We start from the raw sequence: 72,089 nt of genomic DNA on the forward strand, positions 1-72,089 counted from the left end.
AAAAGCTGAAGAAATCATGAAGAAACAGTGTCTTGAAAAGGAAGAGAAATATCAAGTTGAGGTAAATATCCTAAAAGGTAAATTAGGAGAAAAGGATAAGCTTTTACGATTTCAAGATAGTACTAAGATTTTGGATGATATTCTCAGTAGTCAAAGGTCTCCTGCCATCAAAACTGGTCTTGGTTTTCATGAATCTGTTGAAGGTGAATCTAGCTCACAAAGTGAGGCAAGGAACTCTAATGCAAAATCTAAAATGCTCAACAAGGAGATGAGAGGTCAATCCCATCAACAACCAAGGAAAGAAATTCTTCAAAGAAAATATTTTACTCCTAACTATGGAAGTGATAGTCAGTTATTTCCTCAAATGAATAATGTTGAATGTTTTATATGTCATAATCTTGGACATGTTGCAGCAAGATGCAGAAGTAGAATGGTTCAAGACCATCACACAGAAAGATCATCAGCTTCCAGGTACTTTAAGGGATATTGTTTTTCTTGCAATATGTTTGGTCACAAAGCCATTGACTGCTATAGAAGAAATATGAAACATGTAAGATGTTATGCATGTAACAAGTTTGGACATATAGCAAAGGAATGCAGGAGAAAATTTCGGGCACCATACCAAAAGGAGAAAACATCATCACACTCAAAGATATGGAAGAAGAAGGAAGTACAATCAGAAAAATGTGGCATGGCACAGTGTACAGACATGACAGACTCAGGGGAAGCCGAAAGTATGAAACTTCAATGTTCTAAATCTCATACGCAAGTTTCATGAAGACAAGTCGCGTATATACGCAAGTTCGAAGTTGCACAATGAACATGTGGAACAGGTTCAGGGAGAGAACATGCTATGCTTCTAATAAAGAATTGTTGGCATTATGGTTAGAAGTCTTTGGTACCTAATCAATTATGATAATGCTTATATGGCTTGCTATGTTATGGTTAGGAGTTGCCCATGATAAAATCTCAGATGATATTTGGGATCGCATAAGTTGGTATTCAGATTAGATTTATGGATGATTTTTGATAATGCATATAGTACATATATGTTTCTTACATGATGATCTTCATAGGGACAAAGAGAAGTACAAAGCTTGAGTACACAACCTCATTATTTTATGAGCCATTTATTTCTTTTATGCTGTTGACATCATGTCTTCAAAGATGCATAAAGTTCATATGGTGCAGATATGATGCAGGATTCCTATAGTTCTTGGCTCTCACATGGTTGAGGATTGTTGTTGTTGATGATATCAAGAAATCTTGACAAATGACCATGAGCTCATGATTTACTAGATACATATTGCTATCTCTTTGATGGATATATAGTATGTTGGATACAAGGATGATTACTTAAGTTGCATATTTATAAATATTGTTGGTTGGCCAAGAGAATGGTGTTATCGTAGGTCACATGAAGACATAGCTATTTGAAGACATGGATATTCAAAGACATGGCTTACCTAGACACATAATGGCAATGAGTTCTTACCTTATGATGATAGGTTGATACTCACATACGTTGATTATCATGGTTGATGCTTATCAAATGTGGGATGTTCCTTAGTGATGATACATGGTAGATATATTAAGGGTTCTTGTGAAAGATCATAATGTGATGACTATGATTTTTTCACATATGATATGGTGTGAATGTTTTGTGTTACTGCTTGGAGATATGACATATTCTAAGCTGATTCATGGAAGGTTATGATAAGGCTCTTTCTACTAAGGAAACGAAGCAAATTGATCTTGATGAGATCAAGAGGATGAGTTGATATCTATATGCAGACATACTTTGTCACAGGTTGATGATATTTACACTGTCATATCTTGGGAACTAATGATGGACATTAATAGGTTGTTGGTTTGGATGCTATTGACAGATGCTTATGGAGAAGATCATACATGGTGTATGATAGTTGCTGATGACTATCATGGTCTTGTTTAGATATTTGGTCTCTGTTATAAATGCCATGTATATCATTCAATGTAAAGGTCATATAAAGATCCATGATGTAATAATTTGTCTTTGTCTATTGTATTCTTTTGATGAGTCCCTTTTGATCATATGATGTAATTTGTAACCCCGCTTGGTTGGGAGGATGAGCCAAATTCAGTATATCCACACTTGGTTGGGAGATTGATATATGTATGAGTATTTGATGATATGAAGGTCAAAGTCACTTAGTCGAGTGATAGAGTCATGTTGTTATTTTGGAAAATATTTGCAAACTCTGCATGTGCTCAGGGGGAGCATGGATGATATAGGGCATCTCAGCATGTACAAAGGGGGAGTTTAATCAGAAAATTCAGCATGTGCTTAGGGGGAGCATAATCAATGTTTATATTCAGCTGTTTAGATATAAAAGTCTTCTTTTTAGTCAGCCCTTTGCCCTTGATATCAAAGGGGGAGAGTATCCTGATCCGCCCTTTTCCCTTGATGTCAAAGGGGGAGAGTATTTTGGTGTTGATTGTTATCTCTAACTGTTGCTACAGCTTGCAATAATCAACACCAACATGGTTTCCATCAAGTCCAAAGGGGGAGATTGTTGGAATTATGATGCATGTGTTGTACTTGATGGCAACCCACTTGTAGCAGAACAACTCACTTGTATATGGTAACTAGATGAATCTATAGAAGAGATATCAAATGTGACAAAATGCATGGCATTTGTGTTTATTAGATGTGACAAAATGTAAGAATCAGTTCAAAAGTAATGTACAATGGCAACTCTCTCAGATGATAGTTCATAATGCAGCAGGTTAATAGCAAAGACTTACATATCAAACTACAGAGAATGAAGAAAGAGAGGCATATGCAGGCTCACCTTGACCAAGTTGTGTATACAAGAAGGTTCACTGAACACAAGTAGCGTATACGTACACACGCACTTTCACAAAAGGAAAAGCGTGTATAAGTTGGAAAACTAAGTTTTTGGTCCAAGGTATTTTGATCCATGGTATTGGTCCAAGGTATTTGGTCTGAGGTATTGACCCTAGGTATTTGGTCCAAGGTATTGGTCCTAAGTGGTTTTGATACATGGTATTGAGAAAGGCCTAAAACTATATAAGGAGGAGAAGATCATTAGGCCAAGGAGTAGAAGGATTGAATATTTGATGAAGTGTGAGATCTAGTATGCAGGTTATTGGCTTATGGTGCTTTGTTAGATCTGAACCAAGGATGAACCTTAGCGGTTGATGAGGGATAAGATCTAATGATGGATCGGGATCTTAAGGCTTGAAATGAATTATCATTATATGGTTTGATCATGTATAGTCTAGATCTGAATATTGATGCATGTGTTGTTCTATAAATGTTATGACCTAGGTATGAATGAAGTTTGGAATAGCTGCAAAATTATGAATTAATATTTACAGACATATATGCTGGTTGGATTTGATAAAAGCGCGTATACACACTAGTTCAACACATCTAAGTAGCGTATACATTATGTAATATGATATTTGAAGTTACAGTTGGATCTGGCTGTTGTTGCAGAATTTTGGGTTTTTCTCTGTGTTTTGGTGACTGTAGTTTGATGACAGTATACTAAATGTTCAGATTGATTGAATGTGTTTTGCTTCAGTGACGATGGGCTTTCAGTGATTCAGTTGTGGGTGATTCAGAGATTTATGATTGAGTTTAATTGATTGGTTAATGCGGATGTATTTGATGGTTGTAGTGCAGTGGTGATTGATTTTGAGATTCAATGTTGATAATGGGTCCAGTATGAAAATTGGATGAAACAAGACCTTCATGTGTATTGTTGTGTACCAGGAGCATCCAGTTTGAAAATTTATGAAACGTGGTCCCTGGAGGAAGAGAGAAGGTTGTAGCCTTCTGTAGGTCGGCACCTACATACTAGTAAACATATCAGCTAGTACACGAGCTAGGGGGTTGTAGCTCCCTTCTAGTAGAAGCTGGAGAACGAGAGAAGGTAGTAACCTTCTGCAAGTAGAAGCCTGCATACTGGTATGAGTCTACACTAGTACAATGTTGTAAATATATTTTCTTATTATTAAAATAAGACAGAGACAAAAACAACAGGTGGTTTTCACCCACATTGGGTTTCCACCTTAAATCTTGGTGTTCATGTGTGTTGCTTATGTGTGATGGTTCATTCTGTTATTCACTAAACATGGTTATTGTTTAATGTTTAATAAAGTACTCATGCACAGATTAAAGATCAACATATGATGAATTAATTGAATCATAAGTTTGCTGGATATATGCTAGTTTTCTTAAACACATTTGCATGTACATGCGGGTTACCTTCATTGAAGTAGCGTATATAAATTTGAGTATGAAAAGAAAAAGATTATTGACTTGACTAATACTGATTCACCCCCCCTCTCAGTATTATTTCCAATAGGGGATTTCTAGGATTTGTGAAATCCTTTGCATGATTCTGGGAGGAGTGCTCCAACCATAAATTCTACATTTTGAGTTGTTTAAGAGCCCACTTGAAACCTGAAGAATATCATCAAGAATTTTTTTGAGTCTTCTTGCAATTATTGTAGAGGCCCCTCCCAATAATAGGGTGTCATCCATAACAAGGAGTGGTTTATGGTCTTTACTCCTCTTGTTATTCGAAGCCCAATAATATTTCTTTATTTTCGTTTGTTTTTCCAATGTTCTTCTTAGAGTTTCAACCATCATAATATAGAGAAAAGGGGAGAGCAGGCATCCTTGTCTAAGACCTCTAGTGCTTTGAATGAATTCAGTAGGCTTTCCATTTATGAGAGGTGCGATCCATGGAGTCGAGATACAAGCTTGGATGACCTCTATTATTTCTTGAGAGAATCCAATTTTTTTGAGCACTGCCATTAGATATGGAAGGCTGACCCTATCAAATGCATTTTCATTTCTAGTTTGATGATAATTCCTTTCTCTTTACTTTGCATGTTGGAGTGGATGGCTTCTTGTACAATAATTATATTATCACTGATTTGCTTGTGGGGCACAAAACCTCCTTGATTTTTTGATACTATTGTCAGTAGAACTTATGTGATTCTGTTTCCAATTATTTTGGTAATTATCTTGTAGGAGGCTTTGCAAAGGGAAATGGGGTGAAATCTATTGAAAGTGGAAGGGTTGGATTCTTTTGGGACTAGAGCAAGATATGAGGATTTTGTGTTGCTTCCTATTTTTTTTTATTTGAAAACATTTTTAACCATTCTTAAAAGTTCCTTTCTTATTATATTCCAATGTTGTCTGTAGAAAGCTATAGTGAAGCCATCTAGCCCTGGGGCCTTGTCTGGATGTAGGCTCCATATGGCTGCCACTACTTCCTCTTGTGTTATTTCTTTGCATATTTCTGGATTTTTCTCTTCTTTAATTTTTTTGTTTTTGTGTTGTAGGAAGCTTTCATAATCTATTGCATCTTCACTAGCTGAAAGAAGGCTTTTGAAATGTTTATGGGCTGCTTTTTTCAGTTCCTCTGCTCCTTTGACCTCTTGTTCGTCAAATTGAATTTTGTCTATCTAATTCCTTGCTCTTCTTATTTTAATGGTGTTGTGGAAGAAGGCTATATTTTTATCCCCCGCATTGAGCTAGGGGCTTTTGGATTTCAGTCTTGCCTCTTCTTCCTCTTTCCTATTTTCCCTATATATTTCCCAAAAAATCTCCTTCTCTCTTAAATAATCTTTCTTGTCCTCCTCTTTATTTTCCTTTTCAGCTTGCATGTTGTCCATTTTATTTTGCAGCTCTATTTTTCTTTTTATTTTTTTTATTTCATTTGCTCTTGCCCATTCCTTAAGCCTAGCTCTCATATTTTTTAATTTTGTTTCCCAAATATATTAGAGTGATCCAGTGATTCTTGGTGCCCATGCTTCCTTGATTTGATTTCCAAATTCTTTGTTGCTATCCCATATTGAGTTGTATCTAAATGGTATAGGTCCTTGATTTTCCATTTTGCCCATAATTATTATCATCGGCTTATGATCAGAGGCCGTGGTGTGAAGAATTTTTTATTTTATTGAGTTGTAACCTGCTGCTGTGTTTTCTTGGATCAATATTCTATCCAATCTTTCCTTTATGTTATTTTTTCCCACTCTTTTATTGTTGCAGGTATATTTTCCATTGTTTGTGGGAATATCCATTAGGTTGTGATGCTCCATTATTGTTTCCAAAGCATCCTTGGATGGGTTTGTATGATATGTCCCTCCAAACTTCTCTTCTATATTTCTAACCAGATTTAGATCCCCTCCAAGGATTATTTTTCCATTTTGTATTTCATTTAGAGTTTCCTTTATGGTGTTCCAACATTGCTCTTTTTCCCTGTAGTGATTGGGGGCATATATGTTAATGAAGCTGTACTGCTCTTTTGTGCTTGTTTGCTTTAAATATGTTTGGATCCAGTGTTGTTCCTTTTTTTGTTGTATCATTTCCTAGTGTCCTTTTTTCCATATCGTGCAGATTCCTCTTGAAGCTCCTGTAGCTTGTATTGCTTCCCCTTCATAATTTTTAAGTTTTTTTTATTATTTTTTCAGTTTCTTGACTATTTGTTTTGGTCTTCTAAATCATAAAGATGTCTGGATTTTCTTTTTCCAAAATGTCCCTTGCTTCATTTTCTTTGACGGATGATCCCAATCCTCGACAATTCTAGGAGACCACAATCATTATTTATTTGTTGGGTGATGCAAGGGACCTTTCCCTCTCTGGTGCTTTTGTCATTGTTTTCTGAACTCTTTCCAAAAAAGGAATCCATTTGGTTGTTGTGTACCTAGATCCATTTCCTTTGCTGCAACTTCATTCCTCAACTCTTTGTTGGACTTCCTTCCTTCTTATTTTTTTATGTTCAAAGGTTTGAAGGGATTGGATGTTTTTGAGAGGAGGAGATATGGAAGAGTTGAGAGGTTGGGGAGGGGATCCAGGGGAAGGAGGGGCCGTGGGGTCTTCCAAGGGGCCAAAAGGATTTAGGCTAATAAGGGAAGAGTTGTTGTCTGCTTTTGGAGATGGAGGGAGAGGGTTAGGGGGGGGCAAGGGGCTGCGATGAGGAGTAGGGGGGTTGTTTATTGGATGTCTTCTTCAGTTTAGCCTGTTCCCATTTGTTTTCTGAATCTTCTGCATTTTTTTTTTTTGAACATCTATTGGCAAAATGACCGTATTCGTGACATAAGTTGAATTTGAAAGGAATTTTCTCGTAATCCAGCTGTTGAATGTGCATCTATTGGTCCACTTTGATCTTAATTGTCTTGGGAAGCCCTTTTCCTAGATCCACTTCTATGCATATTCTGGCGCATACATGCATATTGTCCTTTGGTTCACACCTATGTATGTATTTCCCAACAGCATTTCCAATGGCCTTTACTGAATCATCTCCCTAGCAGTGAAGGGGGACATGTGGCAGCTTGACCTATACTAGAACAATTTTGAGCACATCCATTTCTAGATCGAAATTTGTTGTCCATCTGTTTAGATACAGTCCTATTGTGCCCTGAAGTATGGGTCATTCCTAAATATGAGATCATGATCCTCCTTGGTTTCAAAGTGAAAGGTGTAGTATCCTCTTCCATAGAATATGATTGATATTTTCCCATTTATCAACGCAGTCTAGTTCCTTTCAACCCATTTCTGGACTGTCTTGGGTGAGGGCCATAACCCAGTAAACTGCCTGACTAATCCATGCTCAGAAACGGATAATGTTGTTCTACGAGGGAGAATAGGTGGGAGGGAGCTTTTAGGGATGTCTTCCAGTCCTTTAACAAACTTGGTTATTGACGGTCGATTTTTGGTTGGACCCATTATAGAGATGAGGGAAGCCAAGGCTTTTGCAGATTCTTTCATTTCCTGTTGATGATTTGGAAGAGGATCTCCATCCTCTGGAGGATCCATTAGACCCAGGGCCTTAGCAATAGGAGGTTGCTAAGGGGCAGCTGTGATCTATGCATCCTCAAGCTAGGTTTGGATGCACAGCTTAGTGCACAACAGTGACAACAACAACGTTTTTCGCTATATATCTTTGTAAATTTCACATCATTTATTAGGATTGGAAGTTCCCTGAGATGCAAACATGTAGCATTAAGGATCTACTTTGCTTGTTTAAGGGCAATGTTTAGTTTATAAATAGTGATACAAGAATCCTTGTATACATGCCTCACACGGTTCTTTGGTCACAACTAATGAAACTGAACTCCATGAATACATAACAGACAAGGTAGAATGTAAGAGAGAATCTACTTTTCAACATATACTCTGACAAAAATAAGCATCTATACAGTCATATAAAGTTGTCACTACAACAAAAAAGGAATGAAAAATCAAAATAAAAATAGGAACAGGCTTGGATTGTTATGGTTACTCTAACAAAATGTTAAATAGGATCAATATGTTAATATGGCAAATAGTGCAGTTGATTATGATTTATTGAGCCCAAGGGGTTATCCCAATCAACTGTCATTAATGTTACTAGGTATTTGGCTAGTTCTGTGCTGGCAGGTGCCCTGTTTAAAATCCCTTGGGTGAGGTGCACTAGTTAATGCCAATGGGTTTACCAGGGATGCCATCCATGAATGTGGGGAAACATCCATTGGGATTCCCCAAAGAGTTTTTCTTGGAAAGAATAAAAATAGGATTTCCTAAAGAGAAATTTTGAGATGCATACAATGTACACCGAGTAAAATCAACTCTATAGAGACAAACCATAAAAGAAGGAAAAATACAGATGCTTTTACCTATGTTTCCTTATGAGTGTGTGCTCCATGTGAGATTTTACCATGGAGATCACCTTCTCCTTTGCACCTTCAACTTTGCAGACTCCATTTTCATGAGGTTTACTAAATGAAGTGCCATTGTTTAGCTGATGATGTAAACTATTACTTATTTCAGATAATCTTATACCCAATATCTCATTAGAAAAACTAGGTGCTGGCAACCTATTATTTCCAACATCCCTCGATGAGATCTCCTCTGTTATCCTTTCTGGATTTTCCAAATAGTTATTAGTTTTAGGAATGTGTCTATCTTGACTATAGCTAGTTCTTGATCGTACATGACTAGTTAAGATGCTTCCGCTCACAACACTTGACCTTGCATTTCCCATCAACTATTATAAATCAAATTTTTATGACCAGAAGATGATCCCTACCAATATATTCCATCTTTATGAGAATTAGCTAGACCTATATTATTTTCTCTTGAAGTTAGAGTACGTTCCATCATTGCCCACACCTAATCAATATCAAATTTAACTGTATAATTTTCCATCTCTAAAACAAGGGTTAAATTACTTCTTTGAGCTGATTCATGAAAGAGGAGTGACCTGTTGTTAGGTGTGGGTTATACAATTGCATCAGTCCCATCTTTGGCCCCAAATATGCCAAGGGAAGAGCTAGGTGAAAACTGCTAAAATCCTTTTCCTAGTACAGACCAATTGTCATGTAAAGCTTATACACGCTCATAAAGTATGTGCTGGCCTGAGAGATTTTTTGTCTATACAATGGATACTTGGGATGTAGTCCTAGATACTTTAGTTTACCTAAGTGAAGCCCTTGTTGCATCTGGAAATCTAGGAGATGGATTTGGAGTTCTTCGTCGCAAAATCCTTCTAGACTTGTTCTTACATGAGTTGGCCTTGTCTTTGCCAGAGGAGTAGAAGAAGAAGAAGGTGGTGATAAATTGAAGTCTAATTTTATTCTTTCTATAACCATCCCAACTAGAGCATATTCCACAAATCCTCTGATTCCTAAGCTTCATCCCCATTGTCAAAATATGTAGTATACCTGGGGGGATAGTATGGGGTACAGTGGGAGGTACCCAAGGGAATAATGTAATAATGGGATGGGTCATAGTAATAAATAAAGTGGTTAACCCATATCATGTAAGGGACCACAAGTAGTTAACAAGAATGTAATAATCCCATTGTATTAGATAGATGGTATTGAGGGAACCATGGTAATGACCCATGGTATTGTATGTACGAGGCCTATATAGAGGCTAGAGACTTTCCATTGAGACATGTCAAGGAATATTGTATGGACAAGCATATGGCTTGTGGAGTGTTCTCCTTACTTAAGGAGTGACTGTATGGTGTTTCCCTACCTTAAATATATGAAATAGAAATAAACCCAGAAATAATATGAAATGCTTCTTTATTGATCAAACCCTTAAGGTAGGGCAACGCCATACAATCACTCCTTAAGGAAGGAGAACACTCCACAAGCCATATGCTTGTCCATACAATATTACTTGACATCTCTCAATGGGGAGTCTCTAGCCTCTATATAGGCCTCATACATACAATACCATGAGTCATTACCATGGTTCCCTTAATACCATCTATCTGATACAATAGGCTTATTACATTATTTTTAACTACCTGTGGTCCCTTACATGATACGGGTTAACAAATTTATTTATTACTATGGCACATCCCATTATTACATTATTCCCTTGGGTACCTCCCTCTATACCCCATACTATCCCCCCTAGGTATACTACAAAATCAAGCACAAAATCCTCAACATCTTCATCATGTATTCTGGACTGTCCAGGCATAGATGTTTGATAGCCTTGACAATACCAATCTCCTTTCGGGATATCCCTTCCAAGGCCAACACAATATACATGATATGTTGAATCATAGCAATCACACAATAATAAAAGATCACCATCACCTGCCTCATTACAATCTAAGCAAAATATATTTACATAGGGATCAAGAAATCCCATTACTTCTTCTTCTTAAGGTTGATATACCTACCAAACATAACCAAATCATATAAGAAAATCATCCTTCAAATGAAGAACCAACTACTTAAACTTCAACCCTACGTATGCAAATAAATAATCATGCATCGCAGGAAAGATAGAAAGATAAAGGCAAGGAAATATCTTTAAGAAATCCAACAAGGTGTTGCAGCTAGAAATTGATATCACCAAATTGTAAATCATCAAAAAACACAAGGATTGATATAATAAAAGGATGAAATAAAATGAACTAGACCCAGGGGAACTCAAATGAATATGTCTTTAAACATGAACCTATAAATTCAAAGAACCTTGATAAATAAAGATTATTGATGTAAATAGAACATAAACTACTTCAAATAGTTATTGGGAAAATAACTTAATTCTAGCATTCAAACAAATGCATAAACATGTTGTCAAATGGAAAAATTGAAAGTAGTCAAAAACATCAAGGGCATGTTGCAAATCCAATTCCTATCATTGAAATCAAGAAAACTACCATTGGAAGTCATGCTTGGATCCACTTCTCTATTGAATCTATTCATCTACTTGTCTACTCAATCTGTTATAGCTACACCAAATGGTGCCAAATGATAAATAAATTGTAACTTCAACATATATTTTCAAAAAAAGGCTATCTGATGGACATTGGAATGAGTAATGCAGGAGCATCCCCAGTCCATTAGTGTTCTTTCATCACCAAAAACATGTTTAAATTCCAGCATCTCGTTCACATTTAATCATCAATTTGTGCTTGTGAGACTTACATGAGCCCACATGAGATCACTCTTAGCTTCACTGACTCCAACTTAAAACATGAAATTTCTAAAAATAGCTAGAAGGAAAGGAAAGATACATTGTAATTAGTTTATTCACCCATTATTAAATTGGCAACTAGGGCCAAACTCCATGTGGGTCGGCTTATTTATGGCAGCTGATATTTTTATTGGATCCCTCTCATAGAGAGGTGTAGGATTGATCCAAAGATCATCCGATTGCGATAAGTATTTATGGAGATATGAATTTATTTTGTTTATGTAATTATTATCAAGCCGACCAGCTCTTATGTAGGCTCTAGAAGCCCAACCGACGTGTCTATTCATCATCCTCATTTTAGTATAAATAGATGAGTATTTGATGTCATTTGAACATGTATTCTTGAGTGATCTCCTCCTCTCCACGTCTTGGGTTTTTGGAGAAGGAGTGAGACACCAAGAGTAACATGCTTATACGTGGATGATGCCCTAGCTATATACGCAGCAAACCTGTTACATGCACAGCATGCCCTATACTCTACACACAGACATACAACACAGCTAATAAGGATCTATACGCAGCTATGAAGCCAGCGTAATGAAGCAAAGGATCAGAGTCATATAATATAGATCTATACGCAACTATGAAGCCAGCGTAATGAAATAAAAGGAACATAGTCATATAATATGGAGACAGTGATACGTGGACAGCCCTATCAATATACGCAGTTCATAATTGATGAAATATGTGGACATTTCACACTTTAGCATGCTCTCATGGGAATGACTTACACGCAGTCCATACAACGCACTCATGTGAAACGCTGGACACTAACCATGTAGTCCATACAACACACAACACTTACACACAGTCCATACAATGCACAGTAATGGTTATATATATACGCTGGACTATACGTGCGATGAGCAATAATATACGCTGTTGTACATAGGCACAGTAATGGTTATATATATACGCTGGACTGTACGTGTGATGAGTAGTAATATACGCTGCTGTACATAGGTTAGATATATACGCTTCAATATGGAACACTGATATATACAAGTCATATTCATTATGGGAAGCTGTCATATTGATGATGTATGGAACGCAAATGTATACAAGTTAAGGCATCACATAAATGAACACAGTCAAGGCAACAAGGTAAGGAACACGCTGTATGAAACTCTGTCATATAGACAGTCGCATATATAATTCCGTCATCGGCAGCAACATTACGTGTGATCTGGGCAGCATGATGCAAGAGATCATGAGCAGCATAATGGGCAGCATTATGAACAACATGATGGGCAGCATAATGGGCATCATTATGAGCAACATGAGGGGTAGCATAAGTGCATGATGACATGGAGCATGGACAACATCATGATGAATTCATGGGCAACATGATCAATGAGATCATGGACATGAAGGGTAGCATGATTCGAGCAGCATGGTGCAATATGCAGTGGTGCAACTAGAGAACCAGATGCAGCACGATGATAGGTATTAGTTGAAGTAGAATGTCTTCAACTGATCTCATCATTATAGGAGATGTTCTATGCTCAGATCTAAATATGTCAAAGTGTTGAATTCTATTGAAAATGTACTCTCTCTCTCTTTCTATACTGAACTTTGATAAAAGAAGATTTGATCAAAGGGTTTCCCCACACATTGTGGGGTTTGTCCCTGGCTCGTACCATATCTTGTGTCCTCTTGCCTTGGCTTGTCTTCTGCGATTTATATTTATGTTCTATCTGCAGTTTATCTTAATGCTGATGTGATTACTAACTATGAAAATTTAAATAAATTGCTCTAGCATAGAACATACCCAAAACTTAACATCGTATCAGAGCTGAGGTGAAGACAATGCCCAAGCAAGAGTGAAAGAGCAATCACCGAAGACAGTTGGGATAAGACAAAAGGATCAATGGGTTCCTCATAATTCACCTAAGGGAGAATTCGAAGCAGAGAATGTTATCAGAATGGCGCAGTGGATGTTTTTGATGGCCCATCTAAAGATCACTTCGTTGGGAAGTTCGGATCTAAGGGTGGAAGGAAAGGCAGATGCCTTGTTGAAATAAGTTCGGTTGTTATGCGAAGGAATGTATGAATGGTAGAGACACATCTCTTGATGAAGATAAAAACCATTCCTTGGACATCTTCAATGATCAAAGGAATGGATGGTAATGCAGGTCGTCAAGGAAATATTTGATTCTTCCACGAAATCAAGGAACCCCTGAATCTCTTTTATGTACCTAATCGCAAGAAGAACCTGGTGTCCATCTCGGAAATGGAAGTCAAAGGTGTTATAGACATTTTTGTGCCTTACAGCATAGAGCATGAAATGTCAATAATCTAAGGGATCCAAAGTCCCTAAACATGTTGTTATTACCCTTAGAGGAACAAGGTCAGCAAACCACGGCACTGCAAGTCAGTTCTCCACTGAAAAACACTCAAAAACAGGTCAGTTTTGGATCAAAGCAGCTGCTCCACTAAGCATCTGCGCTGAATGTCAAAAGCTCTATGGTGTACCTGCGCTGCATAGCAAGTGCAACAAAGGCTACCTGCGCTGGGCGTACTTTGACATGTGGAGGAATCTTTTTCTCAATGTGCCAGTGCCCAAGAAGCTTCCAAAAAGACACTTGATCATAATATTTTCCTAATGATGAGTTAAGAGCTTCTAAAACTCCCAGTGGAAGGTAGAAACTCCGAGTGAAGAACTGAAGAACAACTGGAGTTGAAGAGGACAACAAGTCACACATCAAGCTGACTTATCTTCACTCCAAAACTCTATATAAGGATCTCATCCCATGGGATCTAGGGGGGCGGAATTTTGTGCAAAGAATTGCTGTTGGTTTACAGTTGTGAGCATTGGGTGATTGCTTGAGGGAGGTGAAGAGGAGATTTCTTTCCGTCGGGAAGGTGATGCTGGATTGGACCTCTCACGGTTGTATCACCGCCTGAACCTTACTTCCTTATATTAATAAAGCATTTGAGGTTCTTCTATTCGCATGTGTTTCAATGGTGTATTGTCTTACTTGCGTATTTGATTTATGCTAATCCTTGAATCAATTATGAATGCATGCTGCTTGTAGTTTCCTTTTCTTGTTTTGTTCGCAGGATCTCGTGTAGCTGGGCCCGTGAGAAGACTTGGAGCTGGGAGCGAGTGGCAAATAGAGGAGATTGGATCGACCATTTGCGCAAGACATCGGTAAATGGATCCCTTCCTTTCATCTCTTGCATGTCATAAAGAAGTAACTTTAGATAGCTTTGCTTCAGCTGTTGCTAAGGAACTATCACCCTTAGAGTGGGATAGGGTCATTCCGTGTTGGATACTTTTCCCCACAACAGACTGGCGACTCCGCTGGGGATCGTGTCTTGTTGGTAGCTTGTGTTTCTTGCTATTCATTTCCTAAACAAAGGGAGTACCGAATCGAACTGCATCCGAATCCTTCGAATGCAAAGTAGAGGGCAGCTACTCTAGCCCAGTGCTGGGCATGTTTATGATTTGAAGAGCTGATCCACAAGGACTCTTTTTAGCTCTTTGTGATAGTGTTCATCTTCCTTAATCATCCTCTAGTGTATACTTGGCTGATAGCCTCTGATTTGGCCAAAAACCATTGATTTTTGAGCGAACTGTGACCCGGAATCTGAGAGAGACGAGAGTTGTCTCTTCAGTGCAGCTGCAGCAAAGGCTACCTGCGCTGCAACGCAGGTCCCGAAGGGGCTACCTGCGCTGCATGTCAGATTGACAGTGCAGTACCTGCACTGATCCAGTTTTTCCTTGTGCAACTGGGGTTCCCTACTGTCTGTTGCCCAGTTTTCAATATTGTTTTTGCAGCCTGTTGTCAACTTGTATACCCAGCTGAAATTACCTTTCTTTGCCTTCATTCTGCCTCAGTTGTATGAAGAAACTGTGATTGTTCTTATTGTATTTCTTGCTTTCATTCACAGTTTCCTGTAGCGAAAGTGAACTAGTCTTGCTGTGACCTCTTGGATCTAGACCTGTGATAAAGTGTCGTTGTGATTCTAAGAGCTAGTTTATTGCTGTTCATAGCTTCTTGAACATTTGCTTTCGTTATATGGTTCGAATCTCAGTATTTCTTGTGTTGAAACGAGTGAATCTTAAGGTGTTCCTTTGATTATTGGACAAAAACTTGTTTGCTTTCGCTTGAAATTGAATTTGAAATCGTACAACAGCTTTCTTTTTGTAATACATCAACATTAAGAAAGAAGAAAAGAAATACTTGCATTGTGCATGTGCATTTTGACAGTTTGCATGTCGATTTAGGAAAGTGCATCAGTGTGTGCTCTATGATCTGTTTGAAAAGATGATGTCTTTCTTTTCCCTCAGTAGTTAAGATTTTCATAAGTTGAAAGAATTGAAAAAAGCTTGCTTATCATTCTTAGACTGCATTTGGGAGTTGTATCATACATCACGTGGTGATCCATAAAGGCAAACTGCTAAGCAAGATCAACCTAAAACGAACTGAATTTACCTAACAACGCTTTGAAACATAACGAAACACAGTAGAGGTCTAGGTAGAGACGTGAACCGGCGTCGTTAAACATAGTGACTGTCGATCTCTACGAAGGTGGGTGATTCCTCCTGAGGGACGATAGCACTAATACAGACTTGTGCCCCCGCGTACCGTCGCGTATATTGGGGGACCCCTATAGGAACAAAGCCTTTATCCATAGGAAGCCGTGTCGGCCGCCCTACTGATCGCGATGCAGTGAACACAGCATTCACGAAGATCGACCACTCGTACCGTAAAACGTATTCTGTGGTTTCGCGAGAGGTTTGGCACACCCTCTGCCTAGAACTCCAGAGTAGTTTCTTTTGGCCTTTTTCAAACTCTATAACTGAAAAAGTCCATCCGAGCATTTGTCACTTTAGGCTCGTTAATACATCGAAGGAGACTAGAGTCATCTTTAGCTTTTTCTCGACTCTTAAAAAGTGAAAAAGCAAGTTGTGTCTAAAGCGTCGTCATATAAAATTCATTCTAAACGGAACATAATCACCCCTTATTCCTGCGTTGATCTTGAGGTTGAGAACATGGAGCACGCCAACCAAGGGATTCCACATGATGGGACCCCTAGCCCTTTCTCCTCTTGGGGAGAAGTTGGTGCGCCCCACATGGCCACATTGTCGCTTCCAGGACTGACAATTGGCCTGCCAGTTCGGCTATTCTCAACCACTGTAGTTCAGACCACCACGGTTCCTGAACAGTCGAGTCAACAGTTAGACCAGTCTAGAGCTACCCTCCAGCCTTCCACTTCTTATAAGCCTTCCTCCGATCCTTCTTCTTCGAAAGGTCGAGCCGCCGAAAGCGGAGCTCCCATAGAAAAGAAGAAGGAAAAGAAGAAGAAAGAAAAGAAGCAGAAGGAGCCAAAGGCGCCTGGGGGCAAGCAAAAGGCATCTAACAAAAATCCACACACAGCACGGACCGGGCCCAAATCGCCATGTGTCATATGTAGAGAGGACCACCTCCACCGTGATTGTCCCAGTATTCCCCTGATACTAAGGGACTGGTCCCCTCGTTTGCACAGTTCGGAAGCGTCAACCTCTGACAACCAGGTTGAATGCTTACCGTCGACCAACGAAAGTGAAGGTTCTAGACAATGAAGGGGAAAGAGAGTCCCCTGCGAACTGTGTGAAGGCAATCACACCCTCCGCCGTTGTCCCTTTTTAGACGAAGCAAAGAGAGTTTTGGAAGATCAACCGGTTGCATCGTTGCTACTTCCTCCTGGATATCAAAAACTCGCGCCAAGTCCTTCGTTGGTCGAAAATACAGCTGCCCCGCTCATAGGGCCAGCTGAAGTGTCAGTCACTGAAAGTGAACCTACTGAATCCGGACCGGACGAAAGTCCAAAGGTCGAAACGGCAGTTGACCCGGTTCTCCCTTCAAAAGTTTCATCTTCAAATACCACAGTCACTGAGGATTCATCTTCAGCTGACACCCCTGCCGAAGAGAGTAAGGATGACACCGTCCAGATTCTTTTCATCAACACCGATTCTGATGAACATCAGGGCAATGTGCCCACTCCTTTATCGCAGGAAGGAGCATCGTCAGGATCATACCCGGCCGTATATTCGGTCCCACCACCAAGCAACCTGGTTGTGTCCTTTGATTGGAACCAACTAGGCAGACCCCGGTTACCAGCCAGTATCCCATTTAGAATTATAGTCCAAATATACAAAATGGTGATGGCTGGAACTATCATTGATGAAGGGGCGTCTGTGAGTATCCTGTCCTCTATTGCTTGGAAAGCACTGGGTTGCCCAGCGCTTTTGCCTGAGATAAGAAATCTCTCGGGTTTTGACAAAGGAACCAGTCGACCATTAGGGATTCTACCTAATGTGCCTATTACCTTGAAAGGGAAGGCTGTCAAGATGAATTTGATGGTCGTCCAAGGACCCTTGGATTATAACCTACTCCTTGGACGAGACTACATATATTGCATGGAAGCAATAGTCTCCTCACTCTTTCGAATAATGTGTTTTCCATACGAAGGAAGAATGGTCAAGCTCGTAGACCAACTTTCACTTCCGGGATCACGCATCGCAAGTAGTCACATACCTATCCTCAATGGTCTATTTGATCAAGAAAGGTCTCTACCTCCGGTTCTTCTTCCTGATGAGTGCGAGTAATTCGGGAGAGGAAGGCCGGAACCCAGGGGGCATGCATCCTGGTCTGCTCTGGAGGCAGAAAAAACCTTGGGTGTAAAGTAGAATTTCCGCGGGAGAATATGACTAGTCCGTACCCCGTCCCCTCCTTCTTCTTCGTAAAACAGAAGAGCCGGCAAGAGCTCTCATGCGGAAGAAGGGGCAGTTAGGAATGGGGTTGTTCTGGAAAAAGATTCTTTTGTTAAAGTTAAGTGTATGGCCGAGCGTCGTCATTCACCTTTGTCTAGAAAAGTGGGCTCTGCCAAAGAAGGGGATCCGTTTGCGGCAGCAAGTAGTAACCATCTTTGGATAAGAGGCAAGCCTCACCCATTAAAACAAATGTTTTAGAGGATAAGTAGGGGCAGCCTCCAAAGAAAGGGATTCAATTGCTGCAACAAATTGTAACCATCTTTGTGTAACCTAATGATAGACATCGCCGAAGAAAAGTTTCTGTTTGAAAGAATTAGCAGAACTATCTTTGGGTAACCTGAAAGAGGTAAGCCTCACCTGTTGAAAACAAAGGTTTTTAACGGAAAAGTAGGGGCAACCTTGAAATTAGACTTACACCTGGGGGCATGCAAACCTCTTGGAATGCAAGCTCGGGCGGCTTTTTAGTTTTAGGTAGGACTAACCCCGGTAACCCGTAGATAAGCCGATACCCGGCTTGCACAAAGAGAGGATATAGAGCAATACGTAGGGAGATGAAGCTCTTTAAAAAATAGCGATCTCCCATGAGACCTTCCTACTTTATGACTGGTAAAAATGAGCAGTTTTGGCAAAGTTCATGCTCGTTAAAAAATAAACGCAAGATCCGAGCAGTTTTAATGCGGAAATTCATGCTCGTTAAAAAATAAACATAAGCTTGTGAGCAGGCTTTCCCCAGAGTTCAAGCTCATCCAGAAAAAATGAACTGGTAAATGACCATTTGAGACCGTAAATTCATCAGCCATAAAAGCCCTGGTCGTGTTTGTGCACTGTCACCTCCACTTTTCATTTGGCCGATCATTCACATACACTTGATTGTTTACCTATTTTGAGGAACAGCTGCGAAGAGTGATTTCACTTAGCCATCCTTGTAATACTGCCGTGATTGGAAAATTCCAACCTGTACCTGGAATCTGCTGCTATCCCTGTTTATCACTCGTTCCTCAAAAGACGAGTCTTCTTTGAGCTCTTTTCACTGACTCGTAAAAAATGAAAAGTTTGCCGAGTATTGGCCTTCCAGCTCGTTAAAAGGACCGGAAGAGCTATCCCTCCTCTAGATTTTAATCTTTTTGGACCAGAGGGATTATTACACAAAAATATCGAGCGCTTGTCTAGTTCGGCTCGATAAAGATATCGAACATTCATCCCTTCTGTATTGTTTTATACTTTTTCGGACTTAAGGGATTAGATGACGAAAAAGGACCTCTGGAGTCCACTTTGTGTACCCTTTTCAGACTCTCTAAAAATGAAAATGACTGAGTTGTCTTTGTCGCTGGGCTCGTTAAAAATATTAGATAGCGACAAACTTGTCTTTAGACGAGAACGAGTTTCCCTATCGTTAAGCTCGTTAAAACATAGCGATGGGCTTGCCCGAAGGGCAGGTTATAGAACAAGCATATGTTATCCTCCTCAAGCTTGACAAAAATAAAGAGGTACTGGTCAGAAATGACTGGGGAAAAATTGGGAGAACCTCAAAGCTTAATGGTAGCAAGTCGCTCTTGAACATGACACTTTTGCCTCCGTAAATATCGGGTTGGGTTATTATCATTCACCGGTCCCTTCACCATGGTCTCGCCATACCATCCATACATGGGGTAATGCTACCAATCCATCACATCAGTGTCGTTATATTTTCAAGAGATGTCATTCAGAAAGTGTCAACCGGGTCCCATCCACTACCATACATCATCTTTCATCCTTCCATGACCGCCACCCTGAATCATATTTCACAGATCGTTTTCACCATCATCACTAGCTCCGTTCCATGTCACTGATGTGGGATTCATTAAGGCCCTCCTTTGACGGATCACTTCTTGTCGACATCAGCTCACTATCCAAGAAGTTGATCTAGGAACACCCCCTCAGTACTTTGAAGCTTGCATGCCTCAATGGCAAGTTTCTCACTTCCGGCGATAGGTATACATTAATGACCTTCGACCGGGAGACTTTGCGTGGTGTTCGACGTCAGATCCTATATTCACGCCACGTGAATTGTGCTGCAGTACCTTGAGGGTCATCATCATTATCGGTGATTCCTCTCGCGCTTGTTAACAGTTTACATTATTGACTGGTAATCAAGCGATGTCTTTCCATGTTCGACTTCAAGAAATTCTCACATGGATCGACTTGTACTAGAGTAAAGGTTGGACAAGTTTGAAGACCCCGGATCTAGTTTCATCCATCCGGGCTGCGATATATATTCAGGAGATAAAAACATAGACATGTGCAGCAGATGATCATCCTACTAAAAGGATGATAATTAAAAGCAGAGAATTATCAGTCTATTATCAAACGATCGTCTATTTATGTACAGCAAATGTATTTATAAAGCTGAGCATGGGAAATGCCCGCATCAGCTAGATCATGAAAAGAAAGTATGAAAAGATAATGTATTGTATTGTATTTTGTTACAGGTCACCTCCCGACGACTGAATGAACTTCGGATCCTCCTAATAAAGCATTTCACCCGATAAACGACCTCATACTTTAGGGGGCAACTGTTATAGACATTTTTGTGCCTTACAGCATAGAGCATGAAATGTCAATAATCTAAGGGATCCAAAGTCCCTAAACATGTTGTTATTACCCTTAGAGGAACAAGGTCAGCAAACCACGGCACTGCAAGTCAGTTCTCCACTGAAAAACACTCAAAAACAGGTCAGTTTTGGATCAAAGCAGCTGCTCCACTAAGCATCTGCGCTGAATGTCAAAAGCTCTATGGTGTACCTGCGCTGCATAGCAAGTGCAACAAAGGCTACCTGCGCTGGGCGTACTTTGACATGTGGAGGAATCTTTTTCTCAATGTGCCAGTGCCCAGGAAGCTTCCAAAAAGACACTTGATCATAAGATTCGCCTAATGATGAGTTAAGAGCTTCTAAAACTCCCAGTGGAAGGTAGAAACTCCGAGTGAAGAACTGAAGAACAACTGGAGTTGAAGAGGACAACAAGTCACACATAAAGCTGACTTATCTTCACTCCAAAACTCTATATAAGGATCTCATCCCATGGGATCTAGGGGGGCAGAATTTTGTGCAAAGAATTGCTGTTGGTTTACAGTTGTGAGCATTGGGTGATTGCTTGAGGGAGGTGAAGAGGAGATTTCTTTCCGTCGGGAAGGTGATGCTGGATTGGACCTCTCACGGTTGTATCACCGCCTAAACCTTACTTCCTTATATTAATAAAGCATTTGAGGTTCTTCTATTCGCATGTGTTTCAATGGTGTATTGTCTTACTTGCGTATTTGATTTATGCTAATCCTTGAATCAATTATGAATGCATGCTGCTTGTAGTTTCCTTTTCTTGTCTTGTTCGCAGGATCTCGTGTAGCTGGGCCCGTGAGAAGACTTGGAGCTGGGAGTGAGCAGCAAATAGAGGAGATTGGATTGACCATTTGCGCAAGACATCGGTAAGTGGATCCCTTCCTTTCATCTCTTGCATGTCATAAAGAAGTAACTTTAGATAGCTTTGCTTCAGCTGTTGCTAAGGAACTATCACCCTTAGAGTGGGATAGGGTCATTCCGTGTTGGATACTTTTCCCCACAACAAAAGGCTACAGGGTGGCACTTATCGATGGAAAGGTACGCTTTTGAAAATAGATCTTTCGAAGATGTTTTTGAGTTCAGGGTTGTATCAAGTTGCAGGAAGTCCACTGGGGACCATGTCCATTGACTCAGCACCAGAGGTCTATGAGTCAGATGGTGACTACGATGTCCGAATTAAAAAAAAGAAGCATGAAGGTATGTGTCTAAAATGTACTGAAGGAAAATATTATAAGGGGATCATTCCCCTCATGCAGCAGATCCACAGGCTTGGAACAACCCGAGGAATTTGAGACTCATGTATACAGGTGGAAGAAATCCCTCTATGGCTTGAAGAAAAACACCTCGGGCGTAGTATGAGAGGATTGATAGCTGTCTAATGCAGCTGAGATTCACTAGGAGTGAAACTGATCCAAACCATTACTCGAAGGTTGTGGATGATAAACCTCTTGTACCGACACCTATTTCTAACAGGTGCAGACCCTCTCATTTATAGGAGACATAGGGAGTTGGATTCTGAATGTGGGAAGATAAGCTACAAGCTTGTGACTGCCTCAAGGATCTTAACTTTCAGAAGTTATATGGTAATGTTGTCGGACCAGATTTGGGAAATGCCTCTGAGTTTCATAAACTCATTCACGTTGATGTTCTTGGAGAACCTCCGTCCGAACATCTGTGTTGCAATTAGCATGGTGAGCACATATTTGGTTGAGCCTCACTAGATTGGTGCCAAGAATCTTCTAAGATATCTTCAGGGCAAAATCTCTCATGAATTGAGATACACTGCCTGAAATATGAAACCACATGATTATTCGAATAATGAGTGGGCAGGCAGTATGGAGGATCACTAGAGCACTTCTCAGTGTTGTTTCTCTTTGGAATCTGCCTTGATATCCTGGATGAGCAGGAAGTAGAAGTCGGTGATTCTGAGCACCACCAAGGTAGAATACATTGCTGATAGTATGGCCTTCTGTGAGGTAGTCTGGTTGCTGAAGCTCTTCAGTGAGCTGTTTGTACACATGATGAATACCACTGTGATTCTCTGTGACAACTAGAGATGGGATTCGATTATTGAGGAATCCCGTATTTGACAATTGCTCCAGTAGATAGACATCAAATACTACCTTATCTGGGATATGGTAAGTTGATGATCAAGGAGGCTCCATCGCACTGAGATGATGTACAGGACAGAGCCCTGAGGAAAAATCAAATTCGTGATTTTCCTGAACGACTTGGAGTCGTCAAGAGACCTTTGTAAAAGGGTTCTGCATGTTGCATACATTGAGCTCTGGGAGCTTTGGGGGGCTTGCAGTTCTATTGGAGCAACATACGACCACAGGGTGACTCAACCTCCCCTGGTGGTGCGCACTGGAACAAGATGATTCGCTCTCTTGTGGGATAAGATGATTCGCTCTCTTGTGTAGCAGGATGATTAGTTCTCCTATGAGGCCTGGATTGATGTGTTCTCCATGGCGATTGTAGCAGGATTGATGTGTCTCCTGTGAGGACAGGATTGATTAAGTTCTCCTGTCGAGGCATCCTACCCATGCAGTCTGGGACTCATGGGAAGTACCTATCATCTGATCAATGCGCAGGGAAATGAAGTTAGGGACCATAGTAGTACCGATGAATGCATCGTTGTATCTACCGTACTCCCTACGCTAGGATGTCCTCCATTGATCTGGGAGCAATGATACTGGTCTGGGACTAGTGGTAGGAGTTGTACATATTATGACGCTAACTTCGGGTCAGCTGAGACTAGTCTGGGACCAGTGGTACATACTCCGAGACTAACTTCATGTTAATGAAGGATTGTTCTGGGACCAGTGAGAGTTGTACATACTATGACGCTAACTTTGGGTCGGTTGAGACTGGTATGGGACCAGTAGTACACTCTCCGAGCCTACGATACTGGTCTTGGACCAGTAGGTAGGAGTTGTACATACTGTGACGCTGACTTCGGGTCGGCTGAGACTGGTCTGGGACCAGTGGTACATGCTCCGAGACTGACTTTATGTCAGTGCAAGACTGTTCTGGGACCAGTGAGAGTCGTACATACTATGACGCTAACTTTGGGTCGGTTGAGACTGATCTGGGACCAGTAGTACACTCTCTGAGCCTGCGATACTGGTTTGGGACCAGTGGTAGGAGTTGTACATACTATGACGCTGACTTCGGGTCGGCTGAGACTGGTCTGGGACCAGTGGTACATACTCTGAGACTGACTTCGTGTCAGTGCAGTACTGGTCTAGGACCAGTGAGAGTGGTACATTCTATGACGCTGACTTTGGGTCCGCTGAGACTGGTCTGGGACCAGTGGTACACTCTTTGAGACTGTGATACTGGTCTGGGACCAATAGTAGGAGTGGTACCTACTATGACGCTGACTTTGGGTCGATTGGGACTGGTCTGGGACCAGTGGTACACACTCTGAGTCTGACTTCGGGTCAGTGGAGAATGGTATGAGACATTCTCGATCAATTCTTCTTCTTCATAGTTCAGCAGATAAGATCTAGCAGAGCCAACAGTGCTGAGCAGAGCAGATCTAGCAGCGCTGAGCAGAGCTAAGCTAGCAGAGCCAGCAGCGCTGAGCAGAGCAGAGCTAGCAGAGCCAGCAACGCTGAGAAGAGCTGAGCAGAGCAGAGCTAGCAGAGCCAGCAGAGCAGAGCCAGCAGAGCAGAGCTAGCAGAGCTGAGTAGAGCATAGCAGAGCTAGCAGAGCCAACAAAGCTGAGTAGAGCAAAGTAGAGCAGAGCCAGTAGAGTTGAGCAGAGTCGGGCAGAATAGTGCAGGGCACTGATGGCAGAGATAGTATAGTCGGACTTATGGATCAATGGATGGAGTTCTCCCTAGTTGAGAGGGAGTGTTAAATTGGAAACTAGGGCCAAACTCCATGTGGGTCAGCTTATTTATGGCATCTGATATTTTTATTAGATCCCTCTCATCGAGAGGTGTAGGATTGATCCAAAGATCATCCAATTCCAATAAGTATTTATGGAGATATGAATTTATTTTGTTTACGTAATTATTATCAAGCCGGCCAGCTCTTATGTAGGCTCTAGAAGCCCAACCGACGTGTCTATTCATCATGCTCATTTTAGTATAAATAAATGAGTATTTGATGTCATTTGAACATGTATTCTTGAGTGATCTCCTCCTCTCCACGTCTTGGGTTTTTGGGGAAGGAGTGAGACACCAAGAGTAACATGCTTATACGTGGATGATGCCCTAGCTATATACACAAAAAACCTGTTACATGCACAACATGCCCTATACTCTACACGCATACATACAACACAACTAATATGGATCTATACGCAGCTATGAAGCCAGCGTAATGAAGCAAAGGATCAGAGTCATATAATATAGATCTATACGCAGCTATGAAGCCAGCTTAATGAAATAAAAGGAACATAGTCATATAATATGGAGACAGTGATACGTGGACAGCCCTATCAATATACGCAGTTCATAATTGATGAAATACGTGGACATTTCACGCTGTAGCATGCTCTCATGGGAATGACTTACACGCAGTCCATACAACGCACTCATGTGAAACGCTGGACACTAACCACGTAGTCCATACAACGCACAACACTTACACACTGTCCATACAATGCACATTAATGGTTATATATATACGCTAGACTGTACGTGCGATGAGCAGTAATATACGTTGCTGTACATAGCACAGTAATGGTTATATATATACGCTGGACTGTACGTGCGATGAGTAGTAATATACACTGTTGTACATAGGTTAGATATATACGCTTCAATATGGAACACTGATATATACAAGTCATATTCATTATGGGAAGCTGTCATATTGATGATGTATGGAACGCAGATGTATACAAGTTAAGGCATCACATAAATGAACACAGTCAAGGCAACAAGGTAAGGAACACGCTGTATGAAACTTTGTCATATAGACAGTCGCATATATAATGCTGTCATAGGCAGCAACATTACGTGTGATCTGGGCAGCATGATGCAAGAGATCATGAGCAGCATAATGGGCAGCATTATGAACAACATGATGGGCAGCATAATGGGCAGCATTATGAGCAGCATGATGGGTAGCATAAGTGCATGATGACATGGAGCATGGACAGCATCATGATGAATTCATGGGCAACATGATCAATGAGATCATGGACATGAAGGGTAGCATGATTAGAGCAGCATGGTGGAATATGCAGTGGTGCAACTAGAGAACCAGATGCAGCACGATGATAGGTATTAGTTGAAGTAGAATGTCTTCAACTGATCTCATCATTATAGGAGATGATCTATGCTCAGATCTAAATATGTCAAAGTGTTGACTTCTGTTGAAAATGTACTCTCTCTCTCTTTCTCTGCTGAACTTTAATAAAAGAAGATTTGATCAAAGGGTTTCCCCACACATTGTGGGGTTTGTCCCTGGCTCGCGCCATATCTTGTGTCCTCTTGCCTTGGCTTGTCTTCTGCAATTTATATTTATGTTCTATCTACAGTTTATCTTAATGCTGATGTGATTACTAACTATGAAAATTTAAATAAATTGCTCTAGCATAGAACATACCCAAAACTTAACACCCATTACATTGGAACCACAATAAAAACAAGAGGAGTTGAGATGACGGATTGCTACTACTAGAGAAATATGATAAAAACAAAGAGATACCAAATTAATAGAAATATAGCAGGGTGCGATGGAACGACATCATGGATCTTGTTGTTTCCCAAAGAATCTTGTTGTATGATGAAACATAAATCAACTCCAACAATAATTAAGACATTCATTGCAAAGGAGGAGAGCACTGAGAAAGAAATTTTAACATAGACCATAAATCACTAGGCTAAAGTGGAAGAATTCATTTAGGAAAACAAATTAAGAGAAGCAACAGACTCTATCGAGAAGAAGGAAATGACTTCCACAAATAAAATTGAGCACAATAATTGGGAAAGAAGATCCTTGGAGAAGTTGAGGCATATCACTGGGCTATTGAGGAAGATCACTCCACTGAAAATGAAGGAGATTGTTAAGGAATAATCATTGAGCAACAAGAAGGGTAAATTCATGGAAGGAGAACTAGCATGGAATCTGTGCCTAAACAAGAAACCATGCAACCCATTATTGTGTGAGAAAAAGAGTATTTCTTTTTATTCATCCTTTCTTAATCTCGTGCATGAGGATCAATTTCTGCTGCAAAGTGAATGTAATTGAGTAGCATCACTATTATTTCACTGATTTACTTGAATGTTATAATACAAGTTCAGTGATAAAATCCTCATGTGGAATTGTTTGACTTCTGTTTACTGATGTACATTGATTGTGATTAACACCATCCACTGAGATGGGTCATAAATTTTATTTCTTATCTACCTACAGTAGATTAGTATGCATTTGTGTATGTTTTTCATTTTCCAACACCCATCGATTAGTATTAAAGCAAGAAGAACTTGCAGTGAGGCAAATCCAACAAAGGAGGGAGAAAAAAATTTAGGCGTTTCTTGTCTGTCAGGAAAAACCCAACAACACTAGAGTTTGTAGGGTTTCTCTGATTTTGGGAATGGGAGGGTTTAAGTTTATTGTATGTCTGCTTCTTCTGGTTGATTTTTGTTCCTCCATATTGGTTGAATAGCATCCCCTTGTTTTAAATTATCACAATGGTCCCTTGCTCACCGGTAGTCCTACTATGGATGTTCATCTGATTTGGTATGGTAGATTCAGCCCTGCTCAGCATTCCATTGTGGAAAATTTTGTTTAGTCCTTGGAAGCTAGCAAGATCCTAGAGCCCTCTTTGTATAGCTGGTGGAAAACCACTCAGAGATACCATGGTCAATCCAAAAAGGCCATCATCATGGCAAATACAAGGCTAGGAAAGCAAAAGTTGGATGTTGGTTATTCCCTTGGCATATCTTTGAAGTGGAGCCAAATTATAGCTTTGGTGGAAGGGGAAATTGCTTCCAAAGCTCTGCTGGAGAATGGAAATGCTGTGTATTTGGTAAGCATGTCTAATGATGTTACTATAGAGGGATTATGTATTCTCCACAACTGCAATTGAGCATAATCATTAGGCAAGAAGATCCTTAGATCAATTGAGGCATATCACTGGGCAATTGAGGAAGATCACTCCACTGAAAATGAAGGAGATTGTTAAGGAATAATCACTGAGCTAGAAGAAGGGTAAACTCTTGGAAAGAGAACAAGCATTGAATCTCTGCCTAAACAAGAAACCATGCAACCCATTGTTCTATGACAAACATAAAATTTATTTTTATTTATCCATTCTTAATCCTGTGCACGAGGATCAATTTCTGTTGTAGAGTGAATGTAATTGAGTAGCATCACTATTATTTCACTAATTTACTTGAATGTTATAATACAAGTTTAATGATAAAATAATCACGTGGAATTGTTTGACCTCTATTTAGCGAAGTACATTGATTGTGATTGACGTCATCCACTGAGATGGGTAGTAAATTTTATCTCTTATCTACCTACAGTAGATTGGTGTGCATTTGTTCAGGTTTTGTATTTTCCAGTACCCATCAATTGATATTAAAGCAGGAAGAACCTGCAGTGAGGCAAATCCAACAAAGAAGAATTTTTTCTCCCTCATTTGTTGCAAATCCAACAAAGGAGATTCAGGGGAGAGAAGCAACTCTAGGATGAGAATTGGTAAGATGATGTCCAAAAGCTAGTTGAGAAAAGAGAAAAAACATGGTATGTGGAGGAGTGGACGTGAATTGGAAAAGCATATATCGAAGAAATGCAAACATTATGGAGATGTTGAGAATAATTAATACAACACTAAAACTATAGAAATAGCCCAATTGAGAAAAATTATAGCCAAAGTGAACATGAAGGGAAACAAGGAACCTTGAGAGGAACCCTGAGAGAAGAACTAGAGGATTCTTTTTTAAATAAAATTTTGTGATAGAAAACTCCAGGTTGCTAACTGTGTTGTCTATCTAGGGAAAGATCAGCTGTTTATATAGATAGTCTGGAAAGGCCCATCATATATATATATATATATATATATATATATATATATATATATATATACACCATTGCAAGAGACCTTAAAGACTAGAAATTAGAAGCTGGACAGAAGAACGTCAATTGGAACCCTATGAAGTTGGTGGGTTAATTTAGCAGTCTTCATCAGAAAATTTCTTCCACATTTATGGTCAACGCCACGGAAGGTGGAATAAAACAAAAATAACCCGAGACATATGAGGAGCATTATTTGAAGGAACGATTATCTACTAACACTATGGCATCATTAGTTATGGATCTAATGATCAGTAGAAAATCTATGTTCTAACCAATTTCATAGCTCTCTTTCACTTTCTTGTTCTTGTCCATAAGTTTGTGCACAACACCACCAAGGCACTTCTTCGATTATTCACCAAGTATTAAGTGTTTTCTTTTGTATCATCAAAAGAGCTATCATGTCTTGTTCGAAGCATAGACTTGACAAACAATAATGTGAAGACAAGAAGTGCATCATGTTGTTTTGTCTGTACCTGTCATCCAGGAACAACTACACGTTTTGGAGGAAGATTTATAAGAAAAAAAAAGGTAGTGAAATTACTCACTATCCTTTGCAAAAAATAATCTTCAATTTAGCAACTGCTTAGCTATAATATAATAAAGGCCATCAATTATACTCATGAAGAGATTATATTCTAGGGACAGGTCTGGGAGGAAGATTTATATAAAAAAAAGGCAGTGAAATTACTCACTATCCTTTGCAAAAATTAATCTTCAATTTAGAAACTGCTTAGCTCCAATATAGTAAAGGCCATCAATTATACTCAAGAAGATATTATATTTTAGGTATGCTTACGGACAGTAAGGTAATACGCCTGCATACCTTTATGTGTGGTCTATTGTTAAACAAAGATCTTACTAACAATGGATCCTATGATAAAGTGAAATAGTGCTAATGTTAATGATGAAGCAAGTGATCGAGTAAAATATGAACTATGATTGATCTTCGGTTATATGGTTGTGATCTTCCTCTCCTGCAACTAGTTGTTGAATAATTCTAGATAGATAAGTATTCCTAAATGTATATATGAATTGTATTGAATTATTATTGATTTTTTATGGTTTATTTCATTGCTAATTTTTTTTTAGGTTGCCTCTATAAGTGCTTGTGTTAGCTTCATTTGTGATTTATGGATCCGTGATTAATGGAATGGTTGTGTGTATTTAGGTTGCATAAATCCATAGTTTCATGCATGTCACTAGTAAATATTTAATAACAGAAACAATTCAGTTTAGCTACTTCGTAAATTTGTGTGAATTTGTGTTCACTTTTTGTGTGAATTATTCAGTTCAGTTACTTTGTAAATTTGTGTGAATTCGTACATTTTTGTGAATTTGGGTTCAATTTTTGTGTAAATTTGGGTGGTAAATTGAAGTACCACATCCTCAAAGTGCATAGAAGTTATTGGGTATATTACATGCATGGATCAATACCAGGTAGCTATGTTTGACATGCAGGCCCTAAAAATCTAGCTCCTATAAAATAGGAGAACTAACCACAACGAAAACTGACATGCACCTACAAATAGAACCAACATGATGGAATATGGCACATACAAATCTAGGCACTGAAATTCCCTTAATGCACATTAGATGTCCAATGATCCAAATGACATCTGAATGCATTCACCAACTTTAATAGCTTTAGTAGGAATGCATCGACATATGTAAAGCATCTAGCATCTGAACGCATTCACCAACTTTAATAGCTTTAGTAGGAATGCATCGACATATGTAGAGCATCTAGCTCAGTGGGCCTCAGAGTTTGTGAGAAAGAGTGAGTAGATCGTAGAGTATTGGCTTATTTCAGTCTTTACAGAAAATTTAAGTAATTTTTAGTTATGAACCATATAAGTTTTAAAGTAAATTCTAATAATTTTCATAATTTAATGGTTTATTTCGGTCTTTACAAAAAATTTAAGTAATTTTTAGTTATGTATCATACAAGTTTCAAAATAAATTCTACTAATTTTCATAATTTAAGGGTGGTTTCACTGATCCAGAAATAGAGAATAAATACAAAGAATAAGAGCTTACTGATGATGACATCACTGCAGTAGAGTGTCACTTTTATTCCATTGGAGTCTAGTGAGGTGCACAATATTCTCATAATAGCCCTAGTGACCACAATATTAGAAATTTTGAACATCTAAGCCTCTCATTTGGGTCTTCTACCCCTGCTTCTTTATTATAATAAATGGCTTCCCAAAGTCATCAAATGCAAATGCCATCCTTGCAAATAATAACAAATTACAGCACAGAGATTAAAGCATAAACTTAAAAGCAAGGATGAAAAATAGTGAATTGTGAACAAGAGAATTGAGGTGTATGTACTCCTCCCTGTGTGGAAGAAGACTAAAAGTGGGTGGAAATGCAGCGAGGTTAGAAATGAAACATACCTGGGAGCCATTAATGGATTGAAGATCCAATGGTGGGGTTCAATATCAATTTACTACTGGTAAAACCTTAATTCACAACTCTCTTCAATCTCATTTTCCCTCCCGCCCTATGAAAAGTGAAAATATGCTACTTGTAAAATTAAAAGCAAGGATGAAAAAAATAGTGAATTTTGAACTAGAGATCTGAGGTGTGTGTACTCCTCCCTATATGGAAGAAGACTAAAAGTGGGGTGGAAATGCAGCGAGGTTAGAAATGAAACATACATGGGAGCCATTAATGGATTGAAGATCCAATGGTGGGGTTTGATATCAGTTTGCTACTGGTAAAACCTTAATTCACAACTCTCTTCAATCTCGTTTTCCCTCCGGCCCTGTGAAAAGTGAAAATTGCTACTTGTAAACTTAAAAGAAAGAATGCAAAAATAGTGAATTTTGAACAAGAGATCTGAGGTGTGTGTACTCCTCCCTGTGTGGAAGAAGACTAAAAGTGGGGCGGAAATGCAACAATGTTAGAAATGAAACATACCTAGGCTCCATTAATGGATTGAAGATCCAATGGGCACCATTAATGGATTGAATATCCAATGGTGGGGTTCGATATAGTCTGCTACTGGTAAAACCTTAATTCACAACTCCCTTCAATCTCATTTTCCCTCCCGCCTTGTGAAAAGTGAAAATATGCTACTCGTTTTCCCTCTGCCTTATGAAAAGTGAAAATTTAATTCACAACTCTCTTCAATCTCATTTTTCCTTCCTACCCTATGAAAAGTGAAAATATCTACTCATTTTCCCTCCACCCTATGAAAAGTGAAAATATTCTACTTGTTTTAGAATTTAAATGAAGATTGGAATTGGGAGGGCTTTGTTACATCAAAATTAAGGCTGAATTTTTTCAAAAATGTTAAAATTTCCCTCCCTAAAAAACAATAAATACAATATTTATAGAGTATAGAGTAAGTGTGTAGGTGTAATGTAAGTATGTAAACAATTCTAAATATGGGCTTAGTTAAATAATAATAGTAATAATAATAATAAAAGTCAAAAGTATGGGGATTATTGCAAAATGTTGGCTCAATTAATAATAAAAATAATAAAATTCAATTTGTTATATTTTGATTTTGTTATTAACTTCTGAATAGGTTTTGTTACAATTCCATAACCCAATACCATGGCTTATCAATACCTCATGCCCAAAAACCATAACTTATTTCACAACCAAAATATTTTATAACAATATGAAAAGATTCTTAACCATGGGTATTCACCCCCCACTTTACAGTGGATATTATTAACTTGTAAAAAATTGGTTTTTTTATAATACCATGGGCCAATACTATGGCTTATCAATACCACATGCTCTTAAAATATAACTTATTTCATAATCAAAGTATTTTATAACAATGTGAAAATATTCTTAACCATGGATATTCATTCTCACTCTACCATGGATATTATTAACTTGGAAATATACTTTGTTACAATACCATGGGCCAATACCATGGCTTATCAATATCACATGCCCAAAAAACATAACTTATTTCAAAATCAATTTTTTTTATAAGAATATGATAGGATTCTTAATCATGGATATTCACCCCCACTTTACCATGGATATTATTAACTTGTAAATAGGCTTTGTTACAATACCATGGGCCAATACCATGGCTTATCAGTACCGCATGCCCAAAAACCATCACTTATTTCATAATAAAAATATTTTAATTTAATTTAATTTTATAACAATTTTTATTTGAAGGTAATAGGAAAGGGTTGTAATTAGTTTTGAGATATATGTAAACCCTCTATCCTCATGACTACTAAAATTATTCCCATATAAATTAAATTAAGGTTTTAATAAAATTAAAAATGAGAATACTTTTGGATTTAAAGATGTGAAATTTATATAATACAAATACTAGTAAGAACCAACATAGATGTAACTTAACTAAGGATCCAAGTGATGATAGCAAGCAAAGTGAAGGGAAGAGAGGGGGAGGGAGATAGTTAAAAAGATGGAGGGTGGAGAGAGAGAGAGAGAGAGAGAGAGAGAGAGAGAGAGAGTGATGGGGGGAGATGGATAGAAGGAGCTAAGAAGAGAGAGAGGGGAGACAGAGAAGAAGAGAGGGGGGAGAGAGATATGGAGTTGGAGGGGCAGAGAGAGAAGAAGAGGGGGGGGATAGATAGATATGGAGTTGAAGGGGGAGAGAGAGGGAGGAAAGAACTAAGGCATAGGGAGATAGAGGTGGAGAGAGAGGGAATGACAAGGGATAGATGGATAGCGAGAGAGGGAGAGAATAGAGGAGGGAAGAGAGAGAATAGGTGGGGATAAAGATAGGGAGAGAATGGAAAGCGAGAGAGAGGGAGGCATGAAGATGGAGGGGGGAGAGAGAGTGATGGGGGGGGATAGAGGGAGGTGAGAGAGAAAGGGAGAGAGAGGACTAAGAGAGAGGAGAGAGATATGAAGTTGGAGGGGGAGAGAGAGGTAAGGAAGAAGAAAGACATAGAGGGAGAAAGGTAGAAAGAGAGAGGGAGTGACAAGGGAGAGATGGAGAGAGGAGAGATAGAGGGAAGAGAGAGAGGCAAAGAGGAAGAGGGAGGAAGAGAGAGATAGATATGGAGAGAGATTGTGTGTGTTTGGGGGGTGAGATAGAGAGAGGGAATAAGAAAGAGACACATAGATACAAATATAGATATTATATAGTATTATATAACTAGCCTAGATCCATCTTAACCTGGATCTATCAAGTTTCAAAAAAGATGTTTGCACATCGAGAGATTGGACCCCTCTCAGCACTTGATAGATTTGGGTTAAGATGGATCGAGGCTGGCTTAATAACTTTGTAGTTGTATTTGATAAACTAACACTTTTTTTTATGGTTGTGTTTGAAAACATTTTTTCCATATTTGGTGTATTTATCATAATAATAATAATCTAATTTTAATTTAATTTTAAGCTTACCTTTTTTATGCAATGATTTTGTTGTTAGTTTATAGAGATAGACATGTTATACTTTTGGAATGTGAAAAGGAAACACGTGCTCTTAACTTGGTTGTATTGAAAACATTTAAGTGTAAGAAAGAAACATGCCCTCTTAACTTGGTTGTACTAAAAACATAAGTGTTCTTGTATACTAGGTGGGCGCAAACAAGAGAGAGTATATGGTAAGTGGATTAAATAGTTAAAAGCAAATGTTAGTTAAGAAGAAAGTTACAAAAATCTAACAAATAGGCTAGGGTTAGGATATTACAGTTTTGGGACATATAAAGTTGAAGGTACATTTTATGGAGGTGTGGTCTAAGCCCTTGGGTGTATGGCATATATTATGGGTATCTTGGACTTTGGTGTGTGTTAGTGGTGTCAACTAGTGGTGGAGAGTCCAACCAATGAGTAGGCAAAGTTTTTCATTTACAAGGTTGGCATCAATCAAGTATTCTCCCTCTCTACCCAACTCTAAGATGAGGAGTGTGCATAATGGACTTATTATTGTAAGAAATTGCAAATATTTGATTATATTTAAGTTCAAGGGCTTGAAGTGGCTGCCTTAAGCTACAAATCTTTAAAGGAACTATGTGTTTTTCAATTAAACCCTTGTGGTCAAGAAGTTGCAAAAGCGGAAGGCCTTGTGACTCTTTTTAAGGTGTTGTAATGACCCTCGTCTTGTGGTAAATATGTAGATATGATGCTAATGGTCCTGATCTTAGTACATTCACGTATATAATGTAAATATTTTCCTATCACCTTGCATTGTATAAATATGATAAATATTTTGTGGTTACCTTGATGTACATGTTGAATTTCCACTTGCGTGATTATGGGAAACACTTCTCAGTTATCCTTGTGTACATGGGGAAGATCATAATTACTCTATGCCCACAAATGTAATAGTGAATAGTGTCTAACTGAATCAAAACCCTAATCATCGACCCAATCTCCATTGATGAGTCTTCAACCAATGCTCCTCCCTTAAGGTAACCACTTATAATTATTGATGGCACGTTTTTCTAACTCAATGAAACTTGTATTAACTAGGGGGAATTAGATGGAACCTCAATGACTTCAAGGTGAGGGTAATAACCAAAGTTCAACATATACCATAATAACCTATACATGTGTCTTTATACTAGGGGCATGATACAAGTATAAGGAACTCTATTAATGGGGGGGTTAAAGAGCATATAGCTCGACTCATATAGTTGAAAGAGCAAAAATAATTCGACCCAAGACCTAATAAGAGACTCACAGACACTCATAGGCATAATATTTACAAGTCTTGATGCAGTGAATGAGGGCTGGGAGATATTTTGCAAACTATTAGCACACATCAATGGATTTTTCTCCTCCCTCACACCTTGTCGATTCTAGAACAAACCTAGGAAGAGGGAAAATGATAGATGGGGAGAAAATGGGAGGCCAAATGGTAGGAAAGGGAAAATCCAGTTAGCCAAGCCCTAACTAACTAGAAGGATGGAGTGACAAGTAGAAAGAGAATACAAATTAGGATAAGGAGAATAGGAAGCAAAAGAGCATAGTGAGAGGAGAGTAAGGGAGAATGAACTGAGAGTGAACAAGATGAGGAGAGGGCAAAAAAAGGAAAGGAAGTCACTAGGTAACTAATTGAAGGGTGTTGTTGCAAGGAGGGTGTCACACTTGGAAATCATGGGGTTTGCACCACAAAGATAAAAAACTGAATTATGATATCAAAGGTATGCCTCCATCATGTTGTTGAACTATAAATTTGACATTTATGACATCAAACTACCACTTCTCTTCATCTAATTAAAAATCGAGTTCTTGGGTCTAGTGTAATGGGAAAATCACTACCATGAATCTCTTTAGAGAACGACAATTTCTCAAAGATCTTATATGGTTATTTTTACAATCCAAGATTCAGGAACCTTACTGTCATGCTTGTGGCTTAGCCACCTTCCAAGTAATGTGATAAAAACACTTAGTAATATTTTCACACTGAACACTATACAATAAAATTAACCCTAATATCTTAGTGAAGAACAAGTAACTAGATAGAATCTGGAAGGTTTTTTGGATTGACTATTAGTGAAACTCATTGCAGTTAGGTGTGCCAATGTATGTTGAGTGTTAGCAAGTGCTAAGGAAACACAAGGGAGCACTAGGTCAAAATGCATGGAAATGAATGAATAAGAGCATGTGACAGGGAGTGTCAATGAGTTTCAGGTGTGGTAAGAGGGGAGTGACATGGTATGCTAAGCAGTGCTAAGTCATTCTAGTGTGCCAGAGCAACATGCATCCAATATGTTCTAGGTGCAAAGGTGTGCCAAATACTGCTAGGAAGTGTTACGGAAACACAAGGGGGCACTAGATGAAAATAATGCATGCATATGAACGATTAAGAGTTTATGACAAGAAGTGTCAGTGATTTCAGGGTGTGCTAAGGAGGGAGTGACAAGGTATGCTAGGTAGTGCTAAGAAATTCTAGAGGCCAGGGAAACATGAAAAGATGTGCTAGGTGCTAAGGTGTGCCAATGCATGCCAAGGAGAGTTATGGAGTGTCAGGGAAAAACAAGGGAGCACTAGTTTCAAATGCATGGAAATGAATGAATAAGAGTGTGTGACAGGGATTGTTAGCGAATTCTAGGTGTGCTAAGGAGGGAGTGACAAGGTATGCTAGGTAGTTCCAAGGAATGCTAGAGTGCCAAGGAGACATGCCAAGATGTGCCAAGTCCTAGGGTGTGTTAATGTGTGTCAAGGAGTGCCATGAGAACACAAGGGAGAACTAGTTCAAATTGCATGGAAATAAATGGATAAGAGTGTGTGGTAGGGAGTGTCAGCAAGTTCCAATTGTGTTAAGGAGGGAGTGACAAGGGTATATGCTAGGAAGTGCCAAGGCATGCTAGAGTATCAGGTAATGTTAGGGAGTGGTAGGGTCTATTAGGGAGTGGAAAATCATGCCAAGGAATGTAGGAGATGATAATGTGTGCCATGTAGTGCCAATGGATTGTTATACGTGCCAGATGTTATGGCATGTGAAGATGTAAACTATGTTTCTTAGTTGTTTTATGGGAACGGTTGGATGTGAGCCTTGACTTGGCTTGTTCAGTGGGATGAGTTAATATTGGACATGAGAAGCCTATGATGATTTATAGTCCATTAGGGGAACAAGGCATAGTCTAGTTGTAGTAAATGTAACTTGCTAAATTTGTTGTAGTTGAGGTAGGACTTGGTTGGTTTCCTAAGTCTAAAAGAAAATAAGGGTAGTTATGAAGGAATGATAACTAAGGAGTTCCATGGCATGCCAAGGAATGAAAAGGTGTGTTGAAATATGATAGATAGTGTCAATGCATGTCAAGGAGTGTTTGGGAGTGCCATGGAATCACAAGGGATAACTAGGTCAAAGTGCATGGAAATGAATGAATAAGAGATTATGCCAGGGAGTGTTAGTGAATTCTAGGTGTCCCATGGATGGAGTGTGTTAGGAGAATTTCATATTAGGAATTGTAGGAGGAAAGCCTAAGATTGTGATAAGAGGATGGAAAAAGCAGTTTGAGACAAAGGGATACTTTGGTCTAGGCACAACACTATTTTTTCAATGACTTGGTTAGGTTCCCAAGTCACAAAAAAAGTAAGGTTATCTATGAGGGCATGAAAACTAGGGAGTGCCAAGGTGTGCAAGGAATTTTAGGAAGTGCTAACACATGTTAAAAATTTCCAAGGAATGTTAGGCATGTTAAGACATGCCAAGTGCTGAGGCATGTCAATGTGTGCTAGGTTCTAGGATGTGGCACCAACACATGCTAGGGATTGCCAAGGAAAGACAAGCGAGGACTCATTTCAATTACATGTAAATGAATGAACGTGTGTGTGTGATAGAGAGTGCTAACAAGTTATAGGTGTGCTAAGGAGGGAGTGACAACGCATAATAAGTAGTGCCAATAGACGATAGAGTGATAGGAAAGCCTACGAAGATGTGACAAGTGCCAATGTGTGCCAATGTGTGCCAAGGAGTGTCAGGGAGTGCTAGAGAAACATAAGGGAGGACTAGGTCATAATGCATGGAAATGAAGGAATAAGAGTGTGTGGCATGGAGTGTCAGTGAGTTCAAAGTGTGTTAAGAAGGAGTAACAAGGCATGCTTGGCAATGCTAAGGAATGGTAGAGTTCTAGGGCGGCATGCGGCCAAGATGTACCAACATGTGCAAGGAATTATTAGCTGGGAGTTCCATGGAAACACAAGGGAGAACTATGTCAAACATGAATGGAAATGAACAAATAATAGTTTGTGATTAGAAGTTTCAGTGAGTTCCAGGTGTGCTAAGGACAAATTGACAAGGTATGTTAGGTTGTGTTAAGGCATGCTAGAGACTAGGGCGACATGCCAAGATGTCGTAGGTCTAGGGTGTAACAACAAGTGTCAAGGAGTGATAAGGGGTGCTAGGGAAACATAAGGGATCACTAGGTAAGAATGCATGGAAATGAATGAATAAAATTTTGTGACCAAGAGTGTCAGCAATCTCTAGGTGTGCTAAGGAGAGAGTGACAAGGTATACTATGTAGTGCCAAGGAATGCTCGAGTGTTAAGGAGGTAGGCCAAGATGTGTTAGGTGCTAGGGTGAGCTAGGGATTATTAGGGGGTGTTAGGGAAACATAAGGAAGCACTAGGTCAAATTGATGGAAATGAATGAATAAGAGTGTGTGAGGGTTAGTTTCAATGAGTTCTAGGTGTGTTAAGGGGGGAGTGACAAGGTTATATGCTAGGTAATGCCAAGGTATGCTAAACTACCAAGGCATGTCAGGAAGTGCCATGGTGTGATAGGGAGTGTCAAAGCATGCCAAGGAATGTATGGGATGTTAATGCATACCACATAGTGCCAAGGCATTCTAATACATGTCAGGTGCTATGGCATGTCAAGATGTAAATTGTGTTGCTTAATTGTTTTAGACCATGGTTGGATGTGATGAGCCTTGTCTTGGTAACTTGTTAAGTGGGATGAGTTGATATTGTACATGAGTAACCTAAGATGAGTTACAAGTATTTCTTAGGTGAGCAATGCATATGTTGAATTTCCATGACACATGAGAATCCAGGTTTGGCCTTAGAATTTTTTATGTGAACACACTCAAGTGCCACAACACATCTACTATGCAGAACGAAATCTACCATGAAAGAAAAAGTAATGGATTGAATGCATAGAGTTTAGGGTCTACCACATCTTCATATGTTAATGCTTATTATTGTTATATACAATATCCATTTATATGTCTGGTGTTAGAGTCGGTCTGGTCAGTCCTTCGTCAGAGATCAAAACTCTTTATGCATTTCATTTTTAGGTGTCCCGATCCATTCACTCAGCTGCATTCCGCTAGGGGCATGTCATAATCTGATGGAGAAGGTCATGCTAGTCATTTCCCCTCATGTCTAGCTCCTGCTGGCTTATGTCTTTGTGTCAAATAATCAAAAAGTCCATAACAGTCAAGGTCTGGTCCTTCAACGGACAAAGGTCATTTTTGGTCATTAGGTCTAGAGATTGATCAATTTGGTCTTTAAAATGTCCAGTAAAGCCATGCAGGCCAGAGGGATGTTCTTGCAAAGTAATGATCCGCAGAGTTTCATCATCATGATGATAGACTTCGACTATTCTTCAAAACTCTGTTTTGAAGAAAAGTCAAATAGTGTCATTTGTGACAAAATGTTAAAAAAGAGTCGATAGTTAATTCCTTCATGTGCAGTCATGATTCTCATGACCAGATGCTCTGTCATGCGATCCCTGCAAAAAAGTGTCGAAAATTTCATCGTTTGAGCCAAAATGTCAGAGGAAAAGTGAAAATCAGGGTTATATTAAAATTAGTGAAAAAGTGTTGAACAGGACATTAGAAAAGTGGGTTTTTTAAAAAGTAAATTTAAAACATCACTACCAATGATATATATACAAATGTTCATCAAAATCAAAGGTCATTGTGCTAATCCAACCCTTGGAGAAACGTTGCAAAGGGTGTGAATGTGAATCGTGAGCGTTTGAGGGAGTTGGAGGCAGTTTGAAGGCACGCGGTGCACACAGGCAGGAGCGTGGCGCACTCACCGGGCACGGCGCACACAGAGCCCGCCCATAGTTTAGAATTACCACAGTTGTGGTGCACTCAGAGCGTGCGGTGCACTGGGTTTTGTGCGCGGCGCACAGGGCAAAATGCCCAGAAATTTGCCAAATCGCCTCAATTTTTTTGTGGAGCTCTTCTATTTGCAAGGTAGGCCACCTAAATTCACTTGTGCACCAATTTTTATGGGTGATGTGATGATTTTATGCCTATAATAAATTGCAAAAAATTTTCATAAAGCAAGCACAAAGAAGACACCAAAGAAAACCATTATGCTAGGGTTTGTGCTACAGTGATATTGTTGCCAAGGTGTTTTTTCCTACCCTACCCCTATTACTCATTCCCCTATGCCATTTTCCCCATAACACTACTAAAATCATACTCCCTCCCCCCCTCCTCCTATTGCTCAAAAAACCCCAAACCCTACTGTTATAGGGAAAAGTGTCTACACAGAACTGCTTATCCCACTAAGGTGTGGTAGCTACCTTAGAAACAAACAAAGTAAAGCTACTTTCGTTTTTCCCTGATGAAATATAGATGAGAGAAGAACAAAGAAGACCAACCTTTTTCTTGCGCTAATCTCCTAGTGCGATTCCTCTCTCTCTTGATAGTCTTTCGCTACTTGCTCCCTTGTACGTCCAGCTTCATAGAGTACCTGTAAGATCACAGTAGCATAGCATTATACAAGAACATGGATCTATAATCATAAACAATCTAGGATCAGATGTAAATTGACCATACAAATGCCTAAAACATAAATGACACAATAGTATGGAGGAAAACTTGAATAGCTTTTATTGATAAACAAAAAGAGCCAAGGGAGTTACAACCAGTTGTTCTGACCCAGCATCATCCTCTTAGCAAGGAAGCCCCTCTTCACCTCATACAAAGCTTAGATCACCCAACAATCTGATGTTGTCTCAAGAAACCAACAACAATTCCTTACAATATGCAAAATTCCAACCTCTGGATCTCTGGGATGAGGGATCCATATATAGATATCTATAAGGGAGATGAGTCAGCTTGTGATTTGATTAGTGTCTTCCCTCTGATAGTTCTTGCTTCCACTTGGAGATTGATGATCTCTTACTCATCCTTGGTCAAATTCAGAGAGGCAAGTGTCACAGGAGAAGTTTCTGGAAGTTTCCATGCCTCTCCACCTCGAGGAATGACACTGCCATTTGTCACTTCTCGCCCATCGCACCCCATAGAAGGGCTTTTGAATTTCAACGCACCTACACAGTGTATTTAGGTGAGATGCAACGCACTTTGCCTATGGAGCAGCTGAAATGATCCTATTTTGACCAGTTCTGAGCGGTTTTTCATTGAGAACTTCTGGGAGAAGTTGTAATCAGCTGACCTTGTTCCTTTAGGGGTTAGAACAACACTTTTAGGGACTTAGGAGCCCTTGGTTTATGGACATTTCATGCTTGTGGTTGTAGTGCCCAAAAATGTCTATAACACCTACCTTGCCAACAACACAAACACTACCCTATCAAAATACCCCAAAACCCCTTGTATATCCCTAAATAAAATTTTCCTATAAACCCCTATTCCCATTATATTATCCCCCATCCTAATGCTCCCTTTTTAATTGTCCCCTTGGTGGCAGATCCTCAAAGAAAACTCCAGCTTCACTATAATCAAAGGGCAGCCTAAAGTCAGTGACAAACAGCAGCCATGGCATCCGAGGTTTCATCAAAATATGAGGAGGAGACCCACAGTGATATAGCTTCAGGAGAACAGGCCCCCAGGAGACATCACCGGAGTGGAAAGCATGTTAGAGATGAGCCAAACACCCTCACCGAGTTGCAGGCATGCCCTCTTACTATGTCATGTTTCCAGCACTTAGCATGTTTTGAATTTTGTCAGAAGGTGGCAAATGTCAGAGTTCATCATGAGTTGGCCCGTCTTTTTTCACTTCACCTACATGGAGGACAGTCTATCTTGGCTGGGGTCACTTTCACATTGACAACCGAAACCATATAAGTGGAAACAGGCATACCAAACATTGGAGAACAGTGGCATAAGAAGAAGAAGCTGGAGAGGCATCATTATGAGCCTTACATTAAGGCCAGCTGTTTTGAACCAGCTCACGAGAGTTTTTCCATTCAGATTTTTGAGAGATGAGTATACTCTGCTCATGAAATTGATCATGAAGTACTTCAGTTGTGAGGGGAGCTTTTCTCGCCTTTATGCCTATCACATCAGGTTGATCATGCACTTTACCAGGGTGCAGATGATGAACCTCCCATTTTTTATTTGCGGTAACATAGAGAGGATGAAAAATTTAATGCAGCACAAGACCCCTCGATAGCAGCTCAACAGTGTTTATCACTTTTCTCTTATCCAGATTTTGGTGGACCATCAGTTGGGATTACAGGGTATTGCTTGGGAGGACTTCATCTCCCGTGACTTCTTCAGCACTCCACAGGTAGTATCAAAGGTAGAGCATGAGGTAGGGGTTCCTTCACATCAGTATGAGCACCATGAGACTGCTACCATGCCAGTATACATCACCTATCCGAGAGGCAATAGACCCTTATTTGCTGCAGCAAAGCGAGTGTTATCTCCATTCGGGGTGGAAGGGGCCTCGCTTCCGACATTAGCATCACAGGAGCAGGGCAAGGGTAAGGAGCCAGTACAGGAGGAAGGAACATCAGGTGAACGAGAGACCGAATTCGTTCTCCTCCATGATGATGAGACAGATGCAGAACCAACAAATGCAGAGCTTACAGAGATCATTCAGGAGAAACAATCAGTGATTGAGTCGTTATACCTTGACTTGGAGAGGGCCAAGTGGAACATGAAGTACCTGGAGCAAAGAAACAAGCAGCTTGAGGATCAGCATGCGATTATGGAGCTGCAAAACATTCGTGAGCATCGCCAAGCTGCTCAAAGAAGAAGGGTTGAACTCACATCTTTGGAGCAAGAAATCAATGAGGATCGGGAGGCCAACCTTGAGAGGGTCAACATGCATTTGGAGAGGCTGCTGGAAAAGGCCGACTAGGACCTTGCTCTACTGAGACACATGGCTTTCCGTTACAGGGTGCGAAACATGAGTGCACAGGCCCGAAAAAGGAGTTTGAAAGCGAAATTGAGGAAAGCAACAAGAAAGGAAAAAAGGCAAAAGAGCAAGATTGGCTTCGAATCTCGGCTGAGGCTTCCTTGGCCCATCATAACACCCCATAGGGAACCTCCAACCCAAATTTATTTCAAGAAATTTGGGGAATTTTTGGTCACTTCACAAATTTTTGGGCAAAACAATAGGGTTTTTCTCCCAGTGGCGCAACGCTAAAATTATAGAGCTCCAAATGAGGAATGGTTTGCATTTTTGGATTCAGCATGGAAAATCACGACTACTGGTGTTCGAACAAGAAATTTTGGCAAGGTATGAGTCTCCAAAAGGTCAAAAAACACCCAAAAATGGCCTCTCTACCACTTTTTTGACACACAGGAAGCAGTCTTGGGAGAATGAATATTTGGAGGGGCAAATGAGCACCAAATTCAAAAATTCTAGTGGGGTTAGAAAGTAGACAAGACAAGATTTCCAACAAGCCCACTTGGGTACATTTTGGACACCTACAAGTGCCGCAAAACAGGCCCCAAAGTAGCACGGTGCACAGAGAAAATGGCGCGGCGCAGAGAGGAAAAATTGCCCAATTTGCTTCCGTTTCGCAAAATTTCGGTTCACGACTTCTCCAAGTGGGCCTGCTCATCTACACTTCAGTTTTTTGGCACCAAAGGTGGCATTTAAAGTGTTTTTTCTCCAGATTGGCTTCTATCAGAGTGGCGAAGCAAGGCAAACGGTCACCCAAGCCAAATGTCATGTTTGTGGCGCTGCACCTGTAGCTGATGGTTGGCTCTCCATCTCCATTTTGCAATGATTCGAGTAACTCCCCAACCCTTGGGAATTCTATCTGTTCCTTACACATTCTATATATTTTATGCAAACTATTTGCAAAGGGTTGGTTGGCTTGTAACTTCTGGGAGACTGTGGGAAAGAAACTTTGTTTCTTCACTGTGTATTTTTGGCAGAGAATTAATGAAAGGCAGCAGCTCTGTTTCATGAGATTCTTGTGGTTGTGAGTGTAGCAAATGTGTCTCTTATGTTTTCATATGTATTTCGTTATGTTTCATAATTCAATTCATGTTCATTTCCAGTGAAATTTTTTGAGTGAGATTAGGTAGAATTCAATTTTATTGCTTTGCCTGTGGGAAAATTTCATTTTTAGTGTTTTTCTTCTGTTGAAAAGGATTCATGTCACTATGCCCTTTTCACTTTCTTCAGCAATCTATTCATGCTGCGGTACCTCAAACTAAATTGTTGCATTTTCTGCCTACCTTGCCTCACGGAATAATCTGTGCCTTTGTATTAAATTCTCTGTTCTTTGCTGAGCGTTGGTCCCATACCATCCCAGAAGCTCAGTCATTCATAAAATTTGTTTCTTGTACCCATTTTCACTTACTAGCCTAAGATCAATATTTCATTGTAAGTCATCTCAGACCGTTTTTTGCTTACCTATCCACTGAGCGTGACTCGGAGAGAGCCCTCTCCTGTTCTGGTAGGGCTAGCTACCAGACTGAGCGTGCTTTGTGGTTACCCTAATTTTTTCCTTCCTTCAGCCTAAGGCAGATTTAGGTGCTAACATAGTGGTGACTCACACTGGGGACAAACTGAAATCAAATCCCCTTGTTTCATAATAATTCTAAGCTTCCGGATGATGAGCTTAGGATTGAAAAGGCTGAGTAAGTTGGTTGTGTCCTGTGATTTTTCTCAATAGCACGCTGGCTTCGAGACAATATACCAGAGCCAATCCAGACCCGGATCCTCCTCATATTTATGAAAACCCCAATTTGATTCCAAGACTCCTTCATCAAGAAAGCACCATAACTCCCATGTTCAAATCCCATTCATGTCCTGACATTTTTGAGTATCTTGAAGAGCTTTAGTTTGACGAACGGTTTGAGATATCATTGTTTGAGTCAAAATCCGAAAGGGTTGTTGATTATACTGTCCCCAATCCACAATTTCTTGTAGACCTTGAAACAGAAAGAGATAATAGGTTAATTGATAATTATATTGCAACACAACCCCAAACTCTAATTGCAAGCCCCTTACAAACTGTTCACACTCCTCCAACACCTCCAAGGCCAAATCCACCGAGAATGATGGCTGCCCGTTTCGCACCCCTTGTTCTACCCCAAGTTCTAGATGATATGCCAACCTATTATCAAAGTAAAATCCCATTTTTTGATGGCACTCCTAACAACATTACTTCTCAGCAACATGTAGACAAAATGATAGATTTCTATGAACTCCATGAGATCAATGCAGAGAACGTGGCAATGAGACTCTTTGTATAGACATTTGCAAGTGATGTGAGGAAATGGTTCAGAGGTTTGCTGGCAGCAAGTATCACTACCTTGGCCGAACTACAAAGACAATTTTTAAATCGATGGGAAGTGAAAAAGAATTCCCTTCAAATTCTGGCTGAATATGAACAAATCAAACAAAACGCTGGTGAGTCGGTCCAAGATTATTGTGTCAGATTCAATACGATTTACAATGAGATTCCATATCATCTAAAGCCACCTGTGGGACTAGCTATGATGAATTTTCTAGATGGTTTTGATGCTGACATGGCCTACCAATTAAGAGAGAGAGAATCAGCCACAATGGAAGACATGCAGAAAATTGCAGTCAACATTGAAGCAAATCTGTTGTCCAAAAGAGCTAGAGCGAAAGCAGAAAAGAAAATCATTGTGAAAGAAGAGTCTTCTTCAATGGATCAACTACTCAAAAAGGTAGAGCAGATGCTTGAAAGGGTGAAGCTCGAAAAGCCTGTGCCACAAGTTAGAAATCCTAACTTCTGTGGCCAACAGCAGCCACAATATAGAATAAGACAGAAAGATCAACAAACCCAAGAGCAGACATCACAACAACGGGTACAAACACCTTTGCAGCAAAACTTTGTGGATGGACCGGAGTCAGATGAGGACAGGAATGTAATAGGCAAAGAAAACCACCTCTTTACTCCAGATGAGTTGCCTACTTACATTACTGAAGAAGAAGAGTGTGCGGTGAGTTCAGCTGCACACCAAGACATGGATTTCATTCTAGCTAGTGACATTGTTCTAGAAGAAGAATCATAGGAGTATCAAAGGGGGTATATGAATGCTCTGTCCGCACAGCAGCAACAATATTCACTTAGAAACAGAGATGTTCCAGCCAAACCAATTCAGAAAAAGAAGGAGGTTGAAATAACAATGAATGATTCATCAGCTACACAAAGAAAAGGAAAAGAGGTGGTTGGTCTGGAGAGCAGCAAATCAAAATCAACAGAACAATCACAGCAGCAAGCTACACCAAAAGAAAAAGAAAGGAAAGAGATCCCAGTCAAAGAGGTAAAAATACTCCCGCTTTTAGCTTAGAGAATGAGATTTCTAAGTTAAAGGTATCCATCCCCTTGACTAAAATAATGAAGAACAACAGTTATAAAGGAAAAATTTCTAAATTGTTGAATTTGGACCCAATGTCTGACATGGTAAATGTAGAAGATGATCAACCTGAAATAATTTTTGGACCAGCATCGAATGGTGTGTCTCCTGATAGCAATGTGCCACCCTTCTATATCAGTTTAAGATTACATGATTTTGTGTTACACAATGCCATGTTCGATTCTGGAGCTTCTCACAATCTCATGCCCAAGGCTATCATGGATAAGCTTGGTCTGGACATCACTCGGCAATATCATGATCTCTATTCGTTCGATTCCAGTAGAGTAAGATGTATACGACTCATCAAAGACTTGGTTGTGAGTTTGGATCAGCTTCCCATGAAAAACGTTTTGATGGATGTGGTGGTAGCAGATATTCCTCCAAGGTTTGGCATGCTTCTTTCCAGGTCTTGGGTAGCAAAATTGAAAGGGACACTACAGATGGATTTCTCCTATGCAACGATCGCAGTGTTTGGACAAATGAGGAAATTATATCGGGAACAAAAAATGAAATATATGATCACAAGCAAGGAGAAACCTATAAATCATCCAATTAACTATGTACATACATATTTAGAGTCTTTTGTTTTGTTTTCAGATAGTTTAAATGATATAGATACTTAGATAGTAGAAGCAGATGATATTCCAAAAATAACAGAAAATTTCAGAGAAATTTTGAAGAAAGAAGAACAAGAAAAGCAGAAAAATGTTGGGCAATCAACTAAAAGCAATGGAAAGCAAGCAGTCAAGGTGCAACAAACAGATTTCCAGCACTTACAAGAGGAGGAAGAAGGCTTGTGGACCATGGATTTTGATGGAGCAGTAGGCAATGAGGGCGCTAGAATTGGAATTTGGGTACGCAGTCCTTTCTCCGCCCCATACAAAGTGCCTAGCAGCATGAGGGTTTCCTCTTACAAGCTGGCCTTTAAGTGTTCAAACAATGAAGCTGAGTATGAAGCTCTGATTGCTGGCCTGAAGATTCTCAGAAAGATGAATGCTAAGAGGATTTCGGTATATGGCGATTCTGAATTGGTAATAAAGCAGGTCAGAGGTGAGTATCAAGCAAAGCATCCTAGGATGCGGGCCTATCGTAATGCAGTTTTAGACATCTTAAAATTATTTCAGAATACACCTTGACATGTGTGCCTCATATACAAAATAGTATTGTTGATGCTCTTGCCAAGGCAGCAAGTAGTTTGAAGATCCCCATGAACTCCAGCAATAAATTTGAAATCCATGTCAAGCATCGTCCAACCATTCCAGACAATCAGCAATATTGGCAAGTGTTTCAAGATGATGAGGAGATTAAGGATTTTCTGCAAAACAAAGGCAAGTTCAAAGAAACCTCAATTGATGTAGAGAACGACGATGGCAAAGGGAATGGTACAAATGAAGTGCAGATCAATGAAATGGATGTGTTTTAGCTGAAGAATAACATTATTCCTAAAGGCTTGATACCTTTAGAAGAACTTTTTGATCAGGATGATGTAGCCCGCAAGCCAACATTACAGCCAATGGAGAGGGGTGTAGAAGAGGTCAACATCGGTACAGCTGCCAATCCAAAGTTGGTAAAATTGTCTAAAGCATTACCGCTAAAGATCAAGGACAAATACATCAGTTTGATGGCTTCATTTGCAGATGTGTTTGCTTGGGACTATTCTGATTTAAAGACCTATGATACCAATATTATTCAGCACACGATACCCATCAAGCCCAACCAAAAACCATTTAGACAAAAGCTGAGAAGGATAAATCCAAAGTTGCTGCCATCTATCGAAAAGGAAGTAAACAGGTTGTACAAGTCAGGTATCATTGTGCCCATCAGATTTTCAGATTGGATCTCAAATTTAGTGCCTGTACAAAAGAAGACCAGTGAGATTCGCCTATGCATTGATTTCAGAAATCTAAATAAAGTCTCATTGAAGGACAACTATCCACTACCCAAAATGGACCATATACTTCAACGAGTAGTAGGGGCATCTTGTATGTCATTGCTTGATGGTTATTCCGGATATAACCAAATTTCTGTCCATGAGGATGACCGAGACAAGACAACATTCACCACTCCATGGGGGACCTTTCATTATGCCAAAATGCCTTTCGGTTTAAAGAATGCAGGTGCCACCTTTCAGCATGCAATGGACTTGGCTTTTATGAATGAGAAGAATGTGTTTTTGGTGGTGTACCTGGATGATTTGATGGTGTTTTCCAAATCTGATGAAGAGCACATGCATCATCTAAAAATTGTCTTTCAAAAGTGCAGAAAATATGGTTTATCGCTAAATCCCAAGAAGAGCTTGTTCGCCATGGAGGAAGGCAAATTACTTGGGCACATCATTTCAAAGGATGGCATTTGTATTGACCCAGCACGTGTGCAAGCAATTCAGCAAATCAATCTACCCCGGAATAAAAAGGAGATACAATCGTTCAATGGTAAGATGAATTTTCTGCGTCGCTTTGTGCCTAATCTTGCTGAACACTTAAGAGAGATGCCCAACATGCTCAAGAAGGAAAACCAAGTGAAATGGACAGAGGAGGATGTAAAATCTTTCAACTTGGTCAAATTGGCCTTTCCTCAGCTCCAGTTCTAGTCAGCCCGGACTACACTCAGGATTTCATATTGTTTTCATTTGCTTCTGAGCACACTATGGCAACGGTATTATTGCAGAAAAGAGATGATCATGAAAGACCCATTGCATTCTTCAGCAGAGCTATAAGACATGCAGTGTTAAAGTACAACATCATTGAGAAGCAAGCCCTGGAACTGGTGAAGGCATTGAAGGATTTCCAGGTTTATATTCTACATTCTCACATTTTGGCCTATGTTCTTGACACTGCTGTAAAGGATGTTTTAGTGGAGACCGATCCGGAAGGAAGAAGAGGCAAATGGATTGCAGCCTTGATGGAATATGATGTGGAAATAAAGCCCACAATGCTAGTCAAAGGACAGGGATTGGCGAAGTTAATGGCCGAATCAAACTTGCATGCTTTAGACATAAATCTGATCGCTGCCATGTCCGATGAGAATGAGGAAGGAACGTCAATTCAGGTATCTAAAATGTTTGCTTTGTCCCCATGGTATTTAGATATAATATATGTGCTTAAAAATTTGTCAACACCGCCCGGCATGACTAGAAACAAAGCGAGAACAGTCAAGTTGAAGGCTGCCAAGTTTTGCATTCTAAATTCTGCATTGTATTGGAAAAATTCCGGTGGCATTTTGTTAAATTGTTTGGTGGAAGAAGAGGCAAAGAAAGTCATGGAAGATTTCCATGGAGGAGAGTGTGGTGGTCACCTTTTTTGGAAGTCAACAATGAACAAAATTTTGAGAGTAGGGTACTACTGGCCTACATTGTTTGCTGATGTGTACAAGATGGTCAAGCGTTGTCATAAATGTCAGATTTTCGAAGGAAATTAGAAATTACAGCCTTTTCCACTTAAACCTATTGAGGTGAGTGCTCCTTTCCAGCAGTGGGGATTGGATTTCATTAGGGAAATTCATCCCGCTTCTTCCGGACAGCATTGATGGTTCCTTACAACGACAGACTATTTCACAAAATGGATTGAGGCAACTCCCACCAGACAAGCTACAGATACAGTAATCATTTCATTTCTTGAAAATAACATCTTGTCTCGCTTTGGTTGTCCAAATAAGTTAATCACCGATAATGCAGCAGCGTTCAAATCAAAAAGGATGGTAGAATTTTGTCATAAATATCACATCATTTTGGGTCACTGAACTACCTATCATCCACAAGGCAATGGATTGGCAGAATCTTCGAATAAATAATTGGTCAAGATCATCAAGAAGCTGCTAGAAATAAATAAAAAGAGCTGGAATAAGAGGTTGGTCCATGCACTTTGGGCAGATCAGATCAGTCAGAAAAAATCCATTAGTATGTCACCATTTGAGCTTTCTTATGGAGTTGACACGGTATTTCCCACCTCTCTTGCTGCCCTAGTAGTCAGACTTCGTTAGGAGGAAGGAAGTGAAGAAGATCCCATGCAGAGAAGGTTGAATCAAATGGTCCACTTGCAGCAGACAAGAGAAGAAGTTTTCAAGAACACATCCAAATTGCAGGAGAAGATAAAGAAAATTTATGACAGAAAAGCAAAGACAGATAAATTTCAGTTGGATGATGTGGTGCTGAAGTGGGATGCAAGGAATGAAGAGAAAGGTAAGCACGGAAAATTCGAGAATCTTTGGAAAGGTCCTTTCAAAATTGCAACATATAGGGGTCAGAATGCCTTTCTTCTGAAGGAAATGAACGGGGAAGATTGTCCAGGAGGGCCAATCAATGGTCGACTGCTCAAGCAGTACCATTGTTGATTTATTAACGCTGCTTCCACTGTCATTGTAAATACCATTTTTATTTTAGTTTGGTTTAAGTCTGTCAAGTTAATTTTTGAGTCATTTCAATGTTAAGTTTGAGTCAATTTCTTGACCATTTCAGTTTCATAAATAATTCAGAGTCCTGTGTTGTAGTTGAAATGATGACTCCATAGCCCAATGAACAAAAGGCATTGTCTAGCTCTCCAGAGATCTGCTGTTCTTGGCACCTCCAAGGAGCTACCATCCCCCATTGGAGCCAATGTTAGAGTCGGTCTGGTCAATCCTCCGTCAGAGATCAAAACTCTTTATGCATTTCATTTTTAGGTGTCCCGCTCCATTCACTCAGCTGCATTCTGCTAGGGGAATGTCATAATCTGACGGAGAAGGTCATGCTAGTCATTTCCCCTCATGTCTGGCTCCTGCTGGCTTATGTCTTTGTGTCAAATAATCAAAAAGTCCATAACAGTCAAGGTCTGGTCCTTCAACGGACAAAGGTCATTTTTGGTCATTAGGTCTAGAGATTGATCAATTTGGTCTTTAATATGTCCAGTAAAGCCATGCAAGCCAGAGGGATGTTCTTGCAAAGTAATGATCCGCAGAGTTTCATCATCATGATGATAGACTTCGACTATTCTTCAAAACTCTATTTTGAAGAAAAGTCAAATAGTGTCATTTGTGACAAAATGTTCAAAAAGAGTCGATAGTTAATTCCTTCAGGTGGAGTCATGATTCCCATGACCAGATGCTCTGTCATGCGATCCCTACAAAAAAGTGTCGAAAATTTCATCGTTTGAGCCAAAATGTCAGAGGAAAAGTGAAAATCAGGGTTATATTAAAATCAGTGAAAAAGTGTTGAACAAGACATTAGAAAAGTGGGTTTTTTAAAAATTAAATTTAAAACATCACTACCAAGGCTATATATACAAATGTTCATCAAAATCAAAGGTCATTGTGCTAATCCAAGCCTTGGAGAAACGTTGCAAAGGGTGTGAGTGTGCATCGTGAGCGTTTGAGGGAGTTGGAGGCAGTTTGAAGGCGCGCGGCACACACAGGCATGAGCATGGCGCACTCACTAGGTGCAGCGCACACAGATCCCGCCCACAGTTCAGAATTACCATAGGCGCGACGCACTTAGAGTGCCTGGCGCACTGGGTTTTGCGCGCGGCGCACAGGGTAAAATGCCCAGAAATTTGCCAAATCGCCTCAAACTTTTTGTGGAGCTCTTCTATTTGCAAGGTAGGCCACCTAAATTCACTTGTGCACCAATTTTTATGGGTGATGTGATGATTTTATGCCTGTAATAAATTGCAAAAAAATTTCATAAACCAAGCACAAAGAAGACACCAAAGAAAACCATTATTCTAGGGTTTGTGCTACAGTGATATCGCTGCCAAGGTGTTTTTCCTACCCTACCCCTATTACTCATTCCCCTATGCCATTTTCCCCACAATCACTACCCTAACACTACTAAAATCATACTCCCTTTCCCCCTCCTCCTATTGCTCAAAAAACCCCAAACCCTACCTTGCCAACAACACAAACACTACCCTATCAAAATACCCCAAAACCCCTTGTATATCCCTAAATAAAATTTTCCTATAAACCCCTATTCCTGTTATATTATCCCCCATCCTAATGCTCCCTTTTTAATTGTCCCCTTGGTGGTAGATTGTCAAAGCAAACTCCAGCTTCACTATAATAAAAGGGAAGCCTAAATTCAGTGACAAACAACAATAATGGCATCCGAGGTTTCATCAGAATATGAGGAGGAGACCCACAGTGATACAGCTTCAGGAGAGCAGGCCCCCAGGAGACATCACCGAAGTGGAAAGCATGTTCGAGATGAGCCAAACACCCTCACCGAGTTGCAGGCACGCCCTATTGCTATGTCATGTTTCTAGCACTTAGCATGTTTTGAATTTTGTAAGAGGGTGGCAAATGTCAGAGTTCATCATGAGTTGGCCCGTCTTTTTGCACTTCACCTACATGGAGGATAGTCTATCTTGGCTGGGGTCACTTTCACATTGACACCCGAAACCATATCAGTGGCAACAAGCATACCAAACATTGGAGAATAGTGGCATAAGAAGAAGAAGGTGGAGAGGCATCATTATGAGCCTTACATTAAGGCCAGCTGTTTGAGCTAGCTCACGAGAGTTTTTCCATTCAGATTTTTGAGAGATGAGTATGCTTCGTTCATGAAATTGATCATGAAGTACTTCAGTTGTGAGGGGAGCTTTTCTCGCCTTTATGCCTATCACATCAGGTTTCTCATGCACTTTACGAGGGTGCAGATGATGAATCTCCCATTTTTTATTTGCGATAACATAGAGAGGATGAAAAATTTCATGCAGCACAAGACCCCTCGATAGCAGCTCAACAATGTTTATCACTTTGCTCTTATCTGGATTTTGGTGGACCATCGGTTGGGATTGCAGGGTATTTCTTGGGAGGACTTCATCTCCCATGACTTCTTCAGCACTCCACAGGTAGTATCAGAGGTAGAGCATGAGGTAAGGGGTCCTTCACATCAGTATGAGCGGCATGAGACTACTACCATGCCAGTATACATCACCTATCAGAGAGGCAGTAGACTCTTATTTGCAGCAGCAAAGCGAGTGTTATCTCCACCCAGGGTGGAAGGGACCTCGCTTCCGACATCAACATCACAAGAGCAGGGAAAGGGTAAGGATCCAGTATAGGAGGAAGGGCCATCGGGTGAACGAGAGATTGAATTCGTTCTCCTCCATGATGATGAGACAGATGCAGAACCAACAAATGAAGAGCTTACAGAGATCATTCAGGAGCAGCATTCAGTGATTGAGTCCTTATACCTTGACTTGGAGAGGGCCAAGACTCCAAGTGGAACATGAAGTACCTGGAGCAAAGAAACAAGCAGCTTGAGGATCAGCAGGCGATTATGGAGCTGAAAACATTCATGAGCATCGCTAAGCTGCTCAAAGAAGAAGGGTTGAACTCACATCTTTGGAGCAAGAAATCAATGAGGATCTAGAGGCCAACCTTGAGAGGGTCAACCTGCATTTGGAGATGCTACTGGACAAGGCTGACCAGACCTTGCTCTACTGAGACACATGGCTTTCTGTTATAGGGTGCGAAACATGAGTGCATAGGCCCGAATAAGGAGTTTGAAAGCGAAATTGAGGAAAGCAACAAGAAAGGAAAAAAAGGCAAAAGAGTAAGATCGGCTTTGAATATTGGCTGAGTCTTCCTTGGCCCATCATAACATCCCATAGGGAACCTCCAGCCCAAATTTAAAGAAATTTGGGGAATTTTTGGTCACTTCACAAATTTTTGGGCAAAAAAATAGGGTTTTTCTGCCTGTGCGCTGTGCCACTGGCACGACGCTAAAATTGTAGAGCTCCAAATGAGGAATGGTTTGCATTTTTGGATTCATCATGGAAAATCATGACTAATGGTGTCCGGACAATAAATTTTGGCAAGGTATGAGTCTCCAAAAGGTCAAAAAAAAACCCAAAAATGGCCTCTCTGCCACTTTTTTGACACATAGGAAGAAGTCTTGGGAGAATGAAGATTTGGAGGGGAAAATGAGCACCAAATTCAAAAATTCTAGTGGGGTTAGAAAGTAGACAGGACTGGCTTTCCAACAAGCCCACTTGGGTACATTTTTGACACCATCAAGTGCCCCAAAACATGCCACAAAGTAGCATGGCGCACAAAGAAAATGGCGCGATGCACAAAGGAAAAATTGCCCAATTTGCTTCCGTTTTGCGAAATTTCGGTTCACGACTTCTCCAAGTGGGCCTGCTCATGTACACTTCAGTTTTTTGGCACCAAAGGTGGCATTTAAAGTGTTTTTTCTCCAGATTGGCTTCTATCCAAGTGGCGAAGGAAGGCAAACGGTCACCCAAGCCAAATGTCATGTTTGTGGCGCTGCACCTGTAGCTGATGGTTGGCTCTCCATCTCCATTTTGCAATGATTCGAGTAACTCCCCAACCGTTGGGTGTTCTATCTCTTCCTTACACATTCTATATATTATATGCAAACTATTTGCAAAGGGTTGGTTGGCTTGTAACTTCTAGGAGACTGTGGGAAAGAAACTTTGTTTCTTCACTGTGTATTTTTGACAGAGAATTAATGAAAGGCAGCAGCTTTGTTTCATGAGATTCTTGTGGTTGTGAGTGTAGAAAATGTGTCTCTTATGTTTTCATATGTATTTCATTATGTTTCATAATTCAATTCATGTTCATTTCCAGTGAAATTTTCTGAGTGAGATTAGGTAGAATTCAATTTTATTGCTCTGCCCGTGGGAAAATTTCATGTTCAATGTTTTTCTTCTGTTGAAAAGGATTCATGTCACTATTCCCTTTTCACTTTCTTCAGCAATCTATTCATGCCATGGTACCTCAAACTAAATTGTTACATTTTCTGCCTACCTTGCCTCATGAAATAATCTGTGCCTTTGTATTAAATTCTCTGTTCTTTGCTGAGCGTTGGTCCCATACCATCCCAGAAGCTCGGTCATTCATAAAATTTGTTTCTTGTACCCATTTTCACTTACTAGCCTAAGATCAATATTTCATTGTAAGTCATCTCAGACCGTTTTTTTCTTACCTATCCACTGAGCGTGACTCATAGAGAGCCCTCTCCTGTTCTGGTAAGGCTATCTACCAGACTTGGCGTGGTTTGTGGTTACCCTAATTTTTTCCTTCCTTCAGCCTAAGGTAGATTTAGGTGCTAACATCTGGTGTAATACTCCTCTGGAGATTTCTATCCAACAACAACATCTCTGTGGTAAAAGGTGTACTATCAGAGGTTGCTCCATCAAAAATAACAACCAAAAGGGACCTAAATGTGCACACAGATGAAGAATTAAGAAGATTGTTATCTATGAGTGTTGATGTGGAGTTATGGGACAAAATTACACAGACAACAAACCTTTTTGTTCAACCAATCAAGATCTAAAAAGGAAAATGTATGATTATATATACATGTGTGATGGTGTTTGGAGAAATTCCAACCTAACCCACAAATTTGTTGACATTTTGTTGGATATGACCTATAATTGTTCCTAAAGTTAATAAACAGGTAAAATAGGACTGAATTTTCAATAAAAAATATAAATTGATGGGAACAGGGCCAAATTGTGAAAGTGTAAAGATTGGTATGGTTTAAAGGGACTGATCCCTTTGAAAAGTCTTAAATGTGGCAATGAAGTTTGAGCCTCGTTCTAGAACCTCTTTGGTCATCCATCTTAGGAATTGGTGTAGGATGCAACACTTCAGGATAATTTTTGTAGCAGTGATGTCCACACTTGTATGGTGACATGGGCTTGGAGTTGGCCTGTCAAAGCTCATTGGTGTACTTTGGGGCTTCTCTAGGGTGATGCCTTAGATGCTTTGGAGTATGAGGGCATGATTTGATATTTAGTTTGCATTGAAGAAGCTTTGGAGGCTAGATACTGCAGAAAAACCCCTTGTTCTGAACAGGGAAGCACATGCCACTAAAAAGCATAACAACAAGTACACATATTTGAAACTCAAATCACATCGCTATTTATTACTCTTTGAAATAGGAAATAACTAAAAATTTCAAACAATTCTATTCTCTTTTCCTTTAGTCTAGAAGGTACAATGAATATGGAAACATGTACAAAAATGTCTCAACTTTCTTAACTCCTAATACTAATGCACCTTCCTTGCATGGATATACAAGACAATTAAAGTTTTCCTCTACTGAATATGATATGAGATATGCAAACATGCTTCCTTAGCTAAGGTTGAGAATTAATAACTAGGGAAGTGCTCCCTTTCACTGTGCATGCAAAAACTAAATAAAGCAAAGAGTTTCGCTACTCCAGGTGCCAGAAACGAATCCACTGCCTAAGGTAAGTGCTTTTCCCAGAACAAGATATTAAGGACTTAGAAACTTTGTCGCTTCCTTCAAGAGAGGTGTATGCCAAACATAACTAAGCTATCTTGCACTATTCTTTAGATTCATTCACCTTTAATAGAAACCTTGTGCCCAGAAAAAGACAAGAGACCAATATCCAACAGAATTTCCTGACCAGCCAAAGACCCTTGTGCCCAAATAGAGAGATAATAAGGAATGTCAACTAGGGTGGAATCTTTCACCACCAAAATTGACAAGAGATAGAAGGGGTTAAAAACTATCAGACCTAATACTCAAGAACAAATGAATTAATCCACACTTGGTGATCCAAAATGAATTCAATCCTTCTTTATTTATAGATTTTCCAGAGGGATTTCATATTATTAAGTGATTGAGTAGACCTTACTCCAAACCCCAAATTTGGGTTTTTTAAGCCCAATTTCCCCAAAAATTTCCCAACAATGGGTATTTTAGGGTTTTTTCCCCTTTATGGAGGATTATAGCCTACAGGGATGGATAGGATATTACATCCCATTTGTCCTCAATTTGTAGAGGACGTTACATGTCACCTAATAAAAGAAACACTGCTTTATTTTAGGAGGTAATAACTAAATGCTTATTTTTTTCGACACAGGACATACATCTTGCAAAAATGATCATGGGGTACAAATACTACAAAAGGCCTAAATCTTACTAGCATTGTCATAGTCCAAGAATAAAAACCCTTTCACATGAAACAAGGTCAATACCACATACTACAAGCACGAATGAAAAATTCAAAAACAATATACTTATTCAATGAAAGAATGATGAATCCTATTAGCGCACTTTAAATTGAATAGCTCTTGAGTTGTAGTGTCAATCAAAATTTCTCAGGTTGGATCATAATTAAGTACTCAATGTTGTTTTGGGTCCAATTTGGGGAAAAGGAGGAGCTCTTGGTGACAATGGGATGATCAGGATTTTCAGAAGGGAGCTTTGTTATACTTTTCAACATACAAGCCATTCATTCTAGTGGAGGAGTGTCATGCGGAAAGAGTCAATTTTGCGGACAAAACCGACCTCCCTAGAAGCTAAGGCTTTCTAGTGACAAACAAGACAATCAAGCACTATCTTTCCCTAAATATGCATTAAAATACAAGCAACCAGGTGTTTAAAGCATACCTTTAGTCCAACGCTGTTTGTAGCAGCCAAGCCTCTCCGATCCAGATGAGCTCCTCCTTCTCCTTGAAGCCTGCATTCACTAACAAGCAAACGATTACATAGCACCTGAATAACTCTTATAATAAAACATATTCATCATAAAGACCAAGGAGTTTATGAAACAAATTATATATAACAACTTGTTGAGAAAAATGAACTTAATTGTATTAATTGGAAACAAAAGAAACCATTACAACCAGTGCCTTGGTGTTGTGCAGGTCCCTCCCAGGGTCCAGCAAGAGTTCTCCTTTACTTTGATCAACTCACCCACTTCCAAATGAAGCTAAGAAAGGATGGGAATCTCTCCTCTCAAGCTCTATAAGGGAGTCCTAATTTCAGCAGCATCTACCCTTAGGAATGTTCAGCTTTCAACCTCCCCTCCCTCTGGCCCAATGCCTATATTTATAATGCTTTGGAGGAAGTTAATCAGGTCCACCATCAATGGGATAAGCCCCTCTTTCAATGGGATAGCTCCCCTCTTGATGGGATAAGTTCCTCTTTCTTTGGGATGCATGAACCATTTGGAGGCGCTCAATCCACGTCAAACCATCTTCTAGAATTCTCTAGATTCGACCACAAGTAACTTTTTTTAAGTAAAACTTGCGCCTTTTGACCTTTACAGGAGTACGCACCCACCCCTTTACAGACAAAGCGTACAAGTACGCAGGTATTATGAACTTGAGGTGCGTACACGTAGGTAAGGGTAAGAGAAACTGCGTAACTAGAGTTATATTGACTTTTAAGGACTTTCTCTCTTTCTTGGAGTTTGACATGAGGAGCAGAGGCTTAAGACTTGCCAAGGAGGACAGTATGACAATTGATGGAGCCATACTGACTACAAATAGTCATGGTGACAAATTTTAGTGTAACAGATTGCCCCCTAAAGTGCGAAGCCTATAGTAGATTAGGGTTTCATATCATCTAGGAAGGGTGAAGCACTTTATCATTTCAAGGATTATCTTGTGGAGAGCCCAGTCGGAACCTGCAAATATTCAACACAAAATACATATATAAGATCATATCATTGCTGAGGTAGGCATTCCCATACTCAGATTGAAAACTTTAACTAACAAACTAACTACTGCTCTGATATAGGAATGATTTCGCAGTACATCATAATCATAGACTCATGTAGACACAGTATGGACGCAGCCATCTGTTTATGATTAGTCTAATGTATAATGAATACAAAACTCCTCACAGCCTGGATGGTGGAAGCTAGATCCAGGGTCTTCATTTCCGCTTCCCGAAATAGTACGATTCTATCCATGTGAATAAATGAGTTGATGTCGAACATGGTAGAAACCACTTGATTACCAGTCAATGATGTAAACTGTTAACAAGTGTGAGAGAGACCACCAGTGATGTCAATGGTTCTCAAAGTACCCAGTACAATCCATGAGATGTGAATGAATGTGTTGATGTCGAACATGTCACGGAATCCTTCGATCGAAAGTCAATGATGTAAACTATCGTCAAAGGCGAGAAACTTGCCATTGAGGCATGCAGATCTCAAGGTATTGACGATTTCTAGGTCATCTTTCTAGATAATGTGCTGATGTCTATAGAAAGCGACCCGTTGCAGGCAAGCCCACAACACGAAATCATAAACCAAGTTGAAGAAATGTAGCTGTAAGGACTGACTCAGGGATGGTCAAGATGGATGACAGGTATTTTGCATATGAATGGTTTATTTGCAGTGACCTCTTGAACACATAACGACACAGCAAATGGCTTGGTGACAATTGACCCAAATTTGATACCCGGAAACTGGCTAAAGATTTTCAATGTGGTTTGATCAACTGTTAGGCAAAGGATTTCCCAACCCAGGTGAATGAAAAGTGTCGTGTTCAAGAGTGGTGATAAGGTTTTTCTAAGACAAAGGATAACAAATAGGTTCATTTTTCTCTCTTTTCCCCCACCATTTCTGGCAAGTACCTCTTTATTTTTTACAAGCTTGAGGAGGATAACATTTGCTTGATTATAAGCTCATCCTTCAGATGAGTCCAACTTAGTTTAGATTCGAACCCTAAGAAGGAGTGGTCTGTTCCTGTTTGTAATCGAACAGGTCCTTTACTGTGAAATTTTAATGAGTCTAGTATAGGAGAAACTCGGCGTTTTTCAATTTTAGAGAGTCTGAAAAAACTTAAGAAGACTTTAGGGTTGACCTTTTTCGTAAATTTGTGTCTCCCAAGCCCGAAAAAGTATAAAATAATACTTGAGAGAACCGCTTGATCTTTACGACCAAGGAGTACTTTCATGATTAGTGTCTCTGACCTGAAAAGTAAAAAGCGATCAAGGACACGTCGTTTTATTTCCAATATCGAATTTGAAACGACAAAAATCCGGCAATCTTTTCATTTTTTTACAGTCAGAAAAGGGCTATAAGAGGACCGTCTTTTAATTCCATTTTAACGAGTGTAAAAGAAACGCTCGACAATCTTTTCATGTTTTAGGAGTTAGAAAAGGGCTTAAAGATGACTCTAATGTTTTTGTTTGTAAAAAATGACAATTTTCCCTGAAAATCCTTTATCCTGCACAAAAACCAACACATTACTCATACCTGTTGAAGATAGATAAAAATACTTTGAAAAATACCTTTTCATGGTGAAAAATAAACAAATTTATCATTTATTTACCCAAAAAATCTATAAAAAGGGCTTTTACCAATTCATTTTTACCATTTTACTGTTGAGGAGAGAAAAAGGGCTTTTGGCAAGAAACTTCCCGTGGACATTGCGGAGAATCCGACCATCGAAATTGAACGCCGTCTCTTTCAGGTAATTTTGAACATCCTCCTCTTCATTTTCATCCGTTTAGAATTTGTTTTTAGGCCCTAGATTTCATTTTTTGGAGGCTTTGGGGTTTCAAGAACCGCCTTTCGGGGTACGCAGGTGCCACACTAGGGACCCGCGTACCCCGACATTTTCTCAGTTTGGAAAATGCTGGGCGTACGCACCTTGCCTTAAGGGAACCTGCGTACACATGATCTGTTCCTAAAGGCGGGGTGCGTACCCCGCGAAACAAGTTTTAAAACCCCAAATTCTCCAAATTGGACCAAATTTTTTTGATTTCATGGATTCTAATGGATGTTTTCTGGTGTGTAGATTTTTCACCATGCTTGATTGGCGTGAGAGAGAGCACGAAGATGTTGATTTGGCCGCCATTAATCATCAACCGTCAATTGATGCTTTGAAGGCATGTGGCCTTTATAAATATTGGGCCGTACCTGGCATGAGGGCCCAAGTGCGCTTTCTAGAGTGGCTGGTAGAAAGATGGAACATTCAGGACCAGTGTTTTTATATTGGAGGGCACCAGCTCGAGATAGAGCTCGCAGATATCTACTTTCTCACTGGTTTGCCCAAGAGAGGCGAACACTTGACTCTGTTCGGGACTAGGCCGGGTGGCCAGTCCATCGCTAGTCTCCGACTAGAGTGGTGTAACACTCAGACTCAGGAGAAGGGGATAGAGATCAAAACTATATCCTGCCCTGAACTTATGGTGATTGCCTTTAAAATTACCAGACTTTGCGGGGCTGCCGCTTTACACATTGCTACTGGATCCCAGATGCGGATGGCGATTGATTGCTATCGAGGTACCATTTTCAACTGGTGTGATGCTGTGTTGGCCAATTTAAAGGGCCAACTGACTAGAGCCAAAAACGGACAGCTAAAGACTTTTGGTTATGGGCCTTTAGTTGTGAGTTTTGGCTTAGAGAGGGTTCCGATGCTGATCCCACAGCAGCTCACTGTTGAGGTTGGGCTTCCCCGAGAGCCCAAATTGATGCGATGGGTTGCGGTAATGGCCCGTCATCCTGATGAGGGCACGGAGGTTGTCCGATTTACTCCGGAGTACTTTCACTGGTTAGAGGACCAGGTCTTTTCTATACAGGATTTTCCTTATGCCGGAGTTGATTTTCGTGGAGATCCGGACATGGTTCTTCCATCGGGAGAACAATGGGATGACATAGGTAACTTCATTTTCCACAAGTTTTTTAAACTATCTATTTTTTTTTTGTTTGTTTTTATATCGTCTCAAAAATGATAGTAATAATTTTCAAAATGTAGATGTAGGCCCACGTCGTCCAGCCAATCTCCGGCCTTTCGAGAGGAGACTACCAGTTGCAGCGGTGCCGGTCCCACAGGACGAGGCCACAGTGACTTTAGCTCAGTTAGAACAAGACCTAGAGCATCTTACAGCAGATATACTGGAGACTACTATAGATCATATTCCTATCAGGCTTCCGTGCTATGTAGTCGGGGTCCCAGGACCTTTTAGGAGGTTCTTGTGTAGGGTGGCCCGTGCAGTGGTGTCATATAGAGATCATCACTAGTGATTGGATGGTCGTTTTGTAGACACATGTGACATTTTGGTTTTTTGTAATTATCATTTTTGCCGATCATAAGGTGTTTTTCAACCTATGATCGAAGACGATGTATTTTTTGACACACTCCTATCTATATATATCATTATTACCAGCTTATCTGTTGAACATGTGTGATGAAATGTTTTTTAAATTTACATGTATGATTATTGCAAATGTCTATTTAACATTCGAGAAGCAATTGCATCTGCTAATGTATTTAAAGACCTTGGAATATGCTGATATTCAATGTAATCAAACTCACGTTCCAAGAGACGCACTCTCAAAAATAACCTTAATAACACTAGATTTCTAATGGCATACACTCTATTAAGCTGTAATACAACGAGTTCAGAATCTAACCTCACTATCAAAATCCGAATCCCAAATGAAATAGATTCAGACAATAACTCAATCACTGCACTGTACTCGGCAATGTTGTTTGTTGTTTGACCGAGGCTTACCCCATGCATAGAAACTAACTCGTCAGAGGGCGAATAGATAACCCAAGCTGCAGAAGAGATATTCTGTGTACTACGACAAGCACCATCAGCAAATCCAACGTATGTTTGGAGAGGCATCGACATCTGCAATATCAAGAGTAAAACCAAGATAAGCCAGAATGAAAAACACACTCTTAAGCTAAGCACATTGTCTAAACTAACAAACACACCAGCTAGAAAGAAAAACCTAACCTAACTAAAAATTCTCCATACCCATCATTTAAGCATAATACCTCTTTAGGTAAAGTCCATTTCTGGGTTTACCCAAAGAGTCCCCGTCAAAGTCTACCAGCTCATAGGCCCCTTTTGCTAGCTTTCGCTTGACAATATAGGGCCCATGCCACATAGGAACGAATTTTCCAGCACCTAATTTATCATTAGCTTGATCATATAATAGCACTAGGTCTCCTTCCGAAAAATTTCGAGGGGTCACATTTCGATCATATTGAGCTTTCATACGTTTTGCGTGAGTCTCGATTGCCAATGCGGCATCACGTCAAGTCTCATCTAATTGAGCTAAGTATAATAAATGCTTCTCCTCTTCGGAAGTAGCTAGAAGTAACTCGATGTCCATTTGCAGTGACGGGATTTCGCATTTAATGGGTAGCACAGCTTCCAAACCATAAACTAGTTGGAAAGGAGTGAACCCTGTTGATGTTTTCACTGAGGTTCGGTACGCCCAAAGCACTGAAAATAACATGTTGTGCCAATTCGACCGATGAATACCAATGATTCATCAGATCATGATAACTAAAACTTTGTTGATGGACTCAAACAGACCGTTCGCTTGTGGGACACCAAACCTACCAATTATGTGATTGAACACGAAAATTGCAGCTGTCTTGCCATCTGCCTCGAATGTAGGCATCGCCTCAGCCCACTTAGTAAAATAATCTACCGCAAGGATGATATACGCATGCCCCCCATCTGAGGCTTACCCCATGCATAGAAACTAACTCGTCAAAGGGCGAATAGAAAGCCCAAGCTGTGGAAGAGATATTCCGTCTACTACGACAAGCACCATCAGCAAATCCAACGTATGTTTGGAGAGGCATCGACATTTGCAATATCAAGAGTAAAACCAAGATAAGCCAAAATGAAAAACACACTCTCTAAGCTAAGCACACTGTCTAAACTAACAAACACACCAGCTAGAAAGAAAAACCTAACCTAACTAAAAATTCTCCATACCCATCATTTAAGCATAATACCACTTTAGGTAAATTCCATTTCTGGGTTTACCCAAAGAGTCCCCGTCAAAGTCTACCAGCTCATAGGCCCCTTTTGCTAGCTTTCGCTTGACAATATAGGGCCCATGCCACATAGGAACGAATTTTCCAGCACCTAATTTATCATTAGCTTGATCATATAATAGCACTAGGTCTCCTTCCGAAAAATTTCGAGGGGTCACATTTCAATCATACTGAGCTTTCACATGTTTTGCGTGAGTCTAGATTGCCAATGCAGCATCACGTCGAGTCTCATCTAATTGAGCTAAGTATAATAAACACTTCTCCTCTTCAGAAGTAGCTGGAAGTAACTCGATGGCCATTTGCAGTGACGGGATTTCACATTCAATGGGTAGCACAGCTTCCAAACCATAAACTAGTTGGAAAGGAGTGAACCCTGTTGATGTTTCCACTGAGGTTCGGTACGCCCAAAGCGCTGAAAATAACATGTTGTGCCAATTCGACCGATGAATACCAATGATTCGTCGGATCATGATAACTAAAACTTTGTTGATGGACTCAAACAGACTGTTCGCTTGTGGGACACCAAACCTAGCAATTATGTGATTGAACACGAAAATTGCAGCTGTCTTGCCGTCTGCCTCGAATGTAGGCATCGCCTCGGCCCACTTAGTAAAATAATCTACCGCAAGGATGATATACGCATGCCCCCCGGCCGAGGCTTACCCCATGCATAGAAACTAACTCGTCAGAGGGTGAATAGATAACCCAAGCTGCGGAAGAGATATTCCGTGTACTACGACAAGCACCATCAGCAAATCCAACGTATGTTTGGAGAGGCATCGACATCTGCAATATCAAGAGTAAAACCAAGATAAGCCAGAATGAAAAACACACTCTCTAAGCTAAGCACACTGTCTAAACTAACAAACACACCAGCTAGAAAGAAAAACCTAACCTAACTAAAAATTCTCCATACCCATCATTTAAGCATAATACCTCTTTAGGTAAAGTCCATTTCTGGGTTTACCCAAAGAGTCCCCGTCAAAGTCTACTAGCTCATAGGCCCCTTTTGCTAGCTTTCGCTTGACAATAGAGGGGCCATGCCACATAGGAACGAATTTTCCAGCACCTAATTTATCATTAGCTTGATCATATAATAGCACTAGGTCTCCTTCCGAAAAATTTCGAGGGGTCACATTTCGATCATACTGAGCTTTCATATGTTTTGCGTGAGTCTCGATTGCCAGTGCGGCATCACGTCGAGTCTCATCTAATTGAGCTAAGTATAATAAACGCTTCTCCTCTTCGGAAGTAGCTGGAAGTAACTCGATGGCCATTTGCAGTGACGGGATTTCACATTCAATGGGTAGCACAGCTTCCAACCCATAAACTAGTTGGAAAGGAGTGAACCCTGTTGATGTTCTAACTGAGGTTCGGTACGCCCAAAGCGCTGAAAATAACATGTTGTGCCAATTCGACCGATGAATACCAATGATTCATCGGATCATGATAACTAAAACTTTGTTGATGGACTCAAACAGACCGTTCACTTGTGGGACACCAAACCTAGCAATTATGTGATTGAACATGAAAATTGCAGCTGTCTTGCCGTCTGCCTCAAATGTAGGCATCGCCTCGGCCCACTTAGTAAAATAATCTACTGCAAGGATGATATACGCATGCCCCCCGTCCGAGGCTTACCCCATGCATAGAAACTAACTTGTAAGAGGGCGAATAGATAACCCAAGCTGCGGAAGAGATATTCCGTGTACTACGACAAGCACCATCAGCAAATCCAACGTATGTTTGGAGAGGCATCGACATCTGCAATATCAAGAGTAAAACCAAGATAAGCCAAAATGAAAAACACACTCACTAACCTAAGCACACTGTCTAAACTAACAAACAGACCAGCTAGAAAGAAAAACCTAACCTAACTAAAAATTCTCCATACCCATCATTTAAGCATAATACCTCTTTAGGTAAAGTCCATTTCTAGGTTTACCCAAAGAGTCCCTGTCAAAGTCTACCAGCTCATAGGCCCCTTTTGCTAGCTTTCGCTTGACAATATAGGGCCCATGCCACATAGGAATGAATTTTCCAGCACCTAATTTATCATTAGCTTGATCATATAATAGCACTAGGTCTCCTTCCGAAAACTTTCGAGGGGTCACATTTCGATCATACTGAGCTTTCATACGTTTTGCGTGAGTCTCGATTGCCAATGCGGCATCATGTCGAGTCTCATCTAATTGAGCTAAGTATAATAAATGCTTCTCCTCTTCGGAAGTAGCTGGAAGTAACTCGATGGCCATTTGCAGTGACGAGATTTCGCATTCAATGGGTAGCATAGCTTCCAAACCATAAACTAGTTGGAAAGGAGTGAACCCTGTTGATGTTTTCACTGAGGTTCGGTATGCCCAAAGCGCTGAAAATAACATGTTGTGCCAATTCGACTGATGAATACCAATGATTCGTCGGATCATGATAACTAAAACTTTGTTGATGGACTCAAATAGACCGTTCGCTTGTGGGACACCAAACCTAGCAATTATGTGATTGAACACGAAAATTGCAGTTGTCTTGCCATCTGCCTCGAATGTAGGCATCGCCTCGGCCCACTTAGTAAAATATTCTACCACAAGGATGATATACGCATGCCCCCCGGCCGAGTGAGGGTTACATGTAATAAAATCGATACCCCATTTGGCAAAAGGACCAATGGCAATTATAGGGTGGAGAGGAGCAGGTGGAGCGCGCATCTTTCGATCAAACACTTGACAGTTGTGGCATTTTCGGACCACAGTAATACAATCTTTAAACAAGGATGGCCAGAAGTAGCTAGTTCGCAATATCTTTTGGGCTGTGGCATACCCAGACATATGACCGCCACATGCTCCAGAGTGACAGTCATTTAGAACCCTTTCAGCTTCTTCGTGAGTTAAGCAACGTTGAAAAATAGAGTCCGCCCCACGACGATAAAGAGTATCTCCAATAATTTTGTACTGTTGGGACTGGAATCGAATTTTTCGACGTTCCGTCTTTGAAACTTTGGGCCGAAAGGATTGGGTCTAGAGATAAACGATGATATCTCCATACCATGGATCTAAAGTGCTGATTAGAAACAAAGATTCGTCCGCAATGGGCTCCTCTGCCACAGTTTCCGTGTCAGCACGTGGGAAGTCACACATTAACTCTGCAAAAACTAAAGATTTCTTAGACTTAGATTTCTCAAACTCCAAGTCGAACTCCTGCAGGATAACAATCCATTTAGAGTACTTGCCCCCTAGCAATTGTTTAGTCAAAATGTAGATCATAGGGTTGCAATCCGAAATGACTGTAGTTTTACAGAGTAAAATGTAGTGACGAAAACGTTGGACAACTTGAACGGCTGCCAATGCCAATTTCTCCACATGTGAATATTTGAGCTCAGTTGGATTTAACGTCCGACTAAGGTAATATATCGCATGTTCCGTTCCGAATTCATCTTCCTGTACTAAGACCATTCCAATGGTGGAATGAGCAGCGGCAAGGTACAAAAAGTAATCCTGGTTGTAGTTGGGAGGATGTAGCAATGGTGCATGGGTCAACGCGTGCTTGAGTGCATCAAAAGATTTCTGAGCTATCTCATCCCAAGAGAATTGAGCGTTCTGTTTCAACAACCGGGTAAAACCCTTTGTAACCTCGGCGTAGTTAGGAATGAATCATCGTAAAAAGTTTGCTTTCCCCTGCAAACTTTGGAGTTGGTGAAGACTCGAAGGAGGAGGCAATTTGATGATAGCTTCTACCTTCGAGGGATCGACGCGAATGCCGGCTTTCGAAACTACAAATCCCAGCAATTGTCCCACTTCTATACAGAAGACACATTTGTGTGGGTTCAACCGAATATGATAATGCCTACACCTCATGAAGATTGCTCGTAAATGGACAAGGTGGTCAGCTCGATGTAATGAATGAGTGGGCAAATCATCGAGATACGGTTGCACAATGTGTTTGATGTCATCAAACGCATAAGACATCGCCCTTTGAAAAGTTGCTCCGGCATTCTTGAGCCCAAAAGGTAATTTGCAATAAGCAAATGTCCCCCATGGACAAATGAAAGCCGTTTTTGGTTGATCGGCAGGTAGAATATTGATTTGATTGTAACCGGAAAAATCGTCCATAAAGGAAAATATTTCACTGCCGGCACAATCATCAATTATTTGATCGATATAAGGTGTTGGGTAGTTGTCCTTTGAACAAGCTCGATTAATATCCCTAAAAATGCATATTCTTATTGTTCCCTGTTTTTTGTTAACCAGAACAATATTCAATACCCAATCCATTAATGGGATCGGATAAATGAAACCTGCTTTCAACAGTTTTTCAACTTCTGCTTTAATTGCAGCCGCTTTTCGTGGGTGAATCTGACGCAAACGTTGCCGGACGGGTTTAGCGTCCGGGTAAGTCTTGATCTCATGGAAAACAATCGCGGGATCAATTCCTGGCATTTCCTCATAGGACCAGGCAAACACGTCGTGGAATTCTTAAAATAGGGCCTTGTATGTTTGAATTTCGTCATCTGTACACGAGGCACCTATATGAATGTTCTCAACAATTCCGGGCTTGACTGAAATGTCAATGGGAATAGTTCGAGAAATGTTTCACAAATTCAGCTCTGAATCAGGATGTTTCATTGGATTCTGAGCTTCTTTGACATATTCAGCTGTAAAGATTGATGAGAAATCATTTTCAAAACGATCATCCTCAGGTAAAAACGAAGATCTATGATGGAGATCTTCCCATGGTAAATCGTCTACACACAGGACTTCACGAAGTTGCTCATCAGATGAAACAACTTCGGGAAATGCTATTAACTCCGAGGTTGATGTGAAAAGTGATTCCTCACGGACCACATTCATTTGGTCGATTTTGGTTGAACACGGGTAGGTAAAAGACTGCACGGCTTCATAGGCAATTTCATATGGACTCAAAGGCATAGCATCACCAAATGAGTCTATCTCAGATTCAGAAGGAACGATCCAAGGATCATCATAAAAAATGGTGTCTGATGTAATCATATGGATGGATGCAAGCGAAGACAATGCGTTGATTGGAGGAAAAGGAAAAGTTCCCAGTAAACCGACATCTTTAACTAATCCTACTCCAACATCCTTGTATGGGATAGTCGTTTTACCGACAGGCTGAATACTCTCTGAAGAGGCTGGGTCGGATGAAAAGTAAGCCAGCTGGTCTATTGTCACGATCTTTCCATTATGTGGAAACCTTATTACTCGACAGACCGATGAAACGACCGCTGTCATAGCGTAAGACCAACTTCGACCCAAGAGAAGGTTGTAGTCTAGAGGGGCATCAACCACCTCCACATCTAGACTAACGGTTTTTCCTTCAACCCTTATAGACAAATCCTGAAGAATGCCAAAAGGATGAAACCCATGGCCATCAAAGGCCTTAAGAATTGTCGAGGATTGATTTAGTGAAGGAGAACCAAGCGATCTCCAACACTGTATCGACATAATACACGTGGAAGCTCCCTCATCAATTACAGTCCGATGAATAGGCCTGTTTTTGACTATCACTGGGATCTGGAAAGCCATTTGATGAAGCAAACGCAGTGTACTATTTTCTAGATCAAAGATTATTAGGTTTGGGTCTTGAACATCAACAGCTCCTATAGCCGACAAAAGTAATTTACGCTATGCTGGGCATGATTGCAGCACCTCCAAAGCGACATTGCTGAGGGTGAAACAGCTAAGTCCTCAACAATGTTATAATTCTGGGCCACTCTCGCATGTGGATTGAAAGCAGACCTTCGAAGTACACCCTTGGCGGGTGGTTTGATTACTAAGTCCGGGTTAGGTTTCTCGATCTGTAGTGGATCAGAACCGGGAGCTGAGGTTGATGGATTAGAATGAGAAGATTCTGCTTCTTTGCCATCAACAGGACTTTTACTACCATAATCTTGGGATCAAGTCGCAATCCTTACATGAGACATCATCAATATGGGTTCTTCACTGGCGCTCGAGGAAGAACCTATCATCTTACTATCCTGCTTTGGAAATGGATCTTTCAAAACAACAGGAGTTTGGGAACCTTTAACAATCTTCGCAACCTCTGCCCGATGAGGGCAATCTCTTGTAAAATGATCCTCTTCACAAATAAGACAAGGATATCGAGGTTTGCGTTTTTCGTCATTGGTTTCTGACTTTTCAGTTTTCTCCTTTGGAGTTTTTTCTGCTTTAATCTTCTTCTTGCCTTTCTTTTTCCCACCGGATTTTGATTTAGCCGTAGATGACTCTACAGCGTGAATATCGGCGGAAACCTCAGCAGAAGAATCTCCTGTCGGGGAATCAGGCAAGGTTATAATAGGAGAAGAGTTCTTGGAAGACTTCTTCTTACTTTTAGTGTTCATTGTACCAATCATACCATCAGCGGCATGAGACCCCGAAGGAGCAGCAGCGATTTGATTTGACTTATAAAGATCTGGGATCTTTTCATGTAACGTACCTGACTGAGTATAAACCAAGTCAAGGTACTGCGCTTGAGCTATCACTTACTCCTCAGTAACTACTCCGGCCTTAGCTACGTCTTCAGTAATCTTCGGTAACAATGATTTAACAAACCATTCAGCTAAGATCTGGTCCGGGATAAAAACTTTCACTAACTGCCTTCGACGTCTCCATTCATGAATATGATCGGAAATATATGTGGACGTCGATTGTTTTAATGAAGTTAGTAACTCCATGCCATTATCATATCTGACCGGCAACTGAAAATGAGTTAAAAACGAGGTAGCTAACTGGCTAAAATTATAAAAAGAGGCCCATGGTAACTCAATGTACCACTTGGCCGCGAGACTAATGAGAGTACGCTGGAAAAGACGTAAGTGGACCGAATCATCCGAGATGGAATTAGAGGCACACCAGAGGTGGTAAGTCATCACATGATTCGACGGGTCCTCTCTAGACTTACCTTCGAACTTGGGAATGTCACTGGGCAACTTATTTGGCATTGGCGGCCAAAACGGAAGATAATTTATTGGATCGTTCGTTAGGCGTGGCAAGTCTGGTAAATCCAAAGTTGCGATAAATGGTAACTGCCGATTAGGATCCCTAAAACTCTGGGTCACGAGACCAGTCCCAGGAGGAGGATATCCAGGATAAATAGGAATAGGAATTGCGTTCGGGATATTGTATCCTCCTGGAAAATCAGGATTAACCGGACCGTACTGGGGTTGTTGTGATTGTTGATAAGTGTATCCAGGATACGGTTGATACTGGTAAACTGGCTGCTGGACAGCAGGACCGAATTGGTACTGTCCCTGGTATGGTTGATAAGTGAATTGTGGTTGACTTGTGACAACCGTACTTAAACCAGGTTGTCCTACAGGCATGTGAACCGTAGTTTGAATCGTGGATCCAGACGATGGCAAAGATGTCTGAGGAGTAGTTACAGAGACAGTAGAAACCGGAGCTGTCGATACTCCAGAAGTAGGTGGGGTAGATTGAACAGATGTTGCAGTAGTTGCAGCAGTCGTTTGAGATGGAGTACTAGGTGCAATAGGCCCAGACTGAGAAACTACTGAAGGTACAGAAGTTTGAATATTAGACTGGACTGGTTGCTGGGGTGAACCAGAAACTAAGGGTTGTCCAGTTTGAGATGACAACTGTACACTTGGCTGCAATACCTGTTGAACTTGCGATGGGTCCCACACTATGTTCATTCTGGGGTATTGACCC

The sequence above is a fragment of the Pinus tabuliformis genome, chromosome X (genome assembly GCF_031772625.1).
Source record: "Pinus tabuliformis cultivar Carrire ecotype Pingquan chromosome X, CPIR1, whole genome shotgun sequence".
Classification (NCBI taxonomy): Eukaryota; Viridiplantae; Streptophyta; class Pinopsida; order Pinales; family Pinaceae; genus Pinus; species Pinus tabuliformis.